Here is a 60,948-nt window from a genome sequence, read left to right as displayed (position 1 = left end):
GAATAACACCAGGGCATAAAGGTGTAAAAATGGTGCCACTTCTATCAAAGGCCAGGTTGCTGCTGAGCACGGGGTGTTGCTGCAGTAGCAGAGACTGGCTAGAGAAAGGGGTTCTGCTGCATGCCAAAATGAATGCAAAAATGAACTGGCATATAATTATATTTCTATCTGTAGCTTTTAAAGGTACTGTAGATGTGACAGGTGGTCTTTGGTATTGTAAAACCCAACTAAACTGGCTAGCTTTTAGCAAATTTTTTAGCAAAAATCTTTTATAAGAGATTTTTTTAAAATCTTTTGCTGCAAAAGATTGATTCTGGATTGAAATATCTACCCAAAATCAAATGGAAAAAGACTGTGTGTTTTTCTCTCTCATGGCACAGAACTGCTCTTGAATACATTGTTGAGGCTTTAAAAGGACTGGGGAAATCTAGCATGACTTATTTACTACTTATGTTGGTGTGTTGTACCAAAAGGAGCCACTAGGCATGGATACTTCCACACATCCTTACACATTGTGAAGTCAAAAGGGGAGAGAAGTGTGTACACTCACCCTGTAGTCATCTTCCAAAACCCTTGAAAGATGCAGAAATGTAGAGATGGACACAGAAATGCAGAGATGCTGGCTTCTGTGTTTTGTGGAGGTAGAGGTTTCTTAAGCTGAAAGAGCCCCTAAGAGTCAAGCATTACAGTACTGAGCCCAAGACCCTTTAGCCTCACACCTAAAAGATTGTATACACTGAAAATACATACAAAGCCTTGGGCAAGCTCGGAAATGAACAGCAACCTGCCAGCATACAGCAGGATTAGTTTTGCAGTTTCCGTACTTTCAAGGGTACATCTTTTCCCCCCTCTAAAAAGAAGTGATTTGCAGTGGCTTGGCTAATTCACATTACCTGGCTTCTTGTTATTGAAATAAGGCAAGAAGAGTTTTTGCCATGATGCAATTACAAAAAGACAACGTCTCTCAGCCACTCAGAAATTAACCTTATTTAACTTCATTGCCACTAAATCCACAGACCTACTCTGTCAGTGCTGTTATGTCACACTGCAGAGAAAAACCATCTGGTTTTGGCTGTGAAGATGGTATCTCTGCTGCTCGAGTGCTGAGTTCTTTCCCTAGCGTTGCCATGCGTTTCCTCAGTGACCTTAGGAAATTCAGCCTTCCCCTGTTTCTCTTTTTAAAGCACAGAAATCCTCTCCAGGCTTTCCCTTGCAGTCTGATCCTGTCTGGAAAAGAAAATAAAGTGTGTTTTTTTATTATTGGCTAAACTGAATTTGGCAATGGACAGATGTTCACTTTGCATACAGCTGTGCTGGCTGAAGATATATTTTTCTGTCTTTCTGGAGGCTAAATTAACACTGATAGAAAATTCTGTGGTCTTCAGATAGAAAACACTTTATAAATAGGAATTATTGTGGGTTGGATTTTCAGAATTGCTGTCAGCCACAGCTGAAATCAGTGGAAGCTGTGGGCTGAAAAAACCTGGAGCCCTGAACTACAATAGTTTACATGAATGCAGAAATAGTTAATGGCTAGCACAGGATTTTGGATCAATCTCCAGTAAAAGCTCTCAGGTAAATACAGAAGGTAGATGTGGTGGAATGCTCCTATTTGGTTTTTTTCGCCTGTGTTGTTTTTTGATGTTTGTTTCATTTCTTTTTAACAGCAGAATGCAGGTCTGAGGACTTACTGCCCAGAAGGCTACAAGCTTTCATCATAGGCTGTCTGACTATTGTCTAATGATGCAAAATATGTTTTCAGTTAGTATTGTGAATTCTTAGGGCAAAATGAGAGCAATTTACCTAATGTTTCTTCTTCTACATCTATGAAATTAATTTACTATATGTGGAGGAAGGGGGGACACTGTGGAACTAAATCAAAAAACTAAATAATAATAATGAAGCTTTTAAAAGAGAATGTCTCACAATCTGACATAAGTAGTAAGATTGTTGCTGTGCACTATTACTATAATTAAATTACATTATGCTATTGCATTAAACTAATCCGTCAGTAATACTGTACTTAGCAGCAAGATTTTGTCACATAAACATTATGTGCCTTTAAACTTCTGCATTTTGTCTTGCAAAATGCAGGGAAAATACAGAAATTGGAGGAGCAGAATATAACATGAAAAGCTATAGCGCTGGAAAAAGGCCAGCTGGTTCAACATGCCAGTCCTTTTAAAGCAGGTAAGTAGAGTGTTAGAATACATTTACCAAAAGGGTGGAACATGAGATGCATGCATGAGGTGCCTGCTATTACTTTGAAAATGTTAGGTACCGATTTAAAATTTTTCTTTCTAGCCTTTTCCCAAACAACAGAACACATGAGGCTAAATCAGAAGCTGCTGAGAGTAAACTGTTAAGAAAAACATTCAAATAATAACTGAAATGAAGCTGCAATCTTTTATCTGAACAGAGGCAGAAAAAGAAGGGGGCTACGGATCACTGAGACTATGATCAGTGAAACAGCAGCTGATCAGAGAGGTGCAGTCTTTAGAACAATGTTAGCTTTTGCAGACCTAGGAAGCATAATAATATTTTTCAAACTGAAGACTTCATTCCCATCATAACAGATCAAACCATCTTTCAGAGCAGCAGATCCTGTCCTCTCTCTGCCTGGTAAGCTGTTGTACATTTATTCTGGTGCTAGTTCGTTTCCAAATGAGTTACTGGTGCTTTCATCCACATCCTCTTGACAGCTATCCCTTTTTCACCTTTGCAAAATACAGACTGTGTTAATTGTTCCTTTTTGTTATCATGCACAATTACTTGGATTTTAGCAAAAATTATCAAGGAAAATGACAAACAGATTTCTGTCCCTTTGCTTACCTCTCCCATAGACAGCATACTAGATACGCACTATAAACTTACTGTATGCCAAACTGCTGTAACTAGGACTACAGCATTTGCTGTCCTCCCTGTATTTGCCTCTGCCTTAAAATGTTCACTGAACCATCCCAGTCTGCACTCCCTGTCATCTAATTGTGCCGGCAATATGCCGGGGTGGACATGCTGTTCGTTAAGGATTCAGATGAATACAGGGGTTCTCTTCCAGCTCCTGGGGGTAGGAACAGGATGAAAACATTGTGAGACTTTATTAAGTCTTAGAAGACTGCCACCCCTTGCCTCTGGCAGCTTCAGGGGTGGGAATTAGCCTTTATAGGGAGTTTATCATCTGTAATACATATTTATGCTGTGTCCATCCTGCATAAGAATGCTCTCAGTAAAACTTACACTAGGCTGCAATAATACTTTGCACTTCTCTGTTGCCTTTCATCTGAGCATTTCACTGTGCCTTTAAAAGCTTTCATTAGGTAAAATTCACAACTCTGTTGTGCAGTAACTGTGGATTAACACCTTCACCACATGCAAAATACAGTTCAGAGAAGCAAGGACTGGAGTAAGCGGTTTAAAAAAGCTGGAAAGAATGGGGGTGTGGGGGGAAATGGAATTGATTATTTCCGTATCTATGTGCTAGCTCTGTGTTTTCTATCTAAATATCTTAGACTTGGATTGATGTTCTGGCTTTGTTCTGCTGCATTTTTAAATGCTGATGTGTGGCAAATTTTAGCATTGTTTCAAAATTCTGAAGGTATTAATTTGCAGGTTCATTTATTATCCACTGGAAATCTATCCTTTGATAACTGGATGCAGATGTAGCCATGAGAGAGATATAATTGCCTGTGAAGCTAGGTATGCATTTTAAGTATTGCTAAGCTACAGGGTCTAGTTTCCCCGGGATATGTATGACTCTCGTGAATGCCAGTTACACACATTCCAGAGAAGAGAATATGCCCCTAAAGCTACAATGTCCTTCGTGCATAGCCTCCAATCCTCTACAAAGCTTACATTTCACAGGATTCAACATTATTGGTTCTTTTGGGATCAATGAGAAACTCACCACCCATCTCCAGTATCTCTGAATTACAGAGCAGAACCAGATCAAACACAGAAGAGTTCCCTCATTTATCCTGCCTCTGTAATACATCAGAGTGTGTGCTGCATTCATTTTGTGTAGGCGGGCTGGTGTCTAATGTACTCTGTGAACATATTTATAAAGGATTAACCTGTGCCTGGTGTTCCTAAAAACTGATTTATTTAAAATACATATTTTATTCTACCTGTCTCAATCATACCAATCATTCCTGTTTAGCTTTGATGTTAGTCATTTTTGCTGCAGTGTAATGCACTGCACATTATCAGTAGTCCTGCTATGTATGACAGGCTTTCTTCCCCCAGCCAATACTTCTCAGTGCATTGTATCACCTGTGTCTGAAAATTTTAACCTGCAGTGAAAGTGTTCACTAATAGAATGTACTGCTTAGCAAATGCTGGAACACTGAGGGTTTGAATAGGGTGCTGTTGCTTTCAAAGTGTTTAGAAGCAAACTGGGTGTAGAAGGTCAGGAATCACAGGTGCTGGGAAAGACCTGGATGCACTTTGTACCTGGAATGCTCTGTGTGTACACACACGCTCTGACCTGGCATCTTCATGCTAAGAAGGATCCAGTGAAGTGAAGCTTCTGGACTGCAAACAGTTGCAGCCCTACCTCCCACCAGCCCCAAGTTAAGTATGTATATTTAAAATTATTTACTATGACACAGGCAATATTTAGAAATTTGCTTTGTATAGGAAAAGGATTAAAAGGAAATACTAATGAATAGCTTGTCAACAGGGAATTCTTACCTTCACATGCAATACATAAAGATAACTCCAAAATGTGAAGGGCAGTTTGAGAAGTTGCTGACTAGGAACTTGGGATAAAACTGAAGAAGGGCAGATTTCTGATGGAGGACTAAGGGTAATTTATTGAAGTTATCCACCATAGGGAAAATGACCAAAGCAAACACTGGAAAACCTGTTTCTTCAGATGTTTGACAGCCAGACTTAAGCTTTCTTCTCCCCTTGATCTTCAACCAAGAATTCAGGGCTCGGTTTGGTTTTGGCGTTTTGGTTTTTATTTTGTATCAGCCTATGCTGGGATAGCAACTGTGTGAAAAAGCTTACAGAGTTTTCAGTATCTTCTAAAAGGAATAGTGGTAGTTGATTATACTTTTGTTACTCATTTGATTGCCATTGAATTCAAGGAGAGCAGGCCACTATAAATTCTGTTCTTGATACCACAGTTTTTGTATAACTCCTGTGTCAGATATTATTTGTTGTACCATCAGTCCATGTTATCTAGATATAAGAAAACACAAAAATCAGTGTGTATAGCAGGGGGAGGAAGATTCTTCTCAGCAGCCCATCAGTCAGTTTTTTTTTAGTTGATTTTCTTCCCCATTGTTCAAATACTAACTCAGAAGCTTGCAAATGTTTCTGTTTCTTGCCAAGACAGTGCTTCTTTTGCCCTGGCACACATTAATGTTTTTTCCCTTTTCTTGTGTTTTGAGTGCAGCTGAACAACAAATTTCTCTCTGTTTCACAAGCAACTTCCTCATATTAAAAGTTTTTTTCCAAACCGAAGGTTTTTTTTTTAAATTTCAGCACAGTTCTGCGTTTGTATTTGTTAATTAAATACTGACAAGTGAAAAATAGCAAGTGCAGCAATATTGTGTGTTTGTGGGCTTTCAGAACAGCTCCTCTGGGACCTGAGCCTGTCTGTTTCATGGAGCCACAGCAACAGCCATTCTTTGAGAGGTAAGCCAGTAAGACAGCAAGTTGGTATTCGTCAAAAAAGAGTGGCTCCTTCAAAAGAAATCTAACCTCTTTTCTGCCATTCCATGTGCTTTAGACTCAACAGTACTCAGAAATTTTCATGCGAGCTACACCCATTTTGCACCCCTCCTTAAACGAAGATAGTTTTGTTTTATAGCAGCAAAATAATTTGCTGCCTATTTTCTCACCAATGTAAGAGACTTCCTTTAAGTGGAAGTTGGCTCATGGAAAGCCAAAGGAGAACATGGATAGATAGATGGATGTGTGTGTATGTGTGCATCTGGAGTTCTTTTGTTCTCTCCCTGCTAGCTTTGACTGTTAAAACAGCCATTTCAGTAATTTCTTGGCTGGCTTTGCAGGGAATAAAATCTTGGTCTTTGCTGCTCCTGGAAGAGAGGTTGTCATAATGTTGCTCCCCCACTTGACTGACAGACACCTTTGCGAACACACAGCATATTTCATCTCAAAGCACTCGATGAATATCCTTAACCCCCCCCTCTGGACCAGCCCACCTCTACTTGCAATGCTCCTTGTCTTTTTTCACAGGATCGCAATCCTTGCCTTTTGTTCCTCCTTCTCAGGAGTTAATACTTCCCCACCTTACAAGTCAGCAGCAGATTCTGTCAGTTTAAAACCCTAAATAACAAACCCTCCTACCCTGAAGGCCTTTTCCTCTCAAGCCTGTATTTTTCTAGCCTGTGACGGAGTCAGTGCCATAACCCTGAGTTTTCATGGAATAGTTTCTAAGCCTGTATCTGTGTATCATGAATATCTTCCAGAGAAGGAACGAACATCCCCTCTTCTGGCAGCTCCTGTATTTTGTGCCTTCCTGCCCTCCCACCCCACCATCCTCTGCTCCTTATATGCCCCTTCACGTCATCCCATCTACATGTGATATATCTTTTCAAATCCTTATTCACTGCTGCTCTCATCTCAGCCTGCTCCAGCTGCTGCCTGACAATGCAGTCACAGAACCCAAACATTTTTTGCCTCTGTTAAGGTGTCCCACTGTTGGTCTTTTGCAGATTTCCAGAAAGCTGGATGACCCATGACACACGTTTCCCATCTTTCTCTTTCCTCCACACTCTATTTCCCTATCTGATGAATTCCTGTGGCCTGAAAAAGAAAGCAGAAGCTTGGTTCTTTTCTTTTTACCCCATTTAAGATCTCTGGTATCACATCCCCACCTTTCTAGCTGAGGGGTTTTTCGGCAGTCTGTGGTATTGCTTCTTGTTTCCTAAAATGCTGCTGTTAAGAAATACTAGACACATCTGCCCTGGGGATAGTTGAGTGTAACTAAGGCAGAGACAGGAGACTGCTGGCTTAGAGGCAAGAGGTGACTCCTCCACAGAAATATGAAATAGGTGACATACAGGGCCAGCTTATAAAGGGAAGCATTAACACAATTAGTGTTTATTTCAAAGACACAGAAAATGATCCTGAAGATACACTGAACATCTGAGATTGTTAGGTGATCTGACGATCTCTGTCATTTTATCACTTGTGTTTGCTGTTTCTGACACGTTTGCTGAGCCCAGCATGCTTAAACTGTGCACGTATTCTGATTTTTCCCTTTACCTCCTCACTCTGTCCCACCTTACTATAAAATGTCAGCTGCTTAGAAATCAAAGGAGTTTTTTCAAATATCTCAGATGGTGGCATGTCAGGTAGGTATATGAGAGACAGAGGGGTTTGAAACAGGAGGATAAAACTATCATGATGACTGAGGCCTCCGCATGCATGCATGCATGACAGGGAGGATGTCCTTCCCTGGAGGAAGCTTACAGCTCCTGCTACTGACAGTTACTATGGAGTTTTAGACACGACAGTGATCAAGTTTTGTTTTCAGTCTCTGTTGGTTTTTTTTTTTTTTCACCTCCCCAAACCCAGGGGACTGACAGCCAGGCTAAGCTGACCACTCCACCAGTCCTGTCTATGTGTAACCTCTCTGGTACCTCTTTCACCTGCTCTGCAGTCCCTCCCCGTACACGCTGTGTTCCAGCAGGGAGGCTGTCTTGGAGCCCAGCTGCATAACACTGTTCACAGCAATGATTTTGCTCCCTGGTGACTCACTGCATTTTGTACCTGATGGTAAAAGGTAATCTGTCACCTTAAATCCTACTAGTTCTGCAAGATAGCTTTTATATAATCAGTGGGTACTTTTACCCTCTTTTGTCCAAACATGAATATAAGGTCCAGCTTGAATCCCCCATATATTTTTTAAAGAAAGCAGCTGTGTTGTCCTTCAGGAAAACAGCTTGTAATTTAGCATTACTGTGTTATATCCCCTAGGCAACGCTTTCTGTCTTCAGGACATATATTTATCACAGACATCACAGTATCTCTATGGTGGTTTAGTTTTCCATCAAGCAAAGCTAAAAGAGCATTTAATTCCGTAAAGCTCTGATTGATCTCCACCACAATGTACCTCTGGTGCTTTTCTCAATGTCTCCTCTGCTGAACAAGATTTCTTCTTCCACTTTTGATCTCTCAGAAGTCTGAACTGATCTCAGAAGTGTGGGCTTGCTTTGCCTTCTAGCGCTACCTGTCTTTGTGCTTGGCAGAGCTTTCCTGTCCTTTGGTCAGCTCTGGAGTCCTGGTTAGCTCCATCAGCCAGTGGCTCTTTGCCTCACTCAGGAGGCTACCTGTGGAGAATTGAATGTATGTAAGCAGGTAAATAGTCTGCCAGCCTTGGATGGCTTTCACTTTTTGTTTTCAGTTTCATTTTTGGTATTATAAAACAGTCATGGAGAGTAGATAGATGGATACATCCTAAGGTGTTCAATTAAGATGAACAGAAACATCATGGCCCCACTACTTGCTCTGAAACTTTTCTCTGTTCTTAACAGAAGCTATTTTGTTAATTCCTCCTTCTTCTGGTGATCATTTCACCCTTGAGCTCAGAGCACTGCCCTTTTATTGTTAAAAATTCTGATCCCAAAAAACATGAGAAACCAAGCTTGGTCTTCTGCGTAGCAGATACTGAGTCTTACAGCATTTGTCAAATGTATTTCATCAGTGCACACAACTTGAGAAAAAAGCAAGCAAGCAAGGAAGAAGTGGGAATGCAAATTTTAGAGAAATCTTTCAAAGTCTGCAATAATTGGCAAGGTAAATGCAAGGCTCTTTCTTCTTTTCATAACACTGGTAATATCAGTTTATGATAAAAACCTATTCTGAGTTACACAAGAAGGTAAGATATTTGCCAAAAAAATTATTTTGTTTCAATTCTATTTTTTTATAATGGACATGAAGTGCCATCCATGCTGAATGACTGTTGGCATTCGACTTACCGCAGAGCAACTGTATGTTGATGGATAAGCCAGTCTCATCCAAGTGTCAGGAAGATTATCAAAAAAAAAGAGCTGTCTGTAGTTGCTCCATCTCTGAGGAGATTGCCAACTCACTCTAACAAAAGAAAACATTAGTGTGCTATTTGCGTCCCACAAAGAGACTGTGATAAGATGACATGATAAATGATAGAGGGCTTTTTTTTCCCCCAGGAAAAACACATAAGGTAGCTAAATCGTCAAGTGTAAAGAATATTTTGGCTCCTGCCACTGGGGTGAGTAATTTATTTTTTAAAAAGGGGAAACAGAAAAACAAGAGTGTAGGTTCTGGGTGTTCACTCTAATTGCATTAAGTAATTATATGATATAGTAATTCATATATATACACGTGGAAGCACCCACCTACGCATATGTACAGAGAGAAAATGATAAAGGGCCAAATTACTAACTTGCTTTCTGATATCCCACAGAAAATTGTACATGCAATCAAGCTACCATTCTGCTGGCTTGCTTGCACTAATGGCCATTTGACTGCCCATGTTTTGTTACTCTGAATTAAAGATCGAAAAGAAGGTAATTTTAGGTGGCAGAAAAGGAGGTCTCTTAAAAAAATTAGCTCTGTGAATTAGACTTTCAGTACCTACTTTTGGAGTGGTATACATTAACTACAGCTCTGTGTGGATTTACCACAATTGTCTGTGTAAATTGCTAGCAATGCCTAAGAAGCTATTGGTTGCCCAGTTATGTGATTGAACATACATTACATGTTAGTGCAGCATGTACATTGCTGTTTGAGATTGCTAGATATTATGAAAATTTGACCTTCTATGATGAAGAACATTACATGTTGCTATTGGGCACTTGGTTGGTGCTGAGAGACATATTATTACCAAAAATTGCCGAAGATGTGTGATGAGTTACCTATGTCCTTTTCACCTCACTTCACAGCACTCACCAGATGCACATTGAGACCAGGACTTGTGTGTTGCTGATGCTGCACCTTCACCTGCAGTTAACTGCCATCTCCTAATGATGGTCAAATGCTTGATGGCCTGATGGCTTTGAAGATGTTGATCATTTGACACAATCTGAACCATGTGCCTTTTCCAGCAGGGATCTATACAAAGTAGTGTTCATTTTTTGCATCAGAAGGTCTCTTGAGGCATCCAACAGCTGCCTGCCTTCTCTCCTATGGATAGCCTAACACACCAGGGAACATATTCCATAACTAGCAACCAGATTTCTTTGCAGTTATAACAGAAGAGACAAATTTCTGCAATGGCAGAAGAGAAGAATGTACCAACCTTACTTCCATGTCTGCACTGAAACGGGAATCAGACCACAATAAGAGGTCTTGCATTTTGCTTCCTAGTATGCAGAGAGAGGATTTCAGTGTCCTGAGCTGTTTAATGATTTTTTTTTTCCACACAAATTAAAATAATTTGTTTTATGCAGATGAGTTACATGTTTGGAGTAGGCAGCTTATGAAAGCCCAGTTTTAAAATAAATGCAATGAGAAATAAGCTCCCCAAGTGTCACTTACACTGTTACTGGCATTTACACTGATGCTATTTAAAGCCATGCATCCCCTAAGATTAGTAAAGCAAAGCACACATCTTCAGACCTAAGTTAAGTTCTTGGAGAGAATGCATTACCTTATCTATGAGCTCATACGGTCTTTCATATTCTGGAAACAAATCAGTTTATGTGAGTATCATTCTGCTGGTGTTTGAGTAAAATATCTGATCTTCCTTTCCTCTGAAATTTTTTCTTTATATCGTCTAGCTCTGCCTTCATCCTCCAGAAATACCATGTTGCATGAGGCAACTGTCTCTTGTACCCACAACTGCATAAATGTAAAGGAAATTATAAACTTTGCGTATCTTAACTTTATGTGGTGAAAGCATTTCTGTGCCTTCATGTCATAGTATGAAGGATATGGAGGATTTATCCTGTGAAATGGAGAAGGAGAGGAAAACCTGTGCACATCCATGCTGTTAGGAAGAAAAGCAAATTCTGCCTTACAGTTTGGAAATAATGGCATTTTGCAACCTGACAAAGGATCCCAAATGGCACAATGCTATTAATATAGTGTAACATTCCAGCAAGATCTTTTTTTCTCTGTGGTGCAAAATAATGCATATATTTATGTCTCATGTATACTAGACATCCCTCACTGCAAATTTCAGATTTAATCCCTGCAAAAAAACAGGTATGAAAATATCTAATTCTATTGAAATCGGTGTCTGTAGGAGGAAGAAAACCCCAAATAAACCCATACACATAGGCAAAAACTGTCCTGTGACAAATTTGAAGCCTGCTCTGTGTTTTGACTGACCTTGTCTTCCACAGCTTAGGAGACTCCTTCTGCAGTCACTCCTTAGTGACTGAGTATTTGAATTGCAGCTCTAATGGCATATGGAGCATGTTGTCTGCAGGTATTACAAAAGCAATCTCCACATTGGGGTGCAGCCATAACATATGGCACTATGGGGAGGTAGTATTTTGTCCATATTTTTATGGTAGTCTTCATAAGCCAGGTTTGAAGAGACTGCAAACCCTGAAGCAAGCACTGACTTCCTATCAAACTGTCAAAAAAATAATAAAAACCTTGTCACTAAGACACTGCTGGCAATCCTCACTAGACAGAATAAGGAACCTGCTTAGGCATAAATGAAATAGTTCTATTATGGAGCCATTGTTGAGAACAAGACTTTTATATCACTATTATATCCGTGGAAATTAATCTAATTTGTTCCCCATTTTAATTAGCCCCTTTATGTCACACCCAAGTTCCAATGCTTGCAAGAAAAAAAGAGGAATTTTTTAATAATCAGATTATCCTTCTGAAAGAAAACAGCAGAAAGATAATTTTAATTTAAAAATAAAGAGACAGGAATATTTTTAAAAGAAAAATGTTATTTCTTCCAAATTATGAAGTGCTGCTCTCTGGTGTAACATTATTATTCTGTGTAGCAACTTATTAAATGAAGCAATTTATGGTAGCATCTCTGAAAGATGCCATCCTTTATTGAAATGAAAGTAATAGCATAAGGACTGTAAAATAAAAAGACAGAATATCTTCTTTTAGACCATTATGAAAATACATGTATTGTCTATTTGAAAATCAATACAGTATCATAAAATAAAATGGAGCTGTAGTATCATTATCATAATTTTTTCTATTTCAAATGGTTTGCTGAGAGCCAAATTGTGTCTTTTATGGAAAAAGAATGACAAATGCTTTAATTCAATATCACATGCATGTGTATATATGAGCTGAAATTCTGCTACAAATCAAAGCTGTTAGGCAAATATTTTAGTATCACCACAAGTTTAAAAACAACAGACATGTGGGAGTGCATCCATTTATTTACACTTGTACTGACTTAAAATTCAAAATGCTATTTGAAGCTTTTAAAGTACAGCTGTGGGATGTTAAATTACTGCTGAATTCTTACTGTTCTGAGATACCTTTCAACCTGCCAAGATGCATGATGATGATAATAATAATAATAACAGCAGTAGTGTGGGGATCTTTAAAATAATGTGGGGCTTATTTCTGGAAGATAAATACCATTTTCACTAACCCCTGTTTTATGATTCAGCATTTCTAATACAATAAAGTGAAATAATGAAAGTAAAACAACAACAGGTTTGTGTGGGCTGGGAAAGGGAAATGCACGTGCATTGTCAGAATTTCTGCAGAAATTGTAGGGGGAAAGAAAACCTCATGTAAGTGGCGCTTCCCTCTCTCTTCCCCACGGGGAAAATTCCTCCTCTTGTTTTTAGTGTTCGCTACATTTCCTTCTTTTATTCCTTTTTCTGATCTCGTCCTTTTGTTCCTCTTGTCTCCTCGGATGCCTCTCCTTCCTCCCGCAGCGGGAGCTCCTGGCAGCGGGGCCGGGGCGGCGGCCCGGGATGGCGCGGGGCGCTGCAGGTGAGCGGGGCGGCGGGGAGGCGGGGGAGCCCTCGGCTGGGGCCGCGTGTGTGCAGGGCCTGCTGCACTCCTGCCTCCCTCCTCGCCCTGCCTCCTTCCCAGGGACAGCGTGAGGATGAAGCCCCCGCCTGTGGCGCTGGGAGCTTTCTACACCTGCCTTGCTCAGGGCTGCGGGGGAGGAGGAGGTGAGATGGCAAATGTGTTCTCAGGTGAGGATGGGGGCTGTGAACTACCCGTCTCCGCCGCGCTTGGCTTGCGTGGGTTGGGAAGGAGCTTTTTGCTACGTGCTCCCATCACCATCTGACAAATGCCGGCTTCAGTGAGGAGCCCTCCGCCCGCCAGGCATGGCCACTGCCACAGGCAGATAATCACCAAATGCCCCACAAATGTGGGAGAGGACTTTCCCGCCTCTCTCTTGCTGAAATAGTTTGTCGCACCTGGACCATTGGTCATTATCACCGCTCGGCCACAGCAGCGCGGGCACGGCACTACAAGAAATCTTTGCATTGCTATTGGGATCAGAGGTCACCGCTGCAGGGGACCAGGGCTGTTTTATTAAACAGCCAAGTCTGTTTAAGGTGTAATTCCTCAGGAAGAGCAGTGTGCTTGTGACCATTTAAACGAGTTAACGGAGCGTGCCCGTTCAAGCCCTTGCGTACTTTTCCCCAGGCACAAACCCCAGCTCGACGGGCGGGCGCCCGGGGTTGATGTCGGCCGAGTCACCTCAGCCCCGCAGGTCTGTGACCTCTGGCTCCTGCCCATGTCACATCCCTGTCCTCCGGGTGGAAACTGCGGAAGAAAGTGCAGGATGCGCCTTAGTTTCGCTGACACCGCTCCAGCCGCGCTGGCTCCCGCACTGGTAATGACCGGGCTTACACAGGCGCCCGGGCGGGCGGCTGCGGGTCGGGGGGCGGGTTACAGACTCTCCCCGCCGCTGTCTGGGCGTTGGCAGCGGGTGCTGGGAGTGCGGCCCTGCGTGGGGAATCCCGTGTGCCCGCACTCCAGCGTCCACACGAGCGTCTGCGAGAGAGAAACCTCCCCTGGAAGCCGGGGCCGCCGTCCCAGCCCCGCAGCGGTGCCCGGGGTCAAACGTGCTCCCCGCGGGACTCCCCCGCCGGGTCCGGGCCCGGCCGGACCCCCCCAGCCCGCCCGCGCCTCGGCGCGGCCCGCGGGGCAGCGCCGGCAGGGGGCGCTCTGGCTCCGGGAACGCGCTGCCGCTGCCCCGGCCCGGCCCAGGCCGCCCCGCCGCCGCGGGCAGGGCCAGGGCAGGGTAGGGGCACGGGCGGCTGCCCCGGGCGCCCGGCAGGTACCGCGGGGCAGGGCTGCCGAAGGGCGGCGAGCAGGTGACGACCTCCCCGGCAGAGCCGCCGGCCTGGGGGGCCGGCCCGGGAGGTGCAGCCCGGCCCTGCCCGGCACCCCGAGCGCACCTGGGCGGGCGCGGGGAAGGCGGCGCCGCGCGGGTGGAGGGGCCGGGGCCGGCCGGGGCCGCAGCCGCCGGCAGAAGTTGGTGACAAACGCGTTGTGGCCGCGGCTGCGGCCCCGGGTTTCTTTGTGCGTCTGTCAGCACTTTGGGTGACATTCCCTTCGGCGCGCGGGCGGCTGGCGATTTTTCCCTTTTTTATTGCTGGAAGAGGTTATTCTGTACGAGAAAAAATGAAGAATAGCCGCCGTAATTTTCACGAGGTTCTTTAGAATATAGTGCCGAAAAAGCAAGTTGTTTGGGTTGTTTGCTTTTGTTTTGTAATTGCTGAGTTTTTTAGCATTCAGGTGGATGCTCTTTCTTTAGTACAGATTTATGTTCTAAAGAGATACTAGATTTCTTTGACCATATCTGTGATCATAGCTTACAACTACTACCTATACACACCTGTGTTTTTAAGTATCTTTTAAGAGTCAGTAAGAAAAATTGTTTTTATTAAAAGTCTTCCAGAACAAAAATTAAAAAGGACAGAGGAAAATATGATAACCTAGCAGCTGAGCTATGCTTCCCTCTAATGTATGATCCAAATGTTTTCGACCAAACCCATAGGAATATAAATTGGTGTAGTGAATCTCAATGATTTACCCCAGCTGAAGACCTAATTCCAGTGCACTGTATGCTCAGAATATGTAAAAGATATTCTAGGGACACAAAACCACATGGTTGTGCATCTCAAACCAATCTAAGCTAGATGAAACCAAAATAAATTCTTGTTCTGTACTACAGTAATTACCTGTAGTGACTGCAAATTCTTCATTTCCCATGCACACAGACAGGTACTTAGCTAGAAACTGTATGTGATGCTTTAAAATTGAAAGATGTAGGTTCTTGTTTGATTTTTTTTCTTTTTTGGTGATAGATGTGCAGTCACTCTATGATATGTGAACAAATCTTTAAGAAATGAAATTAATTCTGCTTTGCTATTGCATATCCTGTGAAGGCTTTTAGTGACTTCACTGTTTCGAGTGGCTTTAAAATGAGAAGTTTAATACTCACATTTTTAAAGTTTTATTTCTGTGGTGGTTTGCTTGCCTGGTCAAATTTATCCAGTGCAGCATGGTGATCAGGCAGTATTACAGGTAGTGGCTTATCAGTTATTTTAATGAGAGGTTTCCTAAATCCACTCTGGAATGAGATGCATTTTAGAGAAAGGAGCAGGTTCCTCACTCTCAAAACCAATAGCCCCGCTGACTTCCTTCCCTGGTTTTCTTCAGTAATTTCTCTAATGTGTCCAACCACTTTACTACAAAATAAATATTCAGAGATAAGGAGGGAGAGGGGGGAGAAGGGAGGAAAAAATAGGCCTCCCAGGGAGCTATTGATTTGAAATTTCAAACATTTTATTGATACAAGAAAAACCCAGACATAAGGAAGCAGTTTGATATTGCACAATATTTGAAAAAAAAAAAAGTGTGCATCTGTTTAGCACAATACACTGCATAATGACAGCAATCTTCCCTGTTTGTATCTATTCATCTGATTATACAGCATAACAATTCTTTTTGCTACACATTTATTTACTAGAGGATTTTTTAAAATGGATAATAAATTAGTAAATCAGATATCATGTGCTTGGGAAAATATGTTAGTTGACTCCCTACATGCAAGATAGTTGCAATTCATATTTTATGTGCTATTCAGTACATACAGAGATGAAGTTATGTGCTTCCCTTGTGGCAAAGACAAAGGAAGTTTTAAATCACTATTTAGTACTCTTTCATCTAGGCACGTTATTTTGAAACGCTTCAGTTTTTAACACCGCAGTGCAGCACTGATGTAATGAAGAGCTTTGACTTACTTGAAGTATAACCCAGTGGCCTTCTTTTGATGCCTTTTCCATAGCTATTTCTGCTGCAGCTTCCTGTCCTTGACCTAGCGATACATTGTGAAGTTCTCCTGAGTCAATGGTAAATTCAAACTTGTTCCCTAAACAGAACAATATACTGTACTACTTTGAGCCAAATAATGAAGTGTTCAAACAAGCATGTGTTCTACACATAGTGTTAAAATTGCACCACATCACATGAGTCACCAAAGGAAAAAAAAAAAACCTCAAAAATATAGTTTCAATCAATCAGCTGAGCTAGGATATTGTGCTGCTTTCTGGCTAGGTATTCTGTATTAGTAAAATGCTCCTGTGTCTGAAAAGCATCCCGGAGTGAAACAATTGATTCCTGCTGATGGCTTCCCTACATATTGCCTAGATGAATATTTCAATGCATACTGAAGTGGATATGTTAGAAATTTATCTAAAGAAAGAAATACAAATTAAGTGAATGTCTCACTGAAGGTGACGTTACACACAGGCAATGAAAGGGGTTTAACAGAAGTCTTTATGCTGGCATTAGGAGGTAGTTGGGTCAGAGGAAGGTTATCAAATTTTCAGTAGGGTCGAATCTGTTGCTCAAGTATACTTAGGCAAGGTTGATGACTTGTGCAAATACAGAAGAACAAGCAGCTACCTGTGATTTCAGAAAGCAGCGAGTGTTCCCCAGGCAGCTGTCTGAGCCAAGCAGTGAAACTTTCCTCAGACATTGAGTGCTGGATGTGTCATGCCATCGGTGTGTTAACATGTGACAGCACTCGGCAGTCATGGAAAGGCCTGCTTTATTTCTCTGGTTGTGGTAGAATTTCTAGGACCAGTAGTATTGCTAACTTAACTTGCAGAAAGTTCTTTTATTTCATGGTGTTATGTTTTTTCATGATTTTTAGTAATAGTATTTAGTCCAGACTGATCCAATCGTTCAGAATTGATAAGGGGACCAGTCCAGAAGATAAACACTACTGGGGAACAGCACTGCCTTCTTTGGAAGTTTTTGTGAACACTGGACACATTTAGTTCCAAGTTACATTTGGGCTAAGTTCCCATAAATTAAGAATTACAGTTGACAGAACCTCGTGAAAAACATGAAGGTCTAAGACCTGTCCGTGGGGCATAATATTTGTCATGTCTTCTGTTTGGTAGAGATCCAAACGCAACACACGTTAGGGTCACTCACAGTACAAAATCTGCCCTTCAAAGGGCTGAGACTGGTGATGCAAACTGACAGCACAAGTCATCCTGGACATTCTGCTACCTCACATTTGAGGAGAGAACTTCTCACTTTTCATGCCTTTAGAAATTTCTCCTGTGTGGACATTTCAAATCGATTTCTTTTGCTTGTTCTATCCAGGAACCTTCAGTATCTCTCTTCAAGTAATGTAATTTATTTAACATTGTTCACAATTGAAAAAATAATATGTAGAGCCAGTACATTTGAGCACAAGCATGTGGATTTTTAAAATCAATGTAACAGAAGTTTTTTATTTTTAAAAATAAATATGATGTCAATTAAAAATATTAAAATGTAGGGTCATTATTGTAGACACATTTTACCCTGATTTCTCTTCATGGAGGGTTAAAGAGAAAGCCAAATAAATGTTGAAACAGTGATCTAAGTTCAGAATGTTCACAAAGCATGAGTTTGTTATTTGGTAACTAAAAGCTTTAGAACAGAACAGCTGTAAAATCAATAGAACTTATTCATAATATTTATCAGTGTTTATTTTCTCAAAGCTTTGGGGTTTATTTGTGGCCAGTTTTCTCATTTAAAACATTTAACAATCTCTTAAAACTATGTGATACAGTATCTGAATATTGTAAACTTAAATCATACACATAGAAACATTCCTTAGAGTATATGAATATGTTCACAGATGATGATTAAGTGTGTCAGTTTATAAGACCAGCTAAGCTGTCACCAAAGTATGGACAAAATTCTAAACATAAATAATTTTTTTTCTGAAATTTCTGCCTTAACAAATTAATGTGGACTTTTGTGTGTAAGACTTTTAGTATGTCAGCAAGGCTAGAAACACTGAATTGTGCTGAGAAAGAGTACTAATACAACATTCCAAGGTCAGTTGAACTCAGATTTCTCTAGAAGAGGAACAATTTCTATTAAGAAATTGCCAGATCAAAGTTATATGGTGAAATGCTTAAAATTTTAAAAGTCTGTAAGAACCAGACCTAAATTTTCCACTGTTGTAAGAAACAACGAGAGATCCACACCATTATTTATTGTGTTGTACAGGGATGTGCTGGGTTCTGTTACTTGGCATTTAATCCAGAGGTGCATTCAGCTATTTATTAGTAGTGAGCACTGAGCCATTAGAGCAGCAAAAGATAGGACAGAAATAAACTGTTGGCTGCAATTGTCCCTTCGAAAAAGAACAGGAATTTTGAGAGGGGAGAGGAGGAGATTCCTTGGCCTCGGTGGAGTTTATTATTCTCTGGAAACAGGTAAACCAACCCTGGCTCAGGAAGATACTTTAGAATAGGAAATGTTTTGCCTTTGAAATGTACCAGATTACATGTCATTTCAAATAGTGTTCATGGCAAGGATACCCCTGGGACCACCTTACAAGAGCTTTATTTCTTGCCTGCAAATTAGTCAATTCAAAACACTTCTCCTCTCATCTCTGCCTTCAGCTCTTAATACCACACACGCCATTCGTAAAATAGCGGAGAAGAATGAAAAGACCCTGAATACAATGGTACAATTAAAAAAATAAAACAAAAGACTGTAAAAGCAAGAACAAGATGGGTTTCAGCAGACAAGGGAAAAAATGAAATTTTGGTGCATTTTTGGAGGCATTTCAATAAACCCCTTTTCTTCTGTTTCAGCAGGGGCTCATTGAAACAGCTATGTTTTCCAAGTGCAGGCAGACAGCCAATAGCATCTAAATTATTTTTAAGAAAGCACTTATAGCACTAAGCACTCACTACTACTAAATCCATCTTAGAGGAGAAGGGTGGAGTAAGAAGAAAGGTCAACAAATGTATCAAGTTCTTTGTGTAATGCCTCACTGACATTTTCCAACTCCCTCAGCTGGCTTTTATTTTTTTATTTTTTATTTTTCAGAATCCTGGTAAAATGCAGTAAAGGATTTAAGGTTATCGTCTGTCTCTCTCTAACTTCTGACATCTCTTTATAACAAGAAAGAGTCACAGCCAACTGTAACAGGAGGGCAACACAATGAATCCTGGTAAGACAGGGAAGGGGGGAGGTTCAACTTTGCTGCCCCTTTGCCCCTATTTCTTCCTCACAGAACAGAAGTGCCATCTGTTACTAGTCCTAACGTGCATACATTTGATTTCCATTCAGTAACAACTATCACAGGAAAAAGATTATCGAGTGATCTAAAGCACTATCAGCATTAGCAGATCTTCCCATCCAGTGTTTTGTTTGTACCTCCAAAGATCTAGCAGATGAAATGGATATGGGCAAGTGTCTTATTTGCCTAGAATTATTTTGTTTTCTTGTAAAGGACCATATGGTCAAGGTGTGGATTATGACCAGACTGAGGATATTTAGGTGCTTAGGTCAGAAAGAGATTTAGGAAAATCAAACAAGAGGACTGCTGTTTTTATATTCTCCAATCCAAACTCACTACACTCTTTATTACTTGGTGTTGTAATACATCACCATAATAATGGAAAATCAAATCATAGCACGTTGTATGAGGGTAGACAGTATTACAAGTATATGACTGTTTTATAGCAATCTGTAAAAATGTTTCTTAGGCTTCAGTCAAATAAAAAATAAAATAAAAAAATAAAAAATCCCAACACCATCGAACACCTTCCAGCCCAGCACACTCAGTTTAAGATTGTGCTAGTTTTGACTGGGGTAGATTTTCTGGGTTAATTTTCTTCATAGCAGCTGGTATGGGGCTGCGTTCTGGATTTGTGCTGGAAACAGTGTTGACAATTCGGAGATGTTTTAATTATTGCTGAGTAGTGCTCTCACAGAGTCAAGGCCTTTTCTGCTCCTCGCATCGTTCCACCCGTGATGAGGCTGAGGGTGCACAAAAAGCTGAGAAGACAACAGCTGGGGCAGTTGACCCCAAGTGACCAAAGGGATATTCCCTGCCATATGGCATCATGCTCTTTGTATAAACTAGAGATGGAAGTTGGCTGGGGACTGCAGCTCAAGGACTGACTGGGCATTGGTTTGGTGGTGGTGAGCAATTGTTTTTCATGGGCATCACATTTTCTTGGGTATAATTTCTCACTTTTTTGGTATTATTATGGATCCCTCAGCTATGCCCAGTTTTGCCTGATACCTTATTGCTGAAAGAAATGGGGTGCAGCAGCAGATCTCTGCGAAGGAAGGGTGCCTACAGTGTGCTGTTTGCGAAGCAGGGTAACGATTAAACAGTTGGTGCAGTGGGATTTCTCTGTCAGTGCCCTTCAGGTATTTCACTGCTCTTTCCTCTTGTTGTCTATACTCGATTGTTTTAGTAGTCTCTCATTTCTTCAGCTTCACATCTTTCCCCCCTTTGCTCTTGCTGCCTGTACACCTTGTTACTTAAAACACTTCTATGACCAGAAATTGGCCGCCCTGTCAGATGCCAGCTTTCTTCCCAAAGGCTGGGGAATGACCTCAAACATGGGAGATGCTTGGCCAATGCTGTTATAATGTAAATAAACATGTAAAATGGTTCAAGAGGAAAAAGCCAAGAAAATTACTAGCAAGTAGCTTGTGCTTTAGACTAGCTTAATTTGCTCAAGTCAAATCTGAAGATGATCTGTCTGGCAAACCTACAGATGCCTACATTGTCAAAATACATGAGACAACATTTCATTTCTCCAAATTTCCATTAATTTCATTGCCTTATTTTCTTTCTTTTCCTCCTACACGGGGATGACATTTTTGAAGTGCACTTTTAAGAGCATAATTTGATCAAATGATCCAAGGGAACTCCCTATAGATATCCATGATTTAATGCTAGATGTGCTCTAAAGGTTAGCATGCCTGACAATGGCAATTGGTTTATCCCCAGTTAATTTTTAAATAATAAAAGAGTGTGTTTTTTCTGAGCAGAACTGTAACTTGCTTACACAACTCAGTGAGAAAGGCAGGGCCCTGCCATGTGTGGTGGTGAGCATTCTGAGTATCCCAGCCTCGACCAGAGCAGGTCTTTGTCACCTTGCTGAAGTCAGTCATTGTACATGTCCTCTCGCGAGATGCTTGTAGCTGACTTCCAGATAACCTTGAGGATACTGGGCAAGAATTCACTGGCTGGCTGACTTATGTTTCAGTATAGTAGATATTCTGTGCTCTGAAAACAAGTAGGGTCAGCATCTGAAGCTGAATTTCTTTGTCTTCCCTTTCTCTTGTCCATTTGGAATTTTATTTTCCAGCTCAGAACACATGCACTAGAAACCAAAGAAATCTCTTTTATCAGGTTAATATTTTCATCCTAGTCCCTGTTCATATCTATGTAGGCTTTGGGCTCCTCTGCTCTGTACCCGTTTGTCACTCTTTTCAAAGGGAATAGGAAACTCTTGGTATGGGTGCAGAGCTTGGAAGAGATCTGTGCTGAATAAGAGTGAGAACGCAGCTGCACAAGACTCAGCATACTTCTCACAGACAAAATGCAGTGAAGGAAAAGATGACACTTTAAGCTAAATGAGAGATCATTATACAACACTCTTTCCATTCAGCTCATTCTAGGGGGAATATATACATGTGGCAGCAGCACTCAGGACATGAAGAGCTACTTTGAAAGTTGATGTGTTTCCCAGTGTTTGAGACGAAGATGGAGAGTAGAGAGTGAGAAAATTGGCTGTCCCTACAGAGGTGCCCCCCAGCCACAATAATATTTCTGAAACTGTTGTACTTTTCTATCCTTAACAAGAAAGCAGCCTGGACTGGTTCAGAGCAAATGCAGTTTGTAGGAAGCATTTCAGACTGATGTTCTTCCCCGATGAGGGAGTTTTTCAGGGGCCTAGCAGAGCCAGCTGGCAGCATGAACAGCTCAAGCTACAGCAAGGAGACCCACTCAGAACTACAAAAATTTGTCCATATTCCCTTGTGCTGTGCTGAATTGGGAAGGCATGCAAGGGAGACCTGAAAACCTGAAGGCAAAGGACTGCTCTGTGGGCTGCTTGGGCACACATACAGGTGTACATACACAGAGTGATAAATGGGAGCTCGTGCAGGGTTCGTGCTGTACTGGGAGAGCTAACTGGGCTGTGAAAGTAAGCTTTACCCTTTCAAACAGACCAAGGTAAATGACAGTTGAGAGTGTTACACAGGCAGTTGGGTTCTTTACACTCAGCCTCATGTTCTCAGAGGGTTTTGCTCACTGCATTGCCTTGTGAAATCAGCAGTAAAAGCCTGTGACCAGAGGGAAAGTGGTAAGCCAGTGGTAGCACTAGATTAAAACAGCAGCTTGCAAACACACTGACCTCTTCCTGAGTGGTAACCTTGAGTGAGAGCTAATTCACTGGATTGATTTTATTCAGCTTGTCCATGAGAAAACAGAGCACAGCAGCATTGACTGCAACTGGCCAAAAGTGCTTGTGAGCTTCAGGGATCTTTATAATGCTTGTTTCAGCTTCCAGGTTCTTAAAGATGTTGGTGATGTTATGATGTGCTATTACACTCTAAGGCTTTTGTTTGGCAAAAATGTACTGGCAAAAGGCAAAAGAATATAAATGAATCTAAGAATTTATTGCTAGTCCAATTAGTGTTTTAAACAGTCTAATAGTCAAAATTACTTGAGTATAGGAAGACCTCATTAAAAATGGAGTTAGAATTGCTATACTAAAAATTCCCTCTACTCTGGTGTTGTGCTTATTCCCCCAGTTCTCCTTTGGGTCTTAATACTGGTATTCCTCAAAAGAAACGGGGGGGAAGTATTATGATGAATTATCACCAGGATTCACGTGATACTTATGGGAGAAGGATGTCTTTCTTCTGAGCCTGGTGTCTGCTTGGATTTAGTTTTATATGTTTTCTTAACACTATAATCTAACTATGATTAAATGGCTGATTTGTGTCAGATCTGTCTGCACTCTTCCCCACAGCTGACTCTAGAATTGTAGGCAGTTCAGTTCACAATGAATAACCATTTGTTATTATCCTAAACTATTGTTAAACTAAAACAAATCTAGTAAAGGGTGCCTCACAGCTGGACAATTGCTATCACAGCTAAACCAAGTTAAAATCTATCTAGGCCCAGAAAAAGCCAGAGCATTGCCAAGTCCCTACACTGTCATCTCAATACAAACCCTGTTGCTTTTTACCAATAATGGCAAAATCACATTTATTGGGCTATAAAGTCACTTTGATTAGTCTGTGAAATGCAGAGCAAGGATTTGCAAATCCTGCTATGACTGCAGAGTCATGACTGAGCAGCAAATCTTGGAAACATTCACACTTTCCTAACTTCTCTTGAATTAGAGTAATTCAAAGTCTGATTGACTTGTAATTCTTCATTGCCATCAGGAGGCCAGCTAACAAAAAGTATTTGATTTTCATTGCCAATATAATTTTCTCAATCAGCAGGAATACTGTGATTATTAAAGTAAGAGCTATAGTTTGTAGTGCTAAGTTAAAAATTCTTGTACCTGCAGGAGACCGTAGTGTAACCTGATAAAGGTATAGGATAATTAAGAAACATGCTTGAATCTAAGATACATCAGACATAAAGACACACAGACAGGCATTAGCAGGAAGGTTTTACATGAGGTAGTTCAAAACAATTTCTGAAGTTGGGTCTCTACACAAACACAACTAGATCTCATATATATATGATTTGAGATTTATTAGAAACAGAATGAGAGATGTCATAGTCACACCTATTTACCTTTTGAGCTAAGTAATCAACTGAAGACTGGAAACTAATATCTTCACATCTCTATTAAATATTTCAATGCTATTTGTCAGCATTCTTCTGAAAAGACTCAATATTCCATTTTCTTTGGCAGACTGTGTTCACAGATGCACACTTTTAATAACAGAAGCACTTGTTACATGTTTCCAAAATTATCTGATCATCTTTCTACAAACAAGAAGAACTTTTCCATCAATTTGATACATGACTGTGTATTTTACATATATGCAGTTTTCACCATGTACAAAATTCAAGATGCTTTAAAATACCTCCCATACAATTGTACATAAACGGTACATTTATTTTGAAAATGTGATTTTTCAATGACATCTATATTTTAATGTTATGAGAGTAGATATTAATATCTAGGTGATCTTTTAAATGTGATTACTCTCCAGAAGAGGACATACAGACCTTGTCATCTGGAGATGAGGGAGTCATAGCCTTCTAGGGATCCTCTGCCAATGTTTCACCACCCTCATGGTAAATTATTTTTCCTAATCCCTGGTCAGAATTTCTCTTAGTCTGACTTCTGCAGGTTGCCTCTTTTCTGTCCATGTGCACATCTAAGAAAAACCTGTCTCTGTCTTCTTTGTAGCCTCTAGTGAAGTATTTCCAGGCAGCAGTAGATCCCCCTGCCCTCTTGGCCTTTTCAAGGCTGAAGAACCACAGTGCCCTCAGCCTCTCCTTCAGAGGTTTCCTGCTATAGCCTCCACTGGAGTAGGTTAATATCTTTCTTGTACTGTAGGAGATGCAGTAATTAATTTGAATTTTTCATTTATGACATCTATTTTCCATTCATACACTTACTGATAGTGTAACACTCTTAACATCTTCTACAGCTGTACCTTCTTTTTGAGTTTTGTCTTGTTTGGTGTAGTTGGATGTGCTTCTACTTCAGCTGTCAATTTTGTTCTCTGAAGTCCAAATCTTTCCTTGCACTGCCAGTTCTTCAGTTAAATCCCTTGGTACTAACTAGACAACCCATGTTTCAGCATGTTACAGGCTGTCCAAGTAAAAGCACCCCCCTGCTCCATCCCCCCCACCCCTGTATTTCTTTCTTTCTTCTCTTTTCTATTTGCAAAAAATCTTGTTCAACTTCCTGGATACCTCTGCAAGAAGCTGGAACCCAAGGGTATGGTTCCCTCTAACACACTGCCTGCGGACCAATGAAGTTTAGGACAGAGAATACCTAGAGGAGTGGATCCAGGATTTTAAAATTGTAAGAACAGGAAAGCTCCTCTGAGTTTGATTCTGTAAAATTTCTGACAGCACTTGGCTCTGCTGGTGTATGGAGTGCTTCTGAGTTTCACCTGCAAGTCACTCAGAAAAGAACATATTCAGGACTTAGCAGAAATTATTCTCCCTTTTGAAGGATCAAGCTCTTGAAGAACCCCCACTGTTAGAAATATGACCTCTTCAGATACTTAAAATTACTTAATTAGCATTATAAACATCAGAAAGAACAAGATCATTCTAGCAAAGGTAATAGAGCTGTAATTGCAGGTGTTACAGAATTTAGTACAAAAGATGGGTGTTCCCAATATTTGTTTTATAGTGTTTTAAAAAGCTATATAAAGAAGGGAAGCAAGCAAGCTATCAGGGAGTGGGCTTTTTTCCCTCCATGTTTTTGTGAAGTAAGATTAGAGGGAGCACATAACAAGCATCTTGCTATTAAATTTGCCCATGACAAATAGTGCAGCTGCATGTAGTGTGCAGGAACATCTGTAGAATCATGACACATGCAGAATTCCCCCACACTGAGAGCATGACACTATACCGAAAACAATTCAGTTGTTGAAGCAATATAAATATATTTTCTATAATCTTTCTCCACCTTCTCCTCCCCCTTGTCTTTTGAATCATGTTAACTACAGGATTCTGTCACTTCTTCCCAGCATTAGTAAAAAAGTATAAAAGTGACTCAGCATTTCAGAATCATGCTCTTCTTTCATTAGCAGCTAGAATGCAGACATTTCTTATTTGAAGAAACAAAAAAAGGAAAGAATAACCAGTGGCAGAAATGCACTAGAAAGACACCAAATGGAACTTGACATGGTTTGAAGATGCAATTTAACTCTTGAGAAATCAAAGGGTGATTTTCTGTGTCAGCATTTCATGTGGCTGTTCAGTTCAAAGTGAGCAGTCAGATTGCTGCCAGTCTTTACTTCACCCATGAAAGTGATGGCACAAAGTACTGTGATACGTGATATCACAAAGTGCTATGGAAAAATATGTCTCAAATCTACAGATTTCCAAAGTAAGGGGAATCTCCTTGCCTGGGATTTTGTAAGAAGGACTGTGCCCTTTTCAAAATCCTTGAAGGCTTTTCCCAAAAATTATTTTAACAAAATATTTGCTTCCTTCTTCTAGTCTATTGTTTGCTTCCTGAAATAGTTGTTCTGCAATCTTTAGATTGTAGAAGTAAGAAATTTTATAATTGCAATGCAAACACTGATTTTTGTAATGTCTGAGGTTGTCTAAATTTCGACTAGGTGATGATAATACCATGAGAAGGCAAACACGTGCATACTATGAACACCTGGATCATCATTGACTTGTTTCTTTGAAACATCTCACTTTCAGTCATTAGGACAGCTCAGAACTGATAACTATGTGAAGCTCCAAGATAATTTCCAAATTTTTTATGCAGACTGCAAAGCAAGCATGAAGCTACAAGAGCCAGCCGTCTTGGTCATAATTTTCAACTCCTTGCCCATTAAATTCCTGCAACCCAACTGCAAAAACACTACCCTTATGACATATTCCCATAAGGATTTTATTGATAGGATATATTTTTAGTTGCTGATACTCTTCGGTCAAGTCCTTTGAACTCTTGCTTCATGCATCACCTGAAAAAACCTTGTTTTCCTGTTTCAGAGGAACATACTGTCCATAAATGAGAAGGTTTTTAAAGCACTCTGATGACTGGAAAGATACGCAAGTACAACTGATATCCCCTGATGACATTTGCTTACTTGTAAGGGTATATTTATATCTTAATTAAATTAGATATGATTCCGCATTTAATAATACAATGACTTTCAACATCCACTTCCTGGTTTGTATGTCTAGTGACTGCTTGCACAAGATAGACAGTCATGTGCATGAGCACAGCAAAAAGGAGCAGCATACATGCTGCAGAACTGGAAAATACTTTTCAGAATCCACAACTTTCTCATGGAGAGGTGCACATCCAGTGGCCAGATGTCACTGCAGTCAGCTGTGGCCACTCCACCATTTCCAAGCTGGAAATGAGTGTCTGAACATCCTGCCCACTAATCCACTGCAGTGCCTGTGTTCTGGCTGTTCTCTTGGGTGAGTATTTCAACAGCTCCTTGTAGTCCTGGGCACCACTTAATAATATAAACAGTGGTACAATTTTCAACAAGTTAGCAGCATAAGGAGTTGTGGAAAAATGTACCAGGGAAAGCTTTGTTTACATGATATGTAAAATGGAGCACTAGAATTCCCCTCTTGCAGACTTTAAATAAATTAAAGAGTTTTGTGGTAATTTTAAAAGTTTTTATTTTACTTCCCTCATGATGGAGACGCAGTGATTCTTGGAGGGAGAATGCATACACATGGATATATTTACCATGGATAAATGAATTGAAAAATAAAGATTATGAAATAAATACAGTTACTTTGGTTTAGATCCAAAGGAGCCAAATTCAGCCTCAAAATGATTAATACTATAGCTGATCTAATTCTTTTAGTTGTTTTTCTTTGCTTGTATTTTTGCTGCTGTGTCTTGTTTACAGCTTCTCAGCCAGAAGAATATCCTGAAGCAAATTACTGTCAAAAGCCAAAAAAAGTATTCATAATTCATCCTAACGCCCTGTCAACTTTAAAGTAATTTTTTTCTGCTTTATGAGTTCTGGCTGAAGTGGTAAGTTTGCAAATCCATAAATCAAACCATAGGAAATAAAGGAAATACATACCTCTGTTTAAAATATTGTTTTCCTACTTCATTGTGAGCATAGATTTTATTAATTAAAACTTCAGTCACTAGGAAGAGAAGAAAGAAACAAAATTATGGACTGTATTCTTTACAACTGTACACATCTGTGTTGTGACTCCAGAGCCATCTCTTGGGCTACAGAGAAGTTTTCCAAGATTTATAATAGCAGAAATTAATTTAGATTGTGTATTCCTGTGGGCACTCTGAGGTGCACATGTGTATGTTTGTGAATTAGGCTGAGCCTGTTGAGGCCTGTAAAAGGCACACTGTGCTGTGAGGTCTCCTGCATTTGCAGGTGCTCTGGGGCCCTTTGCAGGTGTGCAGACACTCACTAAATGTCCTCAGTTTCCAAACTGACCTCACACATCTCGAATAACAGTGAAGCTGACTCAAGTTCTTTAGCTGTAAGAGACACATTAGAGAGCAGGTGTGGAAGCTTTCTGTGGAGAACCACTGAAACCTGTGTCCCTGAGTTCAGGAACAGCAGCCTGGCAGCAAGTGGGAGCAGGGCCTTATTTGTGCTCTTCTGCACACTGGGGGAAAATCGTGCAGAATTCCTTGTCCCAGGACTCAGTTTATCGCCACAGAAGGAGTGGAGCCCCAGTGTGTGTTCCAGCTCAGAGCTGCCACCAGCAGCTACTGAATAGCACCACGTTCTGAATCTCAACACGCCATGAAAATCCTCCTTTAATCAAATGCTCCCGGGGGAGCAAGAAATTCAAGATGCACTTCCAGCCTGGGCTGGTGCACACCACTAGGTCAATACTTGGCATAAAGAGCTTTCTGCTTGTCAGTGCAGTGGAGGGGGGGTCAGGGGACACTCGTAGCAAGCAAAACCAACAGGCAGCACATGGGGTAACATGACAACATGAGGGCAGCAAGAAAGAAGAGGCAAAGGTACAGGACTGAGTGGGGCACTGTGGTGGCTGGATTAGAAAGCATTTTGCTTCTCAGCTTGAGCTGTTTAATTAAGGAATTTCATAGTAATTTTGACTAAGCTTAACGAGTAACAATTCAGTGCTCTGGCTCACTAAATTCTTTCTTGCAGTCTAAATATGCTGCAGATCTCAGAGCTGGAGGAATTCAGTGCCTTAACAGCACTTTCTCTCCAGCCTGCACTGTAGGCAAGTGCTGTCCTGTGGCAACCTTTCTGGGGTCAAGTGATTTAGAGAGCTTAGACAAGGCTTGGGTTCAGGATCCCTATATTCAGGCACGATCCTGAGTAGCAGAGGCTGTGAGGAAATATTTTCTGACATTTACTAGAGGGGCAGGGGAGGGAAGGGAGGACTCAGCTCTAGGAAAGATAGTAGGTACAGCTAAACTAGAAGGAGGGGAAGGACTCAAGAATATAATGAGGAGGTGGGGGAAATGACACTGGAATAAAAGGGTGAGGATATGAGATACACACTCATCCTGGCCTTCTTCTGTTCAAAGCACTCCCTCCAAGGGTGGGTATGAGACTTGAATAGAGGGGATGGATGTCAAAATATTTCCATAAGGAATATAGTGCAATAAATCAGAGAAAAAGGGCAGAATGGAGGCAAGGAGCAAACGGTAGGAGAATTATTTTAGTTCTAAGTGAATGATTATGTCTCCTGAGTGATTACACATCAGGATGGTGGTGTGTTGGGGAAGATTGTTCAGCTAGATAGGAAGGACTGCTCAAATTGCAGTCATTGAACTATAGTTCATGCAAGGGTGCAAATAAGATAAGAAAAATAGACAAGTAAAAATCCAGCTGGAGTCAACATGTTTTGGGCACTGCAATCCTTGTGAGTTAATGTAACTATCATACAGGTGCAGGAAGAGTTTTCAGAGGAAGCTACTTTGAATACTTGTAGAACATAATCAGAGAGAGACCTGATGAAGAAAATAACAGATTATTAAAAATACTCTGAACATAACTTGTTCAGAGTTTGTATTGGGTTAAGTACAAGATTAAAAATTTCTTCCAAGTTTCTGCCAGAACAGGACCACCAACAAGAAATACCTGCAGTATGACACACACATATAGAGTCATCCCAGTACAGGGCTGGTGAAAAACAAGACATACGATGCCAGTTTATGGTATCCCATTCATTATACTGCAATGAATGGAAAGTAGGAAAGGGCTTGAGCAGAGTTGTTATGGTTACTGGGGCATTAACACCTTGGGCAATATCAGGCATTCCTTCATAACTGCATCAGTTTTACTCTCACTAGCACTTGTCCCTTTTTGATTCAAATAGATAATTTATATATTGAAACAGATGTGACTCTTACCCAGTTTTTCCCCAGTGCTGGGGTTTGATCTTATACCAATGATGACCATAAACATAAGACCAAGGACTTTTTATGTGGCCATATTATTGCCAGGCACTGCTGTCACTTCTCTATTTAGCAATTGCTGTAGCATCCACCCACTCAGTGACTGGATCGAGACCTTTTGTTCCTGTAATAGGGACCTGGAATAATAAAGGTTAAGTTTTAAATTTCTACTTACAGAAGCTGGTATGTCTCAGAATTCACTCCCTTGTCTTTTTGTAAAAAAACAGCATCACTGGGAAAAATTAATTTGTCCTTACTTCACCCAAGATTCAAAGGATAAAAAAAGATGAGGATTCCTGCTCTGAATCCAACAGTCCTTCTTTGGCCTCCAGTAGGTTACTGGGAACATAGTAGTGGGGAAGTTCTGAACTCATTTTTGCTCCATATGGAGCAAAGTCAGTGCTATGTGAACCATTGCCAGTTATTCTTTCAGATGTTTAAAATTACAGTCATATTGCTTTATTTATATACTTGTATTTTATCTCCAGGTGTTTTATGAGAAATTGGAGCTGCATGTCACAGTACCTTTTTTCCATGGGTTAAGGGAGACTGTTCTAACACTCCCAGATTCTGCTGCCCAGGTACCTTCTGCTGAAGCAATCCTTTCTTACCATGGAGAGTCAGTCACACAGTGCTGGTCAGATTATGTGCTGCCTGTTATGTCCACAAGTATATGGGAATATAGCAAGGAAAAGAGAACAACAAAGACTTAGTGGTTTGCTGTCCCTTACACTCTGTGTATTAAGTTGGAAGAAACTGCAAAAACCCCGAGTTATTTTCCTCAGCAGTCCCAGCGTTCAGGGAGACCCAGAGCATAGGGACAGTTGCTGCCACTGCATGCCATTCCCCCCTTCCCCAGACTGGCTTTCTGGCCAAAGTTAATGATTCATAAGATTCTGCACTGATTTCACTGTGAGCTTCCACATTTGCATAAGGAAAAGCTTCTGCAGCTTCTGTAGGGAAATTCTTAGTGAAATTGCAGCACAAAACATTGATATTATGTAATTATGGTAGTTCATCTTAACTTAAATGAAATTGTTACTTTAAACTTGCTCTAAGTGGCTCACAATGTAATTTTTTGTATGACACACCTACAAAACAAATGAGTTAATCACAATATGTGTCATTTTTAATTTTTCTCTTTCATTTTTCTTTCAGTCATTCTCTCTTTGTAATTAGCATGAAGACTACCCTTCAGTCAAAACTAGCCACCTGGAAAGTTTCAGCTTGTAATATGCAGCTTTTTTTGTGAATTATGAATGTGCAAAAAAGAGACCTTTCTCCTTACACCCACTTCCTTGCATAATTCAAATATGAATGAATGAATTTTATTCAGCCTTGCCAAAAAAAAAAAAAATCAGCTGATAACAAGCATGAAAAATTTCAGATGAAAGGGAGGTTTTTTTTTTTTTTAAGAATATTCTGAGCATGGGAGAACAGCAGGTTAAGATAGAAGTCTCAGCGCAGCCTTAACTATAACAATTGCTATCAAGCAAATACCATATCCAAGCACTAAATCTTGCTTTGTGCTGCCCTGGTGCACAGTAGCAGGGACAGAGTAGAATAATAAAAGCTGGTCCCCTTATGCAAACAGCAAGGCACAGCACTTGACAGAATACGAGAAGAAGGTGAGCCTGCCTACTGCTCTGGCTTGCTAACCGTATTCCCAAGGTCTGTGGGTTGGTTGTCACCTCTAGCTCCAGTCAGATAGCAAAAGGTACTTCAAACACTAGCAAAGGGAATGTTTTGGTCCATTCCAGAAGAACATTTTACTAATTCCTTGCCTCCAAGTGTACTATTCTATTAAATAAAGTATTTGAAGGAATTTGTATCAGCAACAACATGGTTTAATGGGTCAAAAAGGGAATTGAATCAGTGCCAGGCATTTTTGTGATTAACTGTGTATTTTAAAAATATATATCTGTGAAGAAGGTATTATCTGTGCAAAGCAGATTGAGATTTGGGCTCATGCCAGTACCACTTTGAAAATAAACTATCACAGTGAAGAAACGGTACCATCTGGAACTTTTCTGCATCATATTTTCTCTTGTTCCTAATAATGCATTGGTGATAAGTCCAGCTCTCCTTTTCTACTGAGAAAACAGGATTAAAACTCCCATTCATTTACTATGTGTTTGTTAAAAAATGCCCATTACAGTGGCTAAACAGCAGTGAATACTAAAGGATTACCTTGCAGATTCACAGATCCACATCGATTAGGGGATCAACAGACAGGATTTGCAAATGGCAAGCCTATGCATAAAAATCTCCTTCCAGTCTGATGTGAGTTGACTGTTGCAAGTTGAGCTTGGCAGCAAGTGACCAAAATTGAGTTGTCAGCATCCTCCTGCATAGTGGAAGAAGTTGTTGCTTTCTCGTGCAGATGCAAGAGTTTCTGTGGGAAAACAGAACATAATCATGGTTCTGAATGTCTCTGTGGACTGGTAATGTCTCTAATACATAGATCACTTGTGCAAATTCAGTCCCAGCTGGATGGGAAATTATTGAAAATGGTTGTTGTTTGATTGATATAAAATGAGTTGTCAGCTTGATTCAATGCCTTCAGGGCAGATGTCCATAGCATAATTGGCACCTGTCAGAAGCAAAGAATTCCTTGGTACAGAGTAACAGCTACTCATGCAACCACCCAGAACAGTCCTTGCATGCCAGGGCTCGGAGAAGAAGGCAGAAAAAAAAAATACTTCTGGGCAGGATCTATTATGCCATAAAGTCAATAAAAGATTTGATGTGACACTTGGTGCAAGCTTTTCCCTGGGATCCTGGCTAGACACGATCAGCTTTTCTGCTGTTTGGTCAACACTTTCCCTAAGAATTAGAAGAAAACTCACATATATGGTTACTTGCTATTATTGTCATGGTAAAACCAGTTAATAAAGAAATGTTTACATATTTGCTTATTATAAAAAATGCTGTGAATAATTTTATTTTTATATTTCTTGAGAAATTCTCCTCACAACAATACAGCTAGAGAAATAATAGAGTGTCCTCTCAGCAAAAAAATAAGGCAAAGAAACAGCCAGGACTGACAGTATAGCAGTGTCAGTATTACACTGTTTGCTAATAGTAAACAGTGACCTATTGTTTACCACAGAGTAGATTAAAACCAATTTTTTCCTATAAGTCACTAAATAGCTGTCATATGGTTATTAGTGCCTTTGACCAAGTGTGGTACAGCTAACAACAGGAATGAATTCTATTTCCCGTTACCAATCTGTCGAGCTGGCCACCTTCTTCATGGGGCTGGTGCTTTGGGAGGTACTAGCTGAAGGACTTTCCATTAAAACTCATTTTACTGTCTTCATCTAGCGCATGGCTCAACTTTCCTTCTTTCCTTTCATCTCTGTTTCCTCCTTTAGATTATTTTTCATTATGCCTCCCCCCCAGCATACCCACACTTTGCCTTTCATCTCTCTATGTATGCTATTCCAGCACTTGTCAGGCCCAGCAGGAGGCACATGGGAGAACCAAACAATATGATATGTTAGGTGGAAGGAAATATTAGAACAATCATTTATTGTCACACTTTAAAGAGGTCTGCTATGTTATTTATTTTATTATTCTGTATTAGGTACATGGTTTAGTTTTACAGGCATTATTAATCACTAAAATACATTACACTTTCAGCCAGGATGCTAACATTTTAAATGCATTCATCTTGCTTCTTTAAACAGAAACAATGGGTCTTCTGCACTGCCCTCCCTCCCCTTTAGTCAATAAATCCTTTCTATTGATTCAAGAAATAACTCTTAAACCTTGTTTTATATTTTAAGTTCTACTAGCTACACTCAGCCATATAATTTTGCTCAATAACAAATGGATCTTCTATTTTTGCTGTTTACTATGTGTTTGGTTATCAAACTCAGCTTGAAAGTATTGGGTAGAAGAGGACAAAAACTGTAGTGGCAGTGAGCCACCATGAGAGATTTCCTAAATGAATGTTGCAATAAAATAAAGTATCTGTAAAAAATGTATGTGTGTGTGTGTATAAAAAGCAGTCTTATCAGTAGATGAATGATAAATGAAAAAATCCATCAGTGAGTATGGATTCCCTTGAGCCAGCCTGGATCAACAGACAATATGGATTTTTGATAATTCATGGCTTTGCCATTATTTATTCTCTCCTGAAATACCCATTGCAAATCTCAGAAAGATAATTAGAGAATTATCATATTGCTTAACTAAGTAGTGCAAATTATATTAGATTCTATGTATCCAAATCCTGGGCAGAATCATTAGTATTGTTTAATTGTTACAAATATAGTCATTGCATTTTAATAAATTGCCTTCATTGTCAATATCCACAATTGACTACTTCCCTTAATGTTGGTGGATAAGTTAGTTACCAGGTAATCTTACAGTTAAGATATACCACAATGAAGCAAAAATGTAAGAAAATGCAAAGGTCAAAACCATGTTTCTATTATGAAAAAAATGAATGATAATGACATAATTTTTTCAGCTCATCAGGTTCTTTGCTAAGTGCCTCTGTTATTGCCAGATCAGTAGTGTATAACAAAGAAGTGCTTTCTGTAGGCTGCTTCATTAGCCTGCCCTGTAGGACCTCACCTCAGACCTTTCACTAATCTGTTGGCCAGCTCAATAGCCTTGTTAGTTCTATTCACTTCTTCCTGGCAGCGGATTTTCTCAGCTGTAGCTCTCTCAAAAGCAGTGGTTAAGGCAGCCAGGATTGTGTCTAGTTCCTTCAAATAAAAACAGTAACAAACAACTTTGGACATTGTAAGAACACATAAAAATATTTCTGCTATCCCATTTTATATTGCTGAAAGTTAAATTAACAGTGCAAGAAAGGTGTAAACATTAACAGCGCTCAGAATTTTGTTTAGGTTGCGGTCCAAAGGTGAATTCAGGAAAACCTGGGGAAAAGTGGGGCCGGTCTTCTGATTTCCCCCATTTGTTCAGAACAGCCTTCAAAATGAAATAACAAACTAGATCTTATATCACTAAAAAAGGAATATCCCCTTCTCCCCAAGGATTCTGAAATGAATCTAAATATATTTCTTATTACAGCTCTATATCTTCTATAGCAGATCCCAAACTTGAAAAGACAGCTATTTAGAAACTAAAGAAAACAGAAGGCTTTAAAGATGATAGACAAAATACTTGAAAATGCACAAGTCAGTGCCCTTTGCTGACTTTTTCAGTTAGATTATGCTTCCCAGTGTGTGCACTGTTTCTGAAAACAGCCTGAAATCCCCAGCCACCTTAGATTTGGGAGCAAGCAGCTCAGTGTCTGGTACATCAAAACATTTGAGCACACAAACAGTCCCACTAGGTCAAAGCCTTGGTTATTCCCAGAGGGAGGAGTGGAAGATAATTCAGCACGGATGGCTGAACATGAAGACAAGGCAAGAACGACGTGCAACTCCAGAGAGTCACGGGCAGAGCACCCAAATGACTCTGAGTGCAGAGGATGAACTGGCTGGGGAGCTGATAAAGGAAAGGTCAGAAGGGTGCTGTAAGGCCCCAGCAGAGCAAGGCTCTCCAGAACTGGTGTCACTGGGTGCCCATGAACAGAGCCAGTGGTTGGGGCTGGGGCCATCCAGGCAGCCAGAGAAATGATTCTCTCCAGCAGCAAATACGTATTCCCTTCAGCTTGGCAAATATGTGTCCATGCAGCTCTACTGAATGCCATAGTATTCCCCAGGGAAAGCCAGAGCTGAGCACTGGCTCCTGGCAGAGGGCTGTACTTTATCCCAGCTGTGCTGCTGACAAGCTCTGTGTGCCTTGGGGAAGGCCAAAGGGCGCCCCGGGAATCTCCCTAGAGAAATGCTGAATGGGTGCCTCAAGTCTTCCTTGAGGACACCATGAAGTGAAACCTGTGTGTAAAATAGGACATTAAAAGGAGCTGTGTGTTGAGACAGATAGCTATTTTATTAGAAGGCTTGGAGAAATTTGGAATAAATTACAGCACAAGCATTTCTAAATGGAGCCCAAAGATACCCTTTAAAGACGGGCCCAGCAGTTTTGCAGCACTCACGCAGCCCAGAGGGGCTCAGGAGTAGGCAGAGTGGGGACAGGTTACTTACCCCTGCTGCTGTGTGAGGGGAGCACGGGCAGCACCTATGCTCAAAACGTGTCCTGCTGGCCATGCTGACTGAATCCTGCCTCTCCTTCCTGCACAGGGAAGATCCAGGCACCGACTGACAACTGGCCACGCATGAAGAAAAGCACCTGCTGTGGTTCCAAGGCATGTTATGAGGCTGCAGAGGCTGGGGATGTGATCCCATCATTTACCTGAAACTAAAAAATGTTAGTGAGTGATGAATTATACTGACAAATACCTTTGCCAGTATTACAATAAATCATGTGGGAAATACCTCTGACAGAGGAAGGTGTTGCCAGTAATTGAATTTTAGAGGCTTCTAAAATGACCAAAAAAGTCTTTTTCTGATACAGCTAGTTGTCCTGATTCTGAAGTTCATGTCTTTGAGCCAATCAGGATTCCAGCTTTCCCCAAGATTTCTGTCTTCCACTGCAATGCACTCCTACAAATCTTGTTACTTGATATATATATTGCCTAAAAAGAAATTAAGGTTGTCAGATGGATAGCAATAGGTCTGTCTTCAGGTGAGATCAAGGACCAGCACTTAGGCACTGAAGCTAAGGGAGTGCAGAGAAAAAAAAAGGTGGAAAAGCTACCTGCTGTTCTGAGCATGGATGCTGCAATGCTCATGGTGGGGAGCAGAACTTCCTTAAAGATTTTTCAGAGGTCATTCAGGAATTAGGAAGGATTTTTTACAGCAGTTTTGGCTCTACTGAGCCAGGCTGAAACACATTGTGTGCTTCTCTGCCCTCAGACCATTTAGTGTTTGGCAAACCTTCCTCTAAAAGAAAAAAATTAAAAGGAAGTATTGGAAGCAAAAATTTAAGTCGAAGATAGAGACATAAAAGAACATATTTGTGTATATATATATGTGTGTGTGTGTGTGCATATGTATGTATATGTTTATGGTTGAACAATAGAAGAACAATTCCAGTTCATGAAGGTCAAATCCAGAACTTGTGAAAGGTGCCAGAGGCAGAGAAAGTGCTGGCAGGAGCCATATGGGGAACTGGAAGTTGCCAACTCCTCCATGTATTTTTTAAAGGTTTTATCATATGAAACACTGTGTGCCAGGAAAAGTATATAGCAGCTTACTGTTGGGTACCACATCTTCCCTCTCATCCTTTTCTACCTCATTTGCAATACCCCTTCTCAGTATCTTGACTCAGCTGGCAAGATATCTGTGATATGGAACTGATTTGGGCAAGGACAGAGGCCAAACTGCAGGTGAATAGTGGAGCTGCACAGAATGACTTCCTATTCAAATGGAAGCCCAGAACAATCAGGCCCTTAATGTGTTACAATTCATTTGACTATACACATTTCTGACTTTCTGTAAATAATGTGCTAAATGGATAAAAGAATATACCATTTTTCCTTCTTTCCTCTGAGTTACTGATAACAAGACAAGTTCCTTCCCTTACAGTTTGTGCATATAAATGTGATTAATGTAAAAAAAAAAAAAGTGCCAAAATCTCTTTATCTTTCTCTCTCTTTTTTTTTTTTAAAGCATTGCCCTTTTCAAAACAAGGGGAAATTCAGTATAGTTTCAGTGCCACAGTGATCAAACAGTGTCACATCACTATGGCAATTGCTGCCCAGGCCAGGAATACAGATCAGCTTTAATTGTGCAACGCCTTATTGCTGGTGCATGTCAATCAGAACCTATGAATTGAGAAAAATTTGCTCTGTTCATTCTGTTAAATGATGTATCCAATTAAACCTGTTAGAATTCATGATCTTCAGTCAAGGTTAAATGAAAGTAGTTACTCCTGTCAGCTAGGTGATTAAATGCTGCCTACATCAGGCACATTTATGTGCAAAATTAAAATTTTGGTATAAAGCATGAATCTTTATGCATGCCAGTTAATTATCTTGCGGCTCCTCCATTTATTAAATGCCCACTGCATTTCTTCTTAATCATCAGCTTCCTTTCAAAACTTATTTCAGACGCTACATTATACCAAATTTCAATGTTTAAAATGAAACGCTTTCTCAATGAAAACTTCCTCTTTTCAAGCGTTTGGCCGTTGCTATGTTACTAAAAATGGCCATTAACAGTTTTTGAATCATTATGCAGAAGGCCTATTCGTGTTGTTTTGCTCGATTCTGAGAGAGCGTTATAGGAATCCCTCGAGTTGCTGCCGTGGGGCAGTTCCTCCTCCCCAGAACGATCCGAGTTCTGTTGCATATCAGCCAACTTCGGCGCTGCCACGGCCGTGCCGCCTCTGCCAGCTCGCACAGGACGGGCAGGGCGGCGGGGCAGCGCAGTGCCCGGGCCGTGCCCGCCGGGCTCCCGCTGGCCGCGGCAGCGCCCGGGCCGTGCCCGCCGGGCTCCCGCTGGCCGCGGCAGCGCCCGGGCCGTGCCCGCCGGGCTCCCGCTGGCCGCAGCGCGGCCAGCGAGGGGCTGCGCTGGGGCCAGCAAAGCCAGGCTGCGCCTGCGAGCTCCGCAAACACCGCGGCTCCAGGCGGGGGCATGGCTGGGGCCCTGCGCCGAGGGAAGCGGGTTGGCCGCTTCCCCTGCCAGCCTCCAGAGCTGCCTCAGAATTCCCTTTGGCTTGGCAATCTGATGCGTCCTGTTTGCCCCAGGCAGCTCCCATATTGCAATATCATATTTTAATTAGAAGAAAAAATTATGTGTTGCATGCTTGAATTAAATTAAATTGCATATTTATATTTATAAGACACAGTATTGGCAGGATTTAAATGCTATATGAATTGAAGAACCAGAATACAGGTGTATTATAGTGATTTGTAGCTGAAACATTTGCTAGAAACGCACACAAAGCAGAGCAGTACCAAATGCTAATTTAATACCCTAAGACAACACTGTGCTCTTGCAAGCACAATTTCCCATATTCCATGCTAGCGTTTATCCCCTTTGATTATGAAAAGGTATTAAGAACCTTTGTTACAAACAAGCAACATAAAAAATATGTCATACCACTTCACGACTACTAATGAATAATATCATTTAAAACAGACTGGGAAATAAACTAGTATAACACATTCTACTCTACTAGTACTATAAATATTCGCAAGGTTGTTATTAAAGATAAATGCACACAGTAATTTTCTACTTGTAGGTTTTACAGGTATAATTTTGAATCATACAATATTTTTTAAAACACATCACAAGGATGGAAACCAACAAAAAGACTGACTGGCAGCAATTCCTTGTAATCAATAGCTGACGTCTCCATCTATCTTTGAGGGCCCACATAAATTATATCGTGGCAATATGAACCTTCAAGAGGAGCAATGTGATTAACTTGTTCAGGGTCACAATGGGGAGCGTCTGATCATAAGGATTTTATACCTGTGGCATTGCTGTTCTGCGGCCACATTTGCAGGGTACATTCTGCAGGTGCCAGCAGCTGCCCTGAGGTGCTGCCAGGGGGAAGGACAGCTGTGGACAGGCCAGCCTCAGCTCCATATTCCTGAGGGGCAGCTCATTTTGTCTTCACTGAGATCCAAAGCTGAGAACTCTGTTTCACAGCAGGCGAGGTACGAATGCCACACACAGATCCCTGCCCAGCCTGAGCCTTCCTGAGAAACCCTGGTGCAGTTGCAGCTGTGGCTACCCCAACCTACCCTTCCCAGACCTCAATAGCCTCCACTCCAGGTCTTGGAAAGCAGACAAAAAGACCCCTCCTCTGCTGCTCCCCTAGAGCTACAAATAATGGACTTCTCTTTCCTGGCAGCTGCAGAAAAAACTACAGGTATTTTTTCCTGTTTTGTTCAGCAAATACAAGCCCTAAGTTAAAGCCCAATATCTTTAGATACCTCAACAAAAGAGGAAAAAAGGGAATTCACACTTAAAGAGAAAACCCCCTCAGGGGCTCCGATAGGAGATGGCGATGCGCCAGGCAAGGGAGCTGGAGAATAAGCCTCTTTGCAGGATTCTGGGATGTCTGTTGCTGAACTGCTTCAACTCAGTTGAACTATCTAGAACTCATATTTAATTCTTCTTCTTCTTTCTCTACATGTTCTTACTTTCACCCCAGTCCTCCAAAACCAGATATCATAAGCTATGAACCCCAGGCCCAATGTGCCTTGGTGTTACCCCATGGAACAATACTGGCAGGACAATTTATTTCTGCTCAAAACAATTTCCCTGTCCTAAAATAGTGATTGTTAGGTTAGCATCCCATTGAGATGAGAAAAGGAAAGAGCTGCACATTCAGGTTGTGCCTAAAATTTTAAGGAAGGCAAGCTGCACCGATTTATCCTTGGCATACTGTTTTATACCCACCCGTAAGAACAAAAAACTTCTCTTTAGTGGCAGATTAAATTGTGCAGAAATGGACTGACACTGAGAAGACAAACACTGCAGTCTGCTTAAACAGGCTGAGTCGCACATCAAAGGCTGCTTGGCCACAAAAATATGAGTGTGTACACACACGCTCTTGGTTTATTTGATTTCATAAGTGACTATATTTAAAAGACATACAAAAATCTAAAAAAAATTGGCATGGAATTATATCTTTTTAATAGATAGATTTGCAAAGAATTTGTGGTTTAGATTATACTAATTTTCAGGAAACTTGCTTAGAAAGTAATTAAATTTATCCATTAACTCTCTATTTTTGGTTTTTTTTTTTTTTTTTTTTTTTTTTTTTTTTTTTCTTTGTTTTGTTTTGTTTTGTTTTGCATTGTGCTACAGGAACAAAACTAAAAACTATGGAATAGAAGGATTTTTGTTTAAACTGAATATTATAAATGAATAGAGCAAGAGATGTTAATGTTTGTCATTTTCCTTATCTGTACACATGAATATGTTATATGCTCATTTCCATTGCAAATGGAACAACAGAATGATCATTGCAAACTGAAATATACTGTACATTTCATTTCTTCATTTCTTTGAAAATACCACTGACAAAAAGAATCAGTTGCTAGTATTCTTGTTCTAAAGCTCTGCATCTCAGTGAAAATTGAAGGAATTAATGGTGTCCATCTGGAATAAAGCATGCAGTGTGTTCTGGAGGGTCATTATTATTCACTGCTGAAACAAAGTCAGCCTATGGAGCCCTGAACCATGACTGGGCAATTGTGCAAGGCACTGTACAAACATGTAGTCATCCTGTTTCTTGCACACCTCTCTCCTTCACCTTGTTCACAATTAATGAAACTAAAAGATGCATCATAGCTACATTAGTGAGGAAATACTCACTGAGTATTAGAAAAGAACCTTTTGAGGTAAAAGACAAGCTTGTCACAAGAATAAACCTGAATAAAATGTTGGTGGTAGATTTAGTTACAATTAAGAGGATTCTATCCATCTGAGCAGTGAGGTTCTGGAGTAGCTTTCCTGTAGGAGCCATGGGGCACAAGAAACCTTCCAAGGGTTAAGAAAAAAATCACTCTCTGAGTTTTTTAGTTTTCCACTACTCTGTGTTTACTTTGCAAAGTACAGTAATGTCTCCTTCTCATTTGGTCCTAGAGATTAAAAAAATACAGTGAGAGGTAGTGCCTAGCCCAAAGTATTTTTAAAATCATCACAGACAACAGAACCAAAGGAAGAAGGATCTGTAAGTGCAAGCATCAACTCTGACATTTGAAGATACAGTGAAAAAAACCCGCTAAGGCAGGCAGGAGGACTGGTACTTCTCACCAGAGATAACTCATAGTGATGAGGCTCTCTGGGACAGAAAACAAAAAATATGTAGAATAAATAGGCAGGAATAAAACCATAGGATGAATATAGGACAGGAGTGTAAACTGCAGTCTGCTGAACGGAGTGGGACTGACATCCACGTACACTTGGTCTTACTGCAAATGGGACACTGGGTCACATCCTGAAAACCCTTACTTATGCAAGTAATGCCACTAAAATCAATGGGAACCATGACTGTAATGACTGCTTCCATGTCTCCACTAGGGATTGCAAGGTCAGGTCCATTTTCTGTGCAATATTGGATGAATGCTAGAAAATCAATATCTCTATTGAGACTTCTTCTTTTGGAGTAAAAATAAACCTGGACCATTTTGAGTTCAAATGTTCATTGTTCCTGGGTGTTTTTATAAATTCCTTTTGAAAGCAAAATGGGCAAATCAAAATGGAGTGAAATGCTCATCTTTCTGGTGTGTTTTACAGCTTGTTGTTATACCTAGCTTTGTGATGCTATGAAGGTTAAAGGCAACTTCATAGTTTCTTTGCATTTAATCTTTATCTGTTAAAAAGAGACATTTTCGTTTTAGCAATTCCCTGTATTCAAATGAGTCAGGGCTGAGGGATAAGTGGGTAGAAAGAGAATGTCAGAGTCTAGTATTTTAGGAATTTTGTTATTAGATGGAAAACTTTTTGGTCTTTTTGCCATAGAAAATTCAAAGGAAGGGGTTTTTTAGTAAGAAGATTTTGGTGCAGTCACTGTTATAAAGTATTACTTTGGTAGCATGGGAAAAAACCCTACTCAATTCTGTTCACATCACAGGTTATTATTATACTTCAATCACTATGGAGCACCTTCAACTATCATTTTCTTGAAAATGCCTAAACCTAGCTAGGGGTATTTATTCTTCATTTGCTACGAAACTACAATTAAACCCATTTGTAATTGTGTCCAAATTGAATTTTCATACTGAAATATGTTAAATTCCTGTGTTTGATTCCTTTATACTTCAATTGTGGTGCATCAAAAGGAAATTAATCCAAGGCATACAAATGCATTATTTTAAGGATTTTGTAATAGATTTATGTTTTTCTGCAAGCTCTTGATTGTTTGAATGAAATCAAATGAATGACATCAAGATAGATGTCATTATGTTGGAAATGTGATCAGCTTCATGCCTGGCATGAACAGTGGTTTACAAAAGAAGTCATTTCACAGAAAAAAACAGCTAATTCCTAATAGATTAGAAGCGTAATATCCACCATTTAAGAGACTAACAAATAGGAATTGGTGTGCTTTCTCTCAGAGACAGTTCCTTGAAATTTTGAGAAAACACATCCCAAATCCATTCTGCACCTCATGCGTTCGGTTGACCCAACTCAAATATTTTTCCCAAAAAATTTAATTCAACCACAATTAATGGAAGGATCAGTTCTCTTTCAATCCAGATTACTGGGAATTATGGATGAAAATGAAATAAAAATGCTTTGATGCCCAGGTTTCAGCTAAGGTGATTGTATTTTTTCTGGGACCAGTACAAAAGTATGGACTTATCCTAGGATTCCAGCTCAGCTGGATTTACTGGCGTGCTGGGGAGCAAATCCAAGAATGTGTTCACAGTGCTCAGTCCCTTTTACCCACCTCTGCAGGACTTGTTTCCCACCTGCTGTGTGACACATTAGCCATAACTTCTTCCCCTCCTGCACCACTGCACACGGGACTGTGGTTTGGCACTGTACTGCTAACAACATTATTGACAAAGCAATGCTCCTAAAGTATAAAACAAGCTCTTGTAGCACTTATTTACAGAATAATGTACACTTTTCAGATACTCCATGCTTCTATTGGTTTTGGAGCTGCATCACTCACACAACATATTTAACTAGCACTAACAGCCTTAGAGTACAAAAACCATGTAATTGAAAATCCAGGAGAACAATTGGCACCACTACAACCCCACACAAGCACAGCACAACACCACAGCAAGTAGTACCTGTGTCTTCATGGTGTGCCCTGCTTTACTTCACTATCTGATTTTTATGTTATTATTACAAATGAAATGAACCCAAACCCCAAAGCAATGGACAACACTTTCCAGTCTGTTTTTTTAACTGTGCTGCCTACAGGATAAGGTTAAAAATATTCCAGTTCTTGGAAAAGTATAAAAATTAGGCATCAAAACAGGTCAGATACTTACATATATCTTTTTGATGTGCTCATGTGATAGGAGAGCAGATTGATAAAGGACAGAAGAAATGCTAAATATGCACCATGACAAACAGTGAAAAATTAAGTATTGTAACTAACATTAATTACACTCTAGTAAGATGAATAGGCTGCTCATCATTAATGAGAATGTACACCTTTGTCTAAGTTTCACATCTACCTGTGATAAATGTGCTAACCGCGATAGAATACATCATAGTAACATTTGAATTAACAGCACACTAATAGATTGACATACAAGTATGAATAAAGCATTTAATCATAAACATTATACCACACCCAACAGCAAATTTTCTTTTTTGCATATATATCAAGTAAAATGTATAAACATTTATTTCAGTTTATGGTTATTAGATTATCATCTAATGGTATAACCTCATACTATCCTAATATTCGTAATCCAGACTATTAGATACTTATGTGGTGGCTTTTGGGAGACATTCAGGCAGTTTAATTAAACAGTAAGGGGAATTTCTGAACAGAAAGGGTGGGGCTTGATCTCAGGACGAACTACCCACTGACTCTTGCCCATGTGGCAGGGATGGAATATTCAAACAATCTTCGTGATGGGTTGACTCCAATCCTTATGAAAGGATTACTTTATTGACTTTTAATGAAAATTGAAGCAGGTCTGCTGGCCTACAGTTCTTATCTATATCTTCAGTAGCCTTCTCTCCTGTGTTTCCTGGTTTTTTGGCTGGGAGGCAGAGGGGTGATGGAGCCAGGCATACAGCAGGAATGGCCAACACTGCCTCCTGTGCCTGCAGAATCCAGAGCTACAGGCAGCTGGGGCCTCCCCATTTTGGAGGAGCTGGGATGTGCAGATGCCGTGCTGTGCTGAGCCATGCCTCCACAGCAGCCCTAAGGGGAAGGTCCCCCAGGTGACAATGCCAGACCACTGTCCCTGTTCACCCATCACCCTCTGAACGGCTCCTGAGGCACCTGGGCCTGGAAGCCCGTCCTGTTTCTCTGGGTGGGGCCACCTGGCAGCATGGCTACATGACCTAATGCCGCCCACGGAAATGGCTGTGCTCTGCTGCAGGACCCAGCCTGGGCTGAGCAGACACTCAGCTGAGGAGCTGGACAAGGAAGCTGGAAGTGCAGCTTGGTTACGCTGCTCCAGCATCTCCCTGTTCTCCCTGGAACAAAGACTGAGGTGCCCTGAGTGAGCATTGGCGGGTGTTTGGCACAGAGCCAGAGTGCACAGGTGCCAGCTGGCACAAGGATCCTTCCTCGCTCAGGGTCAAGGCTCCAAGCACGGCTGGGAAGGGAGAGGGCTGGATTTTACTGGATTTTACATGCACGGCTCCCAAAGTCTTCACTTCAATGAAGAGCTTGGCAGGCAGAGATGAGAAAGCAGAGGGAAGAAGAACAGGAGGAATCTTCTGGCTCAGTAGCAGCAAGCAGGGCTCTGCTACAAGTAAGACTAACAAATGGTGTAAAGACCAACTGTAATTCACAGAACAAACATTGTGAATTAGTTAAACATTACAAGAGGGAATTGCTTTAGCCTAATAGTTTCTTGAAGATCATTCAAACAGTGCAAGCTCATCAGTGTATTTTTTTATGCAATTAAGCAGATGGTTTAAAATACTTTAATTACTACCAGGGCTCACCTAGGCTGCACAGTAGATGACACTGGACTTGTGCAGTGCCTGATATAAAATACTGAGAGATATTATATAAGCAATGCATGAATACTCGAGCTCAATGAATCCATCTGCATGGACCGCAAAAAGGCTGTGCAGGTCAAAAGCCTATGGACAGAAGTGAAAAATCATGTTTGCTGTCATTCTTGTAAAGCATACTGTGCCAAGACAGGTTTTGCTGGTGATCTGTTGGGGAAAGCAAAGCAGCATTCCAGGGGGAAGGAAGTCCCCACGTGCGGAACAAGGCACACACACGTGGTCAGGGCACTTAAGTCTAGCTTTTCCCTTCTGTCTAAACTGACAGATCTCTCCAGGAGAACTGTAAGTCTTGAAAACTAGTGTAGGGATTTCAAACTGTGTGTTTCATACTGTTCTACTGCCACACCAGCACGCAGGCCAGCTAGATAATACAGTATGACTGCACTGATAGCTGCCATACTCACATTGAAAGGATATATTTTCTTCTTTGTTACACTAAATGGTACATTAACTTGCTTTCCTTTGCATTCCAGCTGGCAACTTATTGATTAGGGGAACACTTCTGGGCTTCTCCCTCCTATGTAATAATCTTTATAATTTCACATTTCTAAATGCTAAAAGCACGCTAATGCAAGTGGGAAGAGTTTCCTCTGCTATTTCATATACTTAAGGAGAAGATATCGATTCATATGCTTTACTCTAGAAGTGCTTTGCAAGGGCAATAAGTATTATTATTTTCATTTTAGCAAGAAGGAAAATGGCACACAGATTGCCCAAGGTCGCCCTGCAGATCAGTTAGAGAACCAGGATTAAATTCAGACCTTTTGGGTCTCTGTGCAGAGACTCTTCCGCTGAGCTATTTTTGGAAGCCTCCATATGAAGCATGGCCATGATACACAACCCATTTTCACAGTCTAAAAGTAATTTATGACATTCAAAATATTTTTTCTCTAGCATTTTTTAACAGCTATAACTATGAAGTGAGTTCTTTGCAATAGCAGAAGAGGAGCTGAAAGAAGCAAAAACGTAAAATTTTGAGCTGAAGAAATTTACACCGGTTTAACTCCTACCTCCTGGACTCTAATGATGTTAACTCAAGCACTGTGTGCAGCAGCCACTGAAATTTTCTTGCACAAATTCTGAGTTGAACTCTGGGTCATGGAGACAATCTTCTTTTACAATAACTCCAGAAATGTATTCCTTATCAAAATTAATGCAGTTTTGCAGAAATCCATCTACCTAAGGAAAATAAAAGGATATGGTGTGTGGAGATAGTAATCAGGTAACAAAATTTAAAGCTTGTGGAAATTTCAATATGGTTCAAAAAATACCAGCTTGATAAATTGTGAGTCAGTACCAGAAATGGTAAAAAATTATTCAGAACTATTTTTCATATGTATTTTGATTATTAGTTTGGATACTTCTCTTGACACTGAATTTGCTCTTCTTTCCAAACCTTCCCTTTACTGAAGCTTATTGTTACCTGCAAATACAAGTCTTTCTTTACTAATAAATTGTCTCCCACTCTTTTTCCCTATCTCCTTACATAAACACAGTATCCTAGGTTTTAACTAGTAAAATCTAAAAATTATATTAGTGGGGGGAAAATTAAATAAGTGACCTTACACACAAAGAAAGCAAAATATAGTCATGTATTTCGCTATTTTAAATTTTTGTTACAAATAAAAAAACTGCAGGCTTGTTCTGTGATCTCAACAAGTCTTCTGAGTAATCTAGCAATTTGCTAACAATAACCTCAACAGAGAAAAGATAACAGAAAATTTTCACTCTACATGCAAATGATGCAAATATTGTACATCTCAATAATGTATTTTGCAATCACTGTTTTAAATATCCTGGAGATATTCTGGTTGTTCCAGCATATAAGAAACAATTCATCTCTGGACACAAACAGTAATTAATTGGACTAATGGCTGATTTACTAACATGAACTCTACTTAAAACTTGCAGTTTTAAGTTATTTTTTGTTATTCACCAGGGACTGTTGCTTTTCAGAAATCGATCAGTAAGAAATCAAAATGACAAAATTGTTTTTAATACATTACTTTGCAGAAGCATAACTTTTCAATGTTTAATCATAATGAGATTGGTGGGTCCAGTGAGTCAATCATTAACCTAATTTTAAGCAACAACTTGATTTCTCATACTTTCCTCACTGATCAATAGATCAAGCAGTCCTTCAAGTAGTGGCATGGATAATCCCTAGGATAGAACTGACTGCTAAACTATTTATGAGCAATAACTTGGGATAAACTAAAACTCCACCTATGCAGTAGTCAAGATATCATCTTCATACATAGGGTTTTCTGACTTGCTTTATATTCCTCCATGGGACTTCTGAAGAAAAACACATGTGCAACACTGCACTGACACTACCTTAAAGCATACAGGAAGATAGCTGAAACCTCATACTCTTTTGGGGCATTCAGCAGTTTTATGGTCAGCTATGACTATTGATTATTTTACTTTTTAATTTGTTACTTTGTGTGGCTATCAGCATTTTTCTGGTCACTCCTTTTAATTGAAGACTGAGGTTATATTCTCAAATATACAGATAGGGACATCTGGACATTTTGAAACCTAAACATGTTGCCCCACACCCCTGTCTCAAACACTTCCAGAGCAGTAAGGACCAATATCATAAGCCTGTGATTTTCCATTGCCCCAAGGAAGACAGGGAAATCTGTGAAGTGTGTATTAGTATCCACCTCAGAGCTGTCTAACACATTTTTTGTAATTCCTCTGTCCTTTACAACACCATCAAATTAAAGAGGCAGAGCTGGTATGTTTATATCCTAAATCAGAACAAAATCAGAAATTTTGCAGTCTAGTATGATGGGAAGTGTGTCGTTTTCCTGGTGTGTTTTGAGCTCTATTTCTACTTTTCAATCATTTAAGTTTAGATAACATGGGCTAGGCAGTGCAGAGCTGGAGAAAAGAGCAGAGACTGGAGGCTGGAACACAGCCCTGACACTGAAAGTCTGCTGTGCTGTGATTGCAGTATTGCTGCTGGGAGCTGTCACAACAGTGCTCACGGAAATGGTAACTTCACCCACCTGAAGGCATCCAGCGCGTCATCCTGCCTTGTTCTCAGCCAAACCCATGGGCAGGGCTGGTGCAGTTACACTGCTCCTGGCAATTAGAAAAGAAAACCGCAATATTTTATCTCCCATGAAAGCTTTTGAAAAAGTTTGCACGTTCCCTTTCTGGGATGTGGGGCACAAAGGGAATGTTTTATCTTCTAGAAAATTTAGTATCTATATGTTAAAGATCTATTTAGCATTAATGAAAAAATATTTTTCTCTCCATAACTAGCAGCCATTGATATATAACAACTAAAGGCTTTGAAACCTTATTCTCCATTCTGTATCTCATCATAGCTATCAAAGAAAGACTGAGAATTGGAATCTTATGCTGGATAGGTTTCCATTTACCCATGCCATCTTACCAAACAAGGCTTCAACTTCAAAATGTGCTGGTGCCTAACTGAGCCCCAGAACTTGCAAAAGCTGCAAGGAAGGCTGTGTTGAAATCGAATCTTTGGTGCCTGACGCTATCAGGTACATGAAATTCATCAGCATGATAAGTGTTCCTGCATGCAGTATCAATAGCCATCTTTCTTACATGATACAAAATTAATCTTTCACTTGAAGCAACTTTCTCTTGGTCACTATATCTTATTTCTTGGTGACAAATGGACAGGATGTGCTACAGAGGAATTCAGCACAAAGGAGATGAAACAACATAAACAGATATGCTGTAAACCTCCCACTTCTTACCTCTTCAGCATTTCAGCACGGCTGTCACCAGCTGCTCAGATGAATGATAAGAGTTAGTATTTCCCAAGCCGCAAACAAAGCAAACAGGAGCTTTTATCCCTTTTCACATACGGGTATTGGGAATTGGAGGCCTCCAAGCTATGGCAAGAGCAGGGTACACTGTTGGGTAGGCACTGGCCCCTCTGTGAATGCCTACTTAAGGTACATTAGAGCGAGTAAGGCTGAGCGCTGAGTTCTCAGCCTGTGGTTGCCTGACACAGTCCAGTCCAAACAAGCTTGATAATGACAGCTCTCTAAAGAGCTGTCACAGCATCACATTAATAGTACACATTAGACTGAAATTTCTGAAGCTTCTTTGGAAAAAGATTTTCTCTGGCATCCATCTGAGGAATCTGTTTTTTTGACATACATCTTGGAGCCTTTATACTTCCTAAAAACATACTGACATTTAAGAACTGTATTCTTTGGCAATATTTAAATATGTCACATTTTGCAGAAATAAGATAGTAAAGGTGCTTGCAATTCACTTGGGAACAATTTTTGAATTTGACAAAATCCTGCTATTTCTGTGATCTTTGATATTTTCTTGAAATAGCACTAGAAAACCTGTGTCTAGCAATAAAAACTCATTTAGTTGGACTGTTCAAATAAATCACATTTCTTAAATGTGCTCACAACATTTTTTTCAATTACCTTCTCCCCATATGTATTTGAGATTTTCCAGCCTCAGATTTTCCCTCACAGAGACAGAAACAAGGCTCCACAGTGCTGCGTCACTCTGGTTATAGCTTGAGTAGGTTCAGGAAAGTTCCCAAGTCCATCAGGTTTACCTAAAAAGCTGACAAGATTACAAAGCTCTGTTGTAAGAAGTATAGATCCAGAACTTCCAAGTGAGGCAAAAAAAATCTGATCATTCTACCACAGAGCAAGAAAGAGAGACACATTACTATATTGAAAATATTTTAAGCAGCATTTTCTGGATTAAGAACACAGTCAGATTTAGCAAGGTCATCTTTAGACTCTTGTTGCTGTTTTTAACTTTTGCCTGACTAGTAACAACCTAGAAAATATCACACTTCCATTTTCACACCCATTGCAGTCATGCTGCATGGCAAAAAGAATTAGAAACAAATGGATTCAGAGCCCAGTGAAACCAACATATTTACAACCTAGTCCAGCTCAGGAAACTCCTCGATTTCAAACTCATTTACACAGGTGCAAATGACAGCCGATTAAATCTTATTTATTAAATAATTATTAAATATACTGTACTTCTAGCTCTGAAGGATACCTTTTCTATATGAAAGATTTTTGAGTAGTCTATGCAGTTAAATAAAAAAATAATTTTGACATCTTAAAATGTAAGCATTATCATTCTAGGAAAAATTGAGGTATAGTAAGTGTCCATCACAAATAGGATAAATTTATGTATATCAGTAAATGAACAGGTTACTTGTTAATACAATAATGTGAGTAGTATGTGAAATCTGTAACATACTAGCTTCTCTAATATTTTGCATTTCTTACTTCCATGAACACCCAATGAATATGCAGCCCGAAAGGACAGAGCAGTGTTATGAGGATGGCTGTCAATACTGGCATCAGGATTGCTAACAAATGCCTGGCATTTCAATCACAGGCAAGGCATGTACTGGACAGAATGAACCAATGGGAATTGATTCCCAACAGGATGCTGTGCCAAATCACTTGAATTTCTGCCCAGTGGCAATTGTGCAATAGCTGGAAGTTTGGATGCACATCCCACATTGTGACTATGGTCATACTAAAAAGGGTGAATTAAATCAATGCAAAGCTGCTTTCAGTTGGATGTGAGGGCCACAGGAATGTGTTCCAGTTCAAAGCAGGGGAGCAGACAGTGACACTTGTTACTAAACAGTGGCTGGCAAACACGGCACAAAGAATAGACCTGAGGCAGCAGTCTCCATGTTGATGGGAGGAAATTGTTGATGTATCACTAAGGGAGGAAATCAAGAATGTACCATTTTCAAGATTCCTTGTCTTTTTTGGCAGCAAAGGTAGAACTGGACTGAGGGGGACACAGCACCACAGTGCAGAGAAGCCATATGCTCTATTCTCTGCTTTACCTTTAATTTAAAGGGAGTAGACATTGAAGGTATAGAATCTTCTGTAAATCAGTCCAAAGAAACAGGTTTTGTCAGTACTATGTTACTTTAAAATTGCTTACTAGGAGCTTTATTTGGGGTACAAAGCTAAGGCCCACTCCCTGACCTCATACCTCTGATACAGGGGTAGAGTTGCTGTTGTGACCTCTTCCATCAGTCATGGAGGAAGAGAGCAGATTATCTTGTTCCAAAGTGCAGCCTTAGAAAATAAATATATATCCACAGGTATTAATACAGCAGAAATTCCTGATAAAATGTGCCTACTCCAAATATCACCTGAAGCCTGTAGCCAGGCTGGCTTTGAATTTGGAGTTACTCACTTTTACACCTGTTCTGAGTATTCATCATCTCCCAGAAAACAGCCATGGAAGAAAGAGGATGAAAGCACTTGTCCTGCAACTCCCCTCCCAGGTGGATACAGCTTGAGCTATATCAGCATTAATGAATAAATCACCACCTATATATGAGTATGTATGTGTAGATGTAAATAGTATTATGTAGGTTTATATATGCTCCAGTCTATTTATATTTCTGTCACACAAGACATCATCTCAGTCCCATTTTGTGGATGTTTGCCTTGGGTTTGACTGGGGCAGAGTTAATTTTCTTACTAACAGCTGGTACAGCAGTGTGTTTTGGATTTACTATAGAATTCTTGTTGACAACACACTGATGTTTTGGTTGCTAACTAATGCTTTCCCCAAGTCAAGGACTTTTTGGTGTCTCATGCTCTGCCAGAGAAGAGCTGCACAAGGAGCTGGGGGAACATGGCCAGGGCAGGTGACCTGAACTGCTCAAAGGGATATTCCATGGCACAGAATGTTATGGACAGTGTATAAACAGGGGGAGTGGGATGTGAGGGCCTGATCACTGCTGGAAATGGGCTGGGTCTCAGCAGAGGGGGAGCCAGTGTATTTGGCATCACTAGCATTTCTTAGGGTTTTTCCTGCGTCCTTTTCTCTTTTATTATTATGCTTTAAACCATTTAAATTGTTAAACTATTCTTATCTCAACCCACGGGTTTTACCTTTTATTCTGATTCCCCTCCCCATTCTGCCACGGGGAGGCAGGAGGGGAGGGAAGGGGACGAGTGAGTGGCTGCATAGAACTTAATTGTGGACCTGAGTTAAACCATGACAATGTCGATAGATAGGTGTAAGTTCTGTTCTTCATTGTTATCTGTGATGACTTCTCTTTTACCAGGCTTTTCTGTGTACTATCTTGTTTTGTCAATCTGTGCCTTGGTGCCTTTGTTTCTCAGATGAAGTTCTCTCTCTCAAACAGCAAGCTTAGATCTCAGCTCTTCCACTTAAATTATGGAAGAAAATTGGTAATTAAGTTTTAACAAGATTTAAATGATATTAAAACCAGACAGTTAAAAGGAGACACTGCCTTGGGCTTTGTTGTAAATTTGTATAATTATTTTTAGTTCTCTGGAGGATGCATGATTATGTTTCTGTATTTATAAAAATACTGCCCTGGAGGTATGAAAATGAATTTTATAGTCCACTGATTTGCATATTAATGTCAGTCTTGTGGTGTAAAATGTATTTTTTAGCAAATAAATGTCCATGGCAATTATCAAAATTTCCAAAGAATTTTATAATATATTTGACCTCGATTAATTCTTTTTTTTTTTTTTAAGTAAGGACAAAATAAGAAAGCCAATACAGCACAATGATAAAGATATAGGAGAGGAATGAAGCAGATGAACTAAACAAAAATGGATTTTAAACTATGAATTATAATAGATTTGGTAAATAAGCACAAAGTCCTAACTCAGATTCTGATCCAAATCTCTTTAAAGACTCTTGGTCTGTAGATTTTCTGATTATACAGTTCTGTATGTTTGCCTTCCTACAGAAACATAATCACTGGCAAAATGATTCTCTAGATCAAGTGTCCTTATATCTTTTTCAGAATGAGAATTAAAAAAGATATTAGTTGCTACAGTCCAAAATCATAATAAGGAGCTGCAACTGTAATGTTCAAAGCTTGTATCACCACTAGAGCAAAAGCTACGGCTTTATGGTGGAAGATCATGGAAGTAAAGCCATCTCTTCTATGCTGCTACATACAGGAAACTGTAGTTAGGTTAAGGTTTGCTTGCTCAGCTATAATCTGCCTTGCAAAATCCTGATGAATTCACAGTTGCTCTAATTCCTTATTTGTCTTGCATTTCATAATTTTTAAGAGGCATTTTGAAAGACAGAAATCGTGGGCCTGAAGTGCCAAGTAAAGCTATAGGCTTTTGGAGCTTGTCTAGACAATACAGGATAACAGTAACAATATTGCACTAGTACAGAATCCAGTCTTGTTACATATATGTAGACAAAATTCTTACCAGCATTCAGTCAGAAGACAATGAACTCAATGGGAGACTTCTTTGTGCATGGATGGAAAAATTACTATCATAGTTAATAAGTAATCCATTTTGTTATCAAGATAAATCCATTGGCCTTGTAGTTTATCTCCCCATGGAACTAATGTATTGTCAGCTAAAATAATATGTTATTATCACTACAATAATTATCATTGTAGTAATCTTAAACAATTATTTGGATTAGAAACCTGTCATATTGCCCAAGTTTATGAGGAGAGCTAAATACAAGTTTTGCAATTTTTCCTCACAGAGAATAGAGATGCTTGTTGTGTGCCAAAAACTCTAAGAGAAAGTGCCATCTTAGTGTGTAATAGTAGCAGATAAAGTGTATTTTATGAAAATGATCAAATGCCAGTCAACTGCTGGCTCAGGGAAACACTTGTTAGGCCATAAATGAGCTGATTGCATGTTCAGAATTACAATTTCCATAAAGTCTCATTCAAGGAGATATTAATAATCATTACTTAAATGCGACAAAATGTCACATTTTATTTTTAACCCGAGGGGAACATATACCTGACTTTCTCCACCAGTCCCTTGCAAACATGACTCCTGGTATATAAACTTTTCCCCCATGTACATTAGCCAGAGTATTTAGAGGTAAAGCAAAAATACTTTAAAAAGAAAAATATAAAAAATAAAATAAAAGCAGTCAAGACTGAGCAAAATGTTTCTGTGATATTCCAATGTTGATGGCCAATCATGTATATAGTTTTGGGAATGAAACAAGGTAGTCTGAAGAAGCAAGCAGAGAAAATTCTTGTTTTTCTTTCTTTTTTTTTTTAATCAAGGAATCTTTGGTAGGTTACTGAGATTTTTTTGCACTTGTAATTTTGTACCCACAATCAATTTTGTACCCACAACTGCAGAAATTACAGACGTGATTTTACAGAACTTGTCCTTGCAAAGTGCTAATCATTGGCTTTGAGATGAATGGCAGGCAGGGGTGGAAAACCCCAGCTCCTTGGAGCACCAAAAATGAAGAGAGCAACTGAAGTAGTGGCAATGGATGAGACATGAACACACAATCTCTATCCCACCCTGTATGGAGTCTGCCAGGCAAGGCTTCTCTTCAATAATCCCCTGGCAAAGTTCTAAGAGTATGGACTTCTCTATATATGAGACTGGAATATTTCTGACTCAGAATCACATGCCACAAAACCATATTTAATTAATGTCTTGTAGTCATGATTTATAATATTTGACTGTGGACAGAAAAGTGTCTTTATTGTTAGTAAAATATAATTATTTTTTCTATGCAGTACAAACCATCCATAAATAAAAAGTAAACTTTGAGGGTAGACCTGTTTATCTACAAGGGTTTGCCAAAGATACAATGATGCTTATATATGCACAATTATAAACAGTACTGCATTTGACAAACAAGAGATATTTAAAAGAGCTACCATAGAGATGTAGCTCAGGATTTTAAAATATTATCTTCCAGTTTTTCTGTTTTCCCATGGTTGGCCTCGGGTTAAAAATAAATTTAGAGGAAATACTTTTACACATACACATACACATACACAGTCTGCTTCATCAACAAGACGAAGTTTTGTAGGCAAATGTTCAGAATTGGTATCTGTTCTAATAATTTTCTTTTCAATTGATGTTGATAATTAGGGATCAATTACTCTTTGGCCTGACTCTGTGCGTGTGGCAGGTGAAAGATAAACAAAGAAGGGCTGAAGAGATGGCCAAAAGAGCCTTTCTTGCCTTCAGTCAATCTGCAGGAAAAGTCAATCATAACTGCAGTGCTCTGGGCCAGCCCATTCTGTCCCTTTAGGATGCAATACTCCCCAAAAATGGGCAAAGGGGCCATTCCTGTCTGTGCCATTGTCATGGATCAGCTTAGTTCATTAAAAGAGTAGGATCCAAGTGGTTCTGACAGTATCCCAAGATGACGAGAAATCCCAAATACTTGAATTTGTTGAGCCAATATAATTCTGCCCTATCCTCTGTTCTAGGTTGCTTGGATTGTGAACTGTTCAGTCGTAGGAAGAGTGAAGGTAAAACTGCTGCTAGGGTTATCTTTGGTCTGCACAAAACCAGCACCACAGAGAGGCACTGGAAATCAGACAACAGTGTGTAGCTGTGTAGCCACATAGCTCATGGAATACTACAGAAAACTGATTTATTACCAACACCTTGTTCCAGGAGTTTGCAGCCCTGTTTCATACTTTGAATGCCTCATTATACAGAATCTGCACCTCTGGACTCTTCCTTTTCTGGGTGGTGTCATTTTGAAGTAATACATTACCAGTTTCCATCAGCTGGTGATGCATTACGAGAACACTTCAGAAGAACAACTGGCTCAGTCTCTCAATCCTTAGAGTCCAGCAACTGCTGACTGTCATGATATATTACATGAACTCTTCAGTCTATCATTGTAATACATCAAAACAAGGCACTGGTCTGAAGGTGTATTACTCAAAGAAAGGCAAAGCTGAGTGAACCTGTCCAGGAAAGGGGTTCTGGTTTAATTATGGAACAGAAGGTACAGTACGCTGATCAGAGAAGGTTTGTTAGCTTCAAATTTTTGGTGCATTGGTAAAACACATTTTTCATTCGTATAATTTGTGCTATAGGAGAAGGTCACATTGCTATTCAGTATGGAGGTAATCTCAACAGAGTTCTGTCAAAACACTGCAGTGTACTCTGTATAAGAGAGGCTGCAGGACTAGAGTTCAACTGTAAGCACCAATTCCTATTCTTTTCATTTCTTGATGGAAATCCCAGACAAGAACCTCATATTTGAGAGTGGTGGTGAAAGCATCTCACCAGTGGGTTCTCGCTGCTCCTTCATTTGGTGGCACTCTCAGCAGGTTCCAGGTGATGCTGTGAGTCTGCAGAAAAGCAGCAGCAGAGAAGAGGGCCTGAGGTATTGTCAGGAAAAGAGCTGTAGCTGAAAAAAATGAAAAAAACAGAAAGTGAGACAGTCATCTGCAAATAAATATAAAAGATTATTTAAGTCAAGCCTTTTCACAAGAGTTTAATTGACTGTGGCTACTTATATCAGACTTCACCTTGATGGATGAGCAAGAATCTCCCATTGATCAGGACTGCAAATGTGACATAGGAATATATTGGGCTGTTAAACTGAAGACAAACCTGTTTCCTCCTCTTGGGTCAGAAAGAGTAGCTACATTTCTCTCTTTATTTAACCATGGCTTCTATTCTGCCCAAGACACAGGAAATGGTCCCAGAATGTTCACTCTGGATTGGGTTCACACAGAGAGTTGGAGTATGAATTGCATTTTTCACCTGCACACCCATGGATGACAGACAGGATATGAAGGACAACTAGTTAGAACTAAGGCAGTGAAAAGTTCACTTGCCTGTAATAGACAAGTATTATTTCCCAGTATTTTTTCAAAGACTCAGCTGCCTAACCATTTTTCTACCTATCTCAAGGTCCAGCTTCTTTATAATGGGGCTCAGGATAGCTCCTTCAGTGTATGCCACTGACTTCACATTGCAGTTTTATCGGTGTTGCTGCAATATTAACCTCCACGGTCCCTTCTCCTGCCTGTCATGCTGCTATATGCTCAGTAATGCCCTGAGAATTGAATACTTTTCTGATGAAAATTTCTGCAACCTTACTGAAGTCCCTTTCTATCCAGTTTCTCTAAATCAAAGTAACTTTGGTGGGTTTGATTCCGATAAACATACTAAAACCAGTGGAATATGGTATTACTCCAATCTGTTTCTTTTTTTCTTTCCCTGCTATACTTCATTGCTCTAGCATAGAATATTTTAGTTGGAAAAGACTTACAACAATCATCTAGTAGATCTAAATATAGAAAAAGCTTTTTTGAGTAAGAGTTGCTGCACCTGAATGTACATTATTAGCAGGATAAAACCCCCAAAATTTAACTTCATGGTGAATTAGGAAGCTAAGGGCCATTCATTTTTCTGCTCATGTTTCTGTTCAGTAGAAGCAGCAAATATCTAATGTTCTTAGGAGGTAATTGAGAACATAAGGTGATCTGAGATGGGGACAATGGACAGCTGTTTGTTTAGATAGCATAGTATATTATAAGAGTCATGAATCAAAGACATACCTGAGAATGAACATTTCATCAATATGTTACATTCATCAGAACAATTTTAGCTCCTTCTTAATGTTTACAAGGCCTAAACAGTCCTTTATTTACAAAAGAGATGATTCACACTGATATGTGTGACAAGGGCACCTGAATAAAACATGCAGCCACAACAGATTAAAAATGTGATCAGTAATGAGAATACACAGGGCCATTACACACACTTTTGCAAACCTTGATTCAGCATGCATAGGTTTAGTTGTGAATGTGGCTGATGTGTCCTTTGCTGCAATTGCTGTATTGCTGTTGTGGGAGGGTGTGAGAACAATAAGGACAATAGAGACACAGGATGACACGTAAACACCGGTAACAAAATAGCAGGAAGGAGAGGAATTGATTAATGGATGATATCCCATAAGGATGTCTTGATGAGGGGACAGGTGAGACAGCTGTGCCTCAGTAAAGAAATCTTCCACCAGCTTTCTGGTTTTTAAAATAGCTAAGTCTTGCAGAATGCACCTTTTCAGTAAAATGTGAAAGAGCAGATGCATGGCTGTCTGAGGCATGTGCCCTCTTTGTCCCATGATGTGGGAACTACTATGACCTCCCGAGTTTTCCTTACTGACACAGTGAATCCATCTGTCCCAGATAAGAACATGGATATTGCCACAGGAACACAGCAAAGTAAGTACACTATAAAAATCAGAAATGCTGTGCTGTCACCCATTTTCCAGTGTGTCTTTCCTGGTACTGAAAGCAAAATAATCAGAAAATAAGAATAAGAATAATAAATACATCTTTCAAAGAAAATGAGCAGATTAAGAATTTATCCTCTGGTAGCACTTGGAGTATGTATCTTTCTTCAGTGGGTACATTCTGTGTACCTGAGCTGGTATATACTGAACTGTGTAACTACTTGTTATTTATTTACCAAAAGGGCTGGATTCAGCAGAAGTAAAGTAGTCCATGGTGACCTGATCTAGTTGAAGACATTCCTGCTTGTTGCAGGGAAGTTGCACTAGATGATCTTTAAAGATCTCTTCAACCCAAACCGTTCTGCCATGCTGTGACTTAGGCGCACTGATACCAGGCCACACATTGCATGGTGGAAGCCTCACACGGAGCCACAGAGCAAAGCTGGATGGAAACAGCCTTTGGTCACTGACCCTCCCCAGTCCTTGTGCTCTAGCCTACAAATTCTGAAGGGAATGATACCTGAAAAACAACAGTTGCTGAAAAGTATATCACACAGACAGGGAAAGCAAAGTATCTATGTTGGGCCACTTCAGCTTTCCTTAGACAAGACACAAAGGGACAAGAGAGCTTTTGGAAGAATAAATTCATTGCTCTACTTCTCTCTCTGGTGGATACTAGCAAAGTAAGACCTGGGTGGGTGTTTATTGGCATCTATGGAAAAAATAATGTTTCAATATATTCTTATGTTTACACTCAACAGCATTTTGAACCTGAAAAAAGTGTACCAGCCAGTCTGTGAACCCCATGGAAGACTTAACATATACCCATAAATTATACAAGGAGCTCCTGTATTCTGTTGCAATAGCCAAAGCTAAGTGGCCACTTAATGACCTCAGGAGACTTGACAAAATAATTTTTTTTCTTACAATATTCTGCATGTTTATTCTAATTGTCTTATGTGACTTCAGGGCACATGTGGTTACTTTCTTAAACCGGTACCTAATACTGCAAGTTTTCTAGAACATAAAAATTTTCTGCTTCCATGTCCCTACCAACACAGGGATAAAAATGGTGCTTATTGTATGCACCTGTTCACATATAATATATAAATAAATCCATTTCAGTAAGCTGAATGAACCCATTTGTCAGCCTAGGGCAGACCCACACTATAGGTAATTTTTAAGATGCACATGGAAATCAAAGAATCAAAATCCAAAAATGTTCATGCCACTGAATCTTATATTAGCGAGTGAATTCAAGACAAAAATGAACAAATAAAGATTGACTACCTTTTGTACCTTCCTTCTTCAAGTAACTCAAGAAACCCTACACAGAAGATCACTATTTCTAAATGTTATCTAGGAATCTACTTGAAGTTAGTGTAGCACTTGATTCTGGCACTCTCTGCAATATCAGTGCTTCATTGTCAATTAGTATCTGGACAGCAGAGTTGCTAAGCTAGTCTGCTTCTATGAAAATAATTTCTTGTGTTGACTACACTTATTCCTTTCCTCTTCATTTCTGTATTATAAATCATAAGCTTGTCAGGGGTATTATTAATCACCTATTGTTACCTTTTTCAATATAACTTGAAGACCAACATTCCCCAGCGACAAGTGTCAACATATTAAGTACTGCTCAGACATTTGAACATAATGTACTGTTTCTAAGTCTTCCGTTGTATTACTAGTAGGATAATTATTACAGCAAATGAAAAAATACTGCAAAATTGTTTTCTCCCCCCCTTAATAACATAAATAAAAGAAGCAATTAATTTCCTACAATAAAAACAGGCAATACAATAACGTACAAATGTGGAGTTTCTTCATTATTGCATCAAATTGCAAAACGGAAACATATAATTTCAAAAGGCTCATAAGCAAAAATGGAAACACAGCTGATGTTGCGTCAGCATGTAGCTGTGAAGCTTTCACAGCTCACAGCTAGTCTACTCAAATAAAGCAGTTAACATTTCTAAATGAAATACATAACACAGAGAAGCTTCTCCCTTTTT

The 60,948-nt window shown here is 40.0% G+C and overlaps 3 long non-coding RNA genes across 6 annotated transcripts; 1 reads left to right on the top strand and 2 right to left on the bottom strand.

Annotated features, from left to right (window-relative positions):
* Window positions 1–13,403: 13,403 nt before the first annotated feature.
* Window positions 13,404–14,041, bottom strand: LOC128810317 (uncharacterized). Its single transcript, XR_008438011.1, has 2 exons — window positions 13,768–14,041; window positions 13,404–13,680 (listed from the first exon to the last, which is right to left on the bottom strand). It is a non-coding gene; the product is annotated as an uncharacterized LOC128810317 (long non-coding RNA).
* Window positions 13,667–32,136, top strand: LOC128810315 (uncharacterized). Of its 4 annotated transcripts, none has more exons than XR_008438008.1 (8): window positions 14,118–14,197; window positions 16,214–16,278; window positions 19,276–19,399; window positions 26,921–27,020; window positions 27,116–27,358; window positions 27,805–27,932; window positions 30,800–30,892; window positions 31,470–32,136. It is a non-coding gene; the product is annotated as an uncharacterized LOC128810315 (long non-coding RNA). The 4 variants fall into 4 exon arrangements; XR_008438007.1 differs by having other exon boundaries at window positions 14,145–14,234; XR_008438010.1 differs by lacking the exons at window positions 14,118–14,197; window positions 16,214–16,278 and adding an exon at window positions 13,667–13,750.
* An 18,291-nt stretch (window positions 32,137–50,427) lies between these two features.
* On the bottom strand, window positions 50,428–57,069 carry LOC128809684 (uncharacterized). The gene is made up of 3 exons (XR_008437821.1): window positions 56,974–57,069; window positions 51,923–52,008; window positions 50,428–50,503 (listed from the first exon to the last, which is right to left on the bottom strand). It is a non-coding gene; the product is annotated as an uncharacterized LOC128809684 (long non-coding RNA).
* Window positions 57,070–60,948: the final 3,879 nt, after the last annotated feature.

This window comes from Vidua macroura, chromosome 7 (assembly GCF_024509145.1).
Source record: "Vidua macroura isolate BioBank_ID:100142 chromosome 7, ASM2450914v1, whole genome shotgun sequence".
Lineage (NCBI taxonomy): Eukaryota > Metazoa > Chordata > Aves > Passeriformes > Viduidae > Vidua > Vidua macroura.
The sequence above is the reverse complement of the archived record's forward strand: the minus strand, read 5'-3'. Positions and strand labels throughout refer to the sequence as shown.